The sequence below is a fragment of the Sapajus apella genome, unplaced genomic scaffold (assembly GCF_009761245.1).
Source record: "Sapajus apella isolate SASKATOON/1434 unplaced genomic scaffold, GSC_monkey_1.0 scaffold21, whole genome shotgun sequence".
Classification (NCBI taxonomy): Eukaryota; Metazoa; Chordata; class Mammalia; order Primates; family Cebidae; genus Sapajus; species Sapajus apella.
This window is the reverse complement of record NW_022436961.1, coordinates 2,468,016-2,538,754: the sequence shown is the minus strand read 5'-3', so window position 1 is coordinate 2,538,754 and position 70,739 is coordinate 2,468,016. Positions and strand designations below refer to the sequence as shown.

Below are 70,739 nucleotides of genomic sequence, written 5' to 3'. Positions count from 1 at the left end.
GCCTGGCCAACATGGCGAAACCTCGTCTCTACTAAAAATACAAAAATTAGTTGGGAATGGTGGTGCATGCCTGTAATCCCAGCTACTTAGGAGGCTGAGGCACAAGAATTACTTGATCCTGGGAGGCAGAGGTTCCAGTGAGCCAAGATTGTGCCTCTGTACTCCAGCCTAGGTGACAAGAGTGAGATATGTTTTTTTTCTTCTTTTGAGAAAGGGTCTCGCTCTGTCACCCAGACTGGAGTGCAGTGGTGAGATCTTATTTCACTGCAACCTCCACTTTCCAGGCTCCAGCGATCTTCCCACCTCAGCCTCCTGAGTGGCTTGGACTACAGGCTTGCGCCACCATGCCTGGCTAATTGTTGCATTTTTAGTAGAGACAGGGTTTTATTGTGTTGCCTAGGCTGGTCTCAAACTCCTGAGCTCAAGTGACCCACACACTTTGGCCTCCCAGAGTGCTGAGATTATAGGCGTGAGTCACCACACCAGACTGATTTTTTTTTTTTCTGGAGTCATTTCTATTATAAAGAAAGACTTAATAGGGTTCACAGCAACCAGGAAAGTGGGGAAAAGGCCAAACAAAAAGTATTTTTAAAGAAAGAATACAAAAGAGAGAATTAGTAAATAAGTACTTATTAATCTTAGAAATAAGGGAATCCTTATGTGAGAGAAGGCCTAGAGTGTGAACAGATAAGAATGGCAGTATTGGATGAATGCTTTCCTAATGGCCCTTGAAAGTCCTGGGATGAAATAGTGAAATTTGAAATCTGTTACACAAAGTACTATTAGAAGGCAGTAAAGTAATATTGGAAGAATAAAGTAAAAGCAGATGATTGAGTGAAATGATGGGTGACAGTACAGATTCTTATGTGAAATGTGTGGAACCAAAAGTATTTCAGATTTTGGAATATTTGTTTATACTAGTGAGTTATCTTGGGGATGGGACCCAAGTCTAAACACAAAATTCATTATGTTTTATATCCACCTTCTACATATAACCTGAAGGTAATTTTATACAATATTTTAAATGCCTTCACAAGACAAAGTGTGTGTACACTGAACCATCTTATCACCCTTTGAGAACATGCTTGCATGGGAGAATCTGGCTGTGCATAGAAAAGATACTTGGCAGCTGACCTGGGCTGGAAGGGTCTTTTTTCCCTTGGGGACATTGAATAAACTGTGTGTTGTGCACCTGCATTTTGACTGTGACACCTCACATGAGGTCGGGTGTGGAATTTTCCACTTGTCATATCAGTGCTCAAAAGTTTCAGATTTTGGAGCCTCTATGACTTCAGAATTTTAGATCAGGGATGCTCAACCTGCAGTAGTATTAGTGTAAATTTAAGATAATGGTGTCACCAAATAGGAAGAAGTAATAAGAATAACTTTATTTGAAAAATTGTGTGTTAGCTTGAGATTTTACCTTAACCAATTTTACCTTATTTAGTAACAGGATAGTTACTTTAAAAGAGGTAGATTGACTAAACAGAATATAGAACTTAGGCCATTTCATCATTCTGCTAAAATGCCATTCCCTTTGGCCTAGTAAATTCCACTGTTTGGTTACTCAATTTCAGATTACCTGCTCTCCCCAGATAAAGGAAACTTAGCCTTTGTATGTGCCCCCACTAGACTTTATATTTGCCTGTGTCATAGTATCTGATAGTAGGTGCTCAGTAAATGTGAATCTAAATCAATGGAAAGAGGAATAGTCTAAAGTTACTTGAAATTCAGTAGAAAGAATAAAAAAGTAAAGAAGTACCTTATTGAGCCTTAAAGCTATCCAGTATTTATAAAAGGGATAAAATTAAATAAACTAAGCAGTTTCGATAACTTAGGCCCAGATTTAATCACCAAAAAATGGTCAACTGTTGGCTAAGAATGGTGACAAAACAAGATAAATTAGTGAGACCATGCATTAGTACGTTGATTTTTTTTTTTTCCAAAACTTACTTTTAAATTTTTTCTTCTCTACAGATTGATAGGCAGCAGTTTGAAGAAACAGTTCGAACTCTAAATAACCTTTATGCAGAAGCAGAGAAGCTTGGCGGCCAATCATATCTTGAAGGTTGTTTGGCTTGTTTAACAGCATATACCATCTTCCTATGCATGGAAACTCATTATGAGAAGGTAAGGCTACATTGTTTTCACAGAAATCTCTTAAAATCATGAGAAAGGCGAGTTTATTACATATTGATGCTTACATAGTGATAGTTGCCATAACATACGTAGGGGCATTTATCATTCAAATTGTGTTGTTGCACCTGTGTACAGAGCACATAGTCCTGAGTCTTTCAAAACAGGTCACAATTGGTGTGTTCAATTGCAGGTGACATGTCACTGTTCAGACTGGCTTACACTTAAGAAGAATGTAGAAAATCTATATGTTCTCCTACTCAGCTTTCTGGGAATGTTTTTACTTTATTTCCCTAAGTTTCACTCTGTCCTCCCACCTGAGTTCTTAACTTTTCTTTCCAGCTGCCTGCTAGCTCCCAAATTGCTGATTTCTCAACCTAAGGTGACCAGAAGTCAAACTTCCCACCTCCCCATTTTGTCAATGGCACCCCTGTCTTTTCAGTACCATCTTTGGGCGTGGGGGATAAAGAAGAGGGAAAGACTGCAGTGTCTTCCATTTTCCCGGTCATTAAGTTTTTGTGATTTCCTCTGCCACTATCCTAGGGTACGCCTTTATTCTCTCTCTTCTAGACTTTTGAAATAGTCTGACTTGTCTCATCTCTTCCCTCCTTTTGCTTTTCTGAACTATCTGCTGCAGTGTTCATAAAACAGATTTACTTCCCCTACTACTTCTGCCAAGTCAGAGAACTTCCCTGGCTTCCCATTTTTTTGCCACTGAGTAAAGCTTAAGGTCCTGCTCAAGCTGACCTGTTTACCTTTCTAGCTCTACCTCACATTCCTTCCTTCACTTTCTTCCTCAGCCAAACTCCATCCCTCCCTGGTCAGCAAACATAGCCACTGTGGTTCTCCTCCACCTGGAATGCCATCTTCCCAGGTTCAAATCCCACCAGTCCCTTAGGTCTCACTTCCATCTAACTTTTTCTCTCTTTCAGTCAGAATTCTTTCTCTTCTCTGTGTCCCTACAACATTTTATTTTTATCTGTTTTCTGGTACTTGCCTCACTCTTTTTTGGAGTGTAGCAGTTTATGTTCTTGTCTTACTTGCCCTTAAAGTATGTATTTTTCTTGAGGACAATGCCTTAACCATTTTGTATCCCTCTTCATGCCTAACACCATGCCTTTGGTATATCAGGCACTCATTTAATATATGTTAAATAAATGACTAAATTAGTCAGTGAATTTTGACAGTGCTTAGAAAATGAAATGCTATGGGAATATATTTTACCCTATCTGATAGAAATGTCTTACACTCCATGTAGTGGAGAGTGCATGTAGATGCAGCCAAAGCTTTTGGGGCTTGTAGCTGAAAATGCTGCTGCATTCTTCATTACCATGCTGTTACTATAATTCCATCTCATATAAACAGGTATATTTAATATAGTTATTTATATCCTTCCCATGTTGAAACGGGAAAAGTTCTCTTGCCCCCACCCCCCATGTGGGGCGTGCAATGGGGGTGTGGTTTGCTTCTGGAGTGCCCCGCTGCTCAAACATCTAGGGGAGCATACAGATGGGCAGACTGTGGGGCTCCAACCCCATGGCAGTGTCTAGGGGTGAATGTGTTACAACTCCTGAAGTCCCAGTGGGCGTGTGTTACAGGGTCCGTAGGCAGCTTGTGTTAGCTCATTAGACCCCTGCCTTATCGCAAGGACAGAGGGCTTTCTGTATCCCAGAGTTCTTGCCTTGGTGTACTGGAAGAATCCGATCGCATGTGGGCTTGGAGAATGAGTGGAAGGTTTTGTTGAGTGGAAGTAGCTCTCAGCAGTTGGGGGAGCCAGAAGGGAGATGATTTTCCCCTGGAGTCAGGTCGCTAAACAGCGCAGCTCTTATCCAACCACCCTGGCCAAACTCCACGTCATTCCGCCAGTTGATTGCCTACCAGCGATCCAGTGGGCTCCTAGGCCAGTGTTTTCCTCTCGACATCCTGTGTGTTCCTCCACCGATGTACACCTCTCCACATTCCGCCACCTATGTGTCTGCCTGCTAGGGTCTTGGTTTTCATAGGCACAGGATGGGGGCGTGGCAGACCAGGGTGGAAATGCAACATTTGGGCAGGAAAACAACAATTCCTGTCCTCACCTACTGGGCACTGGCCCGAGGCGGAGCGCTAGCCAGGGACCACGCCCTCCTCTACCCAGCACTTTCCTGCCCCCTTCTGTATCATTTAGAGAGACCACGCTCTTCCCTTCCTTATCAATACCACACAGACAAGCTAACTTTCATTCCTGTTTAACTTTCAGAATCAGAAGTTACCAAGGCTCAGTGTCAGCTTTCTGTTTTAGTGTATCTCCTCTGTGATAATATGTTTAGTGAGTGAGGCTCAGGGGATTTGTTTGCTCAATAACTGTTGAAAGCCTACTATGTGCTAAGCAAAGTGCTGGCAGGGCGAACGTGGTTGCTGACCTTGTGGGGTTCATAATTAAGTGGTGACAACTGATAACAAGGAAACATAAATAAAGCCAACAAAATTATACATTATGATAAGTGCCTTGAAGGAAACAAACTGGCCTAGGATAGAAAATAATAGGCGGGACCTAATCTAGAATGTATAGTCAGAAGAGGCCTCTGAGGTGGAAACATTTAAGCTGTTGCATGAAGGTTGAAAAGCCTGGGGCATTGAGGCAGAAAGATGAACATACACAAAGGCCCAGAGAGCTTGATGGGCCCTGGGAACTGAGAGGGGGTGATAATTAAAGGCATGAGCCTCAGCACCCAGCAAGATTTTCATTTTAAAGAGATCTCTTTGCTTTGTGGAAAAAAGGCATAAGAGTAGAAGTAGGGAAACAAAATAGGAATCTCCACAGAAGTCCAGGCAAGAGTGATATAGCCTGGACTAGGAAGGGAATAGGGGAGGTGTAAAGAGGTGACCAGCTCCAAGGGATATGCTGATAGTCGGCCCTGAATGTAGGAGGGGAAGGTAAAGCTGATTCATATGGATAGAAACTCGATCATCGGGAATGGCTATTTACAGCAGTCCATAATATTGCCAGTTTAAGGTAGAAGTACATCTCTTGAGTATTTTATTCCTGCTTAGTGAAGTATTAAAGGGCTTGTCATTACTTTTGTTGATAAAATTTTAATTAATTTGTATTTGTCAATGTATATTTGCTGAAATGGATAGAAGTACTGATGTCATTTGTAAAAAAAATTGGTTATTGGTTGCTAGTCAGGGTATGCCAATTATGAGATCTTGGACAAATTAATCTCTCTGAATTCTCTCAAATGGATATTAGAATTAATAATTTGCCTCACATGTGGTTAGTGCTTAATAAACAGTGTTTTCTTGAGGTGCAACCTCCGCCTCCTGGGTTCAAGTGATTCTTGTACCAGTAGAGACGAGGTTTTGCCATGTTGGCCAGGCTAGTCTCAAACTCCTGGGCCTCAAGTAATCTACCTGCCTTGGCCTCCAAAAGTTCTAGGATTACATATGTGAGCCACTGCACCCAGCAGCCAGTCTTTTTTACTTTAACTTTAAAAAAAAAAAAACTAGAGATACGGTCTCATTATGTTGACTAGGCTGGTCTCACACTCCTGGCCTCAAGCCATCTTCCTATCTTGGCCTCCTAAAGTGCTAGGATTACAGGCGTGAGCCACTGTGCCCAGCCGAGATAGATTTTAAATGAAGTTATCTACGTAAATTTTAATCAGATATTTGTACACTCATTTACAATTTTTTATTTTCAAGTATAAGTAACCTTTTAACCAGCTGCTCGTTTATTTGGATGTTTAAAACACTTAGCAGATCTCAGTTAAAATCTTTCCAGTCAATAGTCTTGGAAGATGGTCCTTAATACCAGAAATACAATGGTTATTGGTTGATCACAATATATGTTTTAACTTGGATTTGTAGACACTGTGTAAGGTACTATTTTATAGGTGTAAGCAAGGCCCCTTTCTTTTTATAGAGCCAATATTATAAAGCCAGTAAAGACCAAATAAAATTAATCCAGAAAGCAAATTTAAGGCATCAAAAATAGGTGGTATTTTGTAGAAACTGAACATGGATAACTGTATTGTGCAACTTTAATAACTGGAATGATCATAGTTAAGATATGATATACTTTAAATAGAAGTATGTATTTGTATTTCTCATAAAATTATTAAAATGTAAGCACAGCTGCCCTCTCCGTTCCCCAGTTTGTCTCTGAGGAATTTTTGTGCTATTATTTTCTACTTACGAAAGGATGGGGTTGAGTCATTTAGTCCCTATTGTTTTAAACATCAAAATTCCTAGTCTGCAAACAGTAAGCCAAATGTAATAGTGCTTATACTTTGTCATGTGTGTTAAATTTTTTGAAATTGTAAATAGGCCTTTTAAAACTCACTAGAACAATCATGCATTTTTCCCTAGAATGTGCTATTTATTGATTTAAAATGAAGATAAAGACTTCAGTGTTATTTCTCTATTGTTGCTACCCATGATAATTAGGGAACAAATGGGCTCGTAGAAGGTTCTCCTCTCAGTATCTCTCTGCCTTGTTCATGAACTAGAAAACATCCCTTCTGCCTATGTGCTGTAATCTCTAGAAGGAAGACAGGAGAGAACTCGAATATGTTCTGAAAACACTAAGACCCTGGTGCTCCTTAGCCTCATCAGGCTGTTTTTCTTGAAGGTCTAGTAGGCTTTCTCCAGTTTAATATTCTCAGGGAGGGCAGTAATTTTTTCCAAGGTTTGTGTTTCACTTTGTAAATATTATACAAATTGAAGTTTTATTGAGGACTTGAGAGTAACAGATAACTTTGTTTAATATTAATATTGTGGTTTGCTTTGACATTGATTTACCAAAAATAGAAAAGTGTGAATAAAATGTCAACATGAGGTTTCTTGGAGGTGGGAATGGTGCTTTGTCCTTTCTGAGATCATGGTATGAGTTTACACATATTAATGCTTTTCCGCTACTAAAGAGACTACGAGTTCTATTGTTTGTTTGTTTGAATTTTTATTTTATTTTTATTTTGAGACTAAGTTTTAAAGCATCTTGTTAAGGACAGTGTTGCCTTCACCGAAATATTATAAGAAGATTTAGCCCTTATATGAAAAGAAAACTAATTGTTTTCTTTCTGAACTGATACCCAAGCGCACATCAATGTTACTAAAGTTTATTTTTTATTTATTTATTTATTTTTTTTTTTTTTGAGACGGAGTTTCACTCATGTTACCCAGGCTGGAGTGCAATGGCACGATCTCGGCTCGCCGCAACCTCCGCCTCCTGGGTTCAGGCAATTCTCTTGCCTCAGCCTCCCAAGTAGCTGGGATTACAGGCATGCACCACCATGCCCAGCTAATTTTTTGTAGTTTTAGTAGAGACGGGGTTTCACCATGTTGACCAGGATGGTCTCGATCTCTTGACCTCGTGATCCACCCGCCTTGGCCTCCCAAAGTGCTGGGATTATAGGCTTGAGCCACCGCGCCCGGCCCTAAAGTTTATTTTTAAAAAAATCCTTGCCCAACGAAGTTATGCTTGAACCAAATAAAGGAATGCTGTTTCTTTGCTAGTAACCTGTACCCAGAGAAAGAAGGAGGAAGGCTATTCTGAAGGAATCCTTTCTTTGAAACCAGCCATGCAGGCATTTTTCTGAGTGTCTTCCCTAGTATTAATCGACTGGAGTGAAGGGAGACTGAGTCTCCAGTTTCCAATTCTGGCAGGTGAGCTGAGGAGGAAATTGGAGAAAAGATTGAGAGGCCTGAGTTGGACACCTTTATGGGCTGCTTCCTTCTATTCATTATTTCAGGATGATTGACAAACTCTGATGTGAAGATAGTGCCTAAGGGGTTTTTTTTGTTCGTAAAGACCAAGCACAGCTCAAATGTTTTGAGTGCTGAAAGTCGGAGAATGATACATGCATTGCTTCAGGTAATTAAGATGAAAAAATATCTTTTCTTTAGAAATAGTACTCTTTTAATTTATTATATAAGAACCATGCAGACTGCTCTTTCAATAATCTTAAGCTTTCTTAAAGAAGCATAAAACATGAGATTTTTTTTTAATCCCCAAAGAATACTTGAATAAACTGTTTAAATTACTTTCCTTCAATAAGATTTTATACAAAACATGTAGAGTTTTTACATTCTAAATCGGTTTATACCAAAGCATCTAAATTGTAACATCCTAATTTGTTAGTTTGGTCTGTATGTTATATAAGCCACACTTAAATCATTGCTTAATTTCCAACTTTATTTTCATACAGTTCTTTTTTCCCTTTTAAGTTGTGATCACATTTGTGACTTTATCATTTCCTAACAGTGTGAATTTAAGGAAATATATAGTAATTTAAAGAACTGGATTAAATCCTCTTTGAACATTAGAGCCAGGAAAAGGTTATGATGACTTTGAGCCTGAAGTAAAACATGTAACTCTTTGATTTTGGATATAGCTATTAAGATTTATTTTCTTCTAGCTTATCTGTCTCAGAATTGCCCTTATTAAAGCTGGAGATTTGGCAATTTCCAGAAGTTCCTTTGTATCCTATCTGGTTTTTGTCTACATTTGCTTTGACTTTTACAAGCTTAATACTAAACTTATAAATTGTGGTTCCTGTCTAGGAAATGAGCAAACTGCAGAATAGTACTACATGCACTCATGGAAATGACATAAGACACTTGTAGTTATCAGAAACTCCCTGGCAGCTAATGCCCACAGGCTCTACAAAGGAAATAAACTTTTTAGTTTTGAAATAACGGGACTACCTTTTGTTATAGGCCAACCTTTCATCATTACTTTAAATCGATGAACATGTACAAAGGAGAGAAGCAGTCCTTTAAGTTTTGTAAATAGTCCTTTAAGTTTTGTAAGGCCAAGTACTGTCCTTGATTTTAGACAATGTCATTAACAACACTTTATGAATAGGGAAAGAGAAGCATGAGCAGCCATTGTGTATATAACCATCTGTGTTTCTCTACGTGCAGGATTGAGGTGACTGGGAACTGGGAAATAGGAAGGAGGGGGTTAGTTCTCACTGTGCTGTGTATGCGTTTGCATTTATTTACATTACATCGAAGATATTTTTGACTTGAAGAGTCCCTAACACTTTGCTATATGTCATATGTAACTCATGTGAGCCAAGTAATCACAGCTGTATTCCGCCATATGAATATCCATGTGACTTGCCTTGAAAACGAATTCCTACTGCCTGAATATTTTGAGATCTCACTAACACTTAAAGGGAAATCTGATGAAGTTTGTAAAAAGCTGTGGTGTTTCTTTTTTCAGGTTCTGAAGAAAGTCTCCAAATACATTCAAGAGCAGAATGAGAAGATATATGCTCCACAAGGCCTCCTCCTGACAGACCCCATTGAGCGAGGACTGCGAGTTGTATCTTTTTAGTCCAGATCATAAGGTCTAAATATTATAAAAAGAAAATGTTGGTATTGTTTGGCATCAGTTAGAGAGAATTAACTCCCATCCTGTATTTGCCTTAGGAAGTTTCCGTGTGAATTGCATACCTACTGTAAACCCCCTGTCTCCAACATTTTTTTCTATTAAGGCATGTCTCTCCTTCCATTGCATGGTGCAGGTCTCTGTGGTTTGTATACTATCTGGGCACCATCTTTCCTGGTGGTTCTGAGGGCATCTTGTGGTAATAATGGGAGTGGTTTGAGTAATGCATTTCAGCTGCAGAAATCCTGAACCTGAAGCCCCTTTGAAATGGATAAACTCATAGTGTGTGGTGAGACTTGTCATCCTAATGAATTGCAGTTCCGTGGGTTCATCTGACTAGTTGAAATCAGTTATAGCTGCCAGATGTATAATTTCATTACCTTTGACATACTGTGCATATTTTTACAGGCAGTAAGCTTTGAAAATCACTATGTGATTTTGGTAAATAAAATTGCAAAAAAGTAATTTAGCTTGATAACTGGAGCAATGAGTAAATGATTATTTCAAAAAACCTAGGTCGCATAATCCCAGGCCTTCCAGCTGATAATAATTTCAGCAGTTTTATTATACTCTGCAACAATAGTTCTTTAACTTTCAGGGGTCATGAACCCTTCCTTTCCCAAGAAAAAAGTTCTCATATAATTTCAGGGCATTTAAAAATCCCTGAATTCATTACCTCCGTGGATTCTCAGTTAAGAGCCCCCTAGTTCTACAAATAAAACAGCTTTTTCAGAATTTTGTTTTGTTTTGTTTTCAAAACATAAATCATCGGTGTTTGTGAAGGAACTGCATGTGGACTACTATAAATAATTACATTTCTTAAAATTTTCAGCAAATTGAAAGCAAACTTAAGTAGGAAAAAAATTTAATAATTTAAAAATAAGCAAAGCAAACTGAAAGCAAAGTCTGTAGATCACACCATCCACCTTGCCATGTCCCCTTTATCTGTTGTGTCCTGTAGTGTGTTTTCTTAACAGCCATGCTGTTTAGATTGAAATTACCATTTATGAAGACAGAGGCATGAGCAGTGGAAGATAAACCATAGAATTAAAGGTAAATGTGAAATGATATGGCCTGTATATAGCTTTTGCAATTTTAGAGGATGCATGAATATTCTTCCCCTTATGGTAAATAAATCATTAAATCATGCAGTTAAATAGTGATGTATTTGCTGTGTTAACTTAAGCTAGTCACCGAATCAGCTTGATATTTAAAATGCTTATTCAACCCAAGTTCTATTTGGTGATAGAGAATTTAATTCTGATTTTTTTCCTGCTGTATTGTGTTCAGAATGGTTTTGTTGTTACTTTGGTGGGGGACTGAGGGATGGCGGTTACTTGGCTTGTTTTAATATTTCAAAACTATCCTAGGCATATAAATACTTGGGTTTTGCATATAAAAATCAGTTGAGAGATGTCTGCCTATATGACAGATGGCTTTAATAAGCAAAGGAACATTTCAGAGGGGAGTGGGGAGATTCTGAATATTCCATTTATTTTATTTAAGTAGCTTCAGACCCTTGCAGAAGAAATGTTACCTACTGAGTAGAAACATAAATTTCATTCCTTTGTTTAAAGTGTTAATGTCCTTAGATATTCAGATACTACCCTTTAATGAGTAAGAAACAAATTAATACTGATAATCTCTAGGCAGAGTCATGTTGAAGCCGTAAGCACTTTAGCATAGCCTTCTAAGTGACAGGAAGTAGCAGATCACTATTTCTACCAATTTCAGTTACGTGGTCTTCCTACCGAAAATGTTCTGCTGCTGTGCTTTTCCAGTTGACTGTGCTTACAGGTCTCTGTCACTAATTAATAGACAGCACAGACACAGAATGTATCAAAGCAGACATATGTCTTCCTAGGGCTACATTAATAAAAGCTATGATTTTGAGGGCACCTACTGTGTGCCTGGTATTATACAAATGATACTTCTGAATCTCACAAGAAACCTGCATAGTATTTCCCCATTTTACAGATGAGCAAACTTGACTACAAATAGATGAAATGGTGTTCTCACAGTCACACAGTTAACAAGTATTGGGATTTGAACACAAGTCTGATTGACCATTAAACCCCTGTCTTCTACACCATACTTCCTCTCAGTACTTGCAGCAGCAGGAATATGAAGAAAGGGAAGAGTTCATCAGATTATTCTAGAGGTTTATCCCCTTCTCTTGTTCAATACTTAAAAAAAAAATACACTTTGTCTGCTCCTGCATAGTTTATTCAATCCTGCAAGCCATGCAGCATTCCAGAGCTGCCGCCTTTAGCACTAGTGAATGTGTCACCTGAATTCCTGAAAGCCAAATATCTAAATCATGGTATCCTCTGCCATATGTTTTATTTCCTTAAAAAGGCTTTGTTGGCTGGGCACAGTGACTCACGCCTATAATCCCAACACTTTGTGTGGCCGAGGCGGGTGGATCATGGTCGGGAGTTCGAGAACAGCCTGACCAGCATGGTGAAACCCCATCTCTACTAAAAGTACAACTATTAGCTGGGCATGGTGGTGGGCGCCTGTAATCCCAGCTACTCAGGAGGCTGAGGCAGGAGAATTGCTTGAACCCGGGACACAGAGGTTGATTGTGCCACTGCACTTTAGCCTGAGTGACAGAGCTAGACTCCGTCTCAAAAAAAGGGCGGGGAGGGCCTTTGTTTTGGAATACTTAGTGTTGCTTGTCCATATACTTTCTCATGTACAATTTTCAAACTGATACTTCCCAAACAAACAACCAGGAACCTTCTGTGTGGCTTTTGTTCCACGCCATGGGATAAGTTTTTATATCAATTGCAGCTGTGATGACTTGGCACAGCCCATTTATTATGACTCATTTTGCAACTATTATTGTGTAATCATGTGTTGGGGTTTGAGCAATTACACACCAGAGGCTAATCTATCAATATTCAAATAACTGTGGAATTTTACAGTGGGAAAGATTTATATTAAGAACTTCTGGATACCATCTTTCAGGAATGCAGATATATTTATTCAGCACAATTTCCTTTTTGGAGTACGTGTTCCCAAGGTCCAGGATGCAGTGTGGGCTGAGATCTTGGAGAAGGGAGGGAAACTCCAAGCATAATTTATTCAGTTCTTTTTTTCTTCAGTCTGCACGTTGTCTACAATTTGAAGCAATGTATGGGAATTAGTGACTTAACAAAAGACTATGCAAGCATGAAGAGGGCCATTATTTTTAAAAAGAGCTTTAAACCAAAACACCTTTCTTTAAGCTTAATTTTTATAATATCTTGCATATATCTTTATTACATCTTTATTGTTAGATACTCTGGTTTTTTCTCTGTGAATTAAGATTTCGATGTTTATATAAAAATAGAATACATAAGGCCAGGCTCAGTGGCTTATGCCTGTAATCCCAGCACTTTGGGAGTCTGAGGCAGGCAGATCAGAAGATCAGGAGTTTGAGACCAGCCTGACCAACATGGTGAAACCCCGTCTCTACTAAAAATATTTAAAAAATTAGCCAAGCATGGTGGCACACACCTGTAATGCCAGCTACTCAGGAGGCTGAGGCAGGAGAATCGCTTGAACCCAAGAGGCGGAGGTTGCAGTGAGCCGATATTATACCACTGCACTTCAGCCTGGGTGACGGAGTGAGACTCCATCTCAAAAAAAAAGGGAATACATGATTATTCCATCACAATTAATTAGTGACAATAAAAACAGCTAATGTTTGTTGGCACATATGTGCCAGCACTATTCTAAATGCTTAATTTTAATCATCACAACAACCGTGTGAGGTAAATACTGTTATCTAGATACTGTTATCCCTGTTTTTCAGATGAGTTAGCAGAGGCAGAGAAGTTGCTGGCCCAAGGATGAACAGCTAGTAGATAGCAGTCAAGGCAGCCTGGCTCCATGGTGATGTGCTTGGTCAGAGATGTGAATGTATAGGACTTACAGATTTGTAGCCTTTTTAGCTGTAGACTCATTTAGACAAATGGTGCCAAGATATTTTAGTAGATAAAATCCTGGGCTAGTAGAACATAGAGCACATATAAGCTCATATCAGTTGATAGAAGAAAAATGGTTTTACAAGTTATCATCAACATCTCTCTCAAACCTTTACCCCTTCCTCTAATTACAGATTCCACTTCCAGCCGGGCCCCTCATGTATCCACTGGCCGACCGCAGAGTGTCCCTACCTCCTCTCCAGAGCATCATTCCTTTCTATCTGCTGCCAGAGCCACGGTGCCATTTACTCCAAGGACTCACTTTCTACAATTCCACACCTGGAGTGACCTCTCGTCACTCAGCATCCACTTTGTGTTTCCAAATTGTGTAGGACTCTGTAATCTTTTGATTAGTTCCTGGGAAAACACAATGAAGCATTTTACTTTTTTATTCAGAGCCATTTAATAAAACACGCAGTTGGTCAGCCCAGTGCAAAGCTTATTTCTTATCTGCCACCAGTATGTACCATTGGTTCTCTTCATTCCTTGGGCCAGCTTCTCAGGTGGCTTTAGACCTCAACAAGTCGTATCTTAGCCAGTGTTCCCTCTTGTTCCCCTAAATTAATAAAATGCTTTTCTCCAGGATTTTGGTGAGGGGTTGGCTGTGACTGTGGTTTTGCTAATTCATCTCCCAGATTTCAAAGAATTACCAGTTTTGCCATGACTCAAATCTTAAGATCTGTTTCTACTATTTAGTTTCTCCAACCGAAGCTCATTGAAAAAATAATGTATAATGTTATTTGTTTTATTATAGCAATTATTCCTAATTAAAGCAGTATTTAATGCAATTTCCAGTTATGTCGTTGGAGAATTTTATGTCATCGTTGCATTACCCTGAATGTTGAGAAGATGTGATGTGTGTTGCTTGTTCATCAAAAATCAGTAAGCACAATAAAGTGGATGCCAAACCATCAAACACTTAGATGTTCCTGCTGTGTCCCTGGATATGTAATAAGCAAGTATAAAAAATAATTATAGTTTTGTTATAAATATAACTTATGAGAAAAAAAAATTTGATAGGAATAATACTGTATATTACTAATTTTTAACTATCCCTACTGGCAAACCTTATAACTCACAGAATTTTCTCATATACAGTATTCAGTGCACAGAAATCTTATGATTGGGTCAAGTACAGTAAGTTACTTCTAAGAAAAACTCTCAAGTCTGAGTCAATATTTGTAGCTCTCCTTTTGACTGTGTGTTCCTAGGATCAGGGCCGCTTATGCCTTTCATTCATCCTTGGAGTTTGAGAGCACTGTATTTTGGAGAGAGTTTAAAAATACAATAGGAGAGGGAAACCATTAAAAGTTTCACTGTCAGAGATATTGTAGGTGCTAATACTGGATTTCGTCTTTCCGATTTAATTTTATGCGTCTCTTAGTCATTCAATAAATCCTGTAAGTATGTGTAACATTTTAATTGTGTAAAACTTGTTTGTTACCTTACAGCCTGTAATAGTGTGTCTGCATTTTCAACCCGTTGCAATAACTTTGCTGAAATATTAACACATTAATAAAACTTTTCTTAAACAAAGTGTCTCTGTGTCATATTTGGTGGGATTTGGTGGTAAATGATGGTAAAGTGGTAAATGATAGGACACTAAATTTGGCAGATAATACTAGAATTGTAGTAGTGTAGTATTCAATGTGTCAGTGTTTTTAAATATCTTACATTTCTATGTCATACCTCTCAATTTCTTATGTTTTATCTTACAAGAGCTAGTATATTATAGGTAAAAACCAAGGAGTAGTCATTGGCAAAGCCTGAGTCCTGTCCTGCCGCTCTCCTCCCTGGATAGCATCAGCTTCACCACTCGCTCCACCTTCTCCACAAACTACCAGCAACAGGGCCAGCGTCAGTGCGGGTGCTAGGGACTCAGGCTCCCAAATCTCTGTGTCCTGCTCCACCGATTTCTGGGGTCTGGGGGCCTGGCCACAGGGATGGTCAGGGGTCTGGCAGGAATGGAGGGCATCCAGAATGAGAGGGAGACCATGCAAAGTCTGAACGCTTGCCTGGCCTCCTAACTAGACAGAGTGAGGAGTCTGGATACCAAGAACCAGAGGCTGAAGAGCAAAATTTGGGAGCACCTGGAGAAGGGACCCTAGGTCAGAGACTAGGGGCCATTACTTCAAAACCATTGAGGACCTGAGGGCTCAGATCTTCACAAATACTGTGGACGATATTCACATCATTCTGCAGATCTACAATGCATACTTTACTCCTGATGACTTCAGAGTCAAGTATGAGACAAAGCTGGCCGTGTGTCAGTCTATGGAGGGTGACATCCATAGGCTCCACAAGGTCATTGATGATACCAGTGTCACTCGGCTGCAGCAGGAGACAGAGATCAAGGCTGTCAAGGAGGAGCTGCTCTTCAAGGAGAAGAACCACAAAGAGGAAGTAAAAGGCCTACAAGCTCAGGTTGACCATGGAGGTAGATGCTCCCAAATCTCAGGACCTCGCCAAGATCATGGCCGATATCAGGGCCCAATACAATGAGCTGGCTAAGAAGAACCAACAAGAATGGACAAGTGCTGATCTCAGCAGATTGAGGAGAGCACCACAGTGGTCACCACGCAGTCCACCAAGGTCAAAGCTGCTGAGATCACATGGAGCTGAGACATATAGTCCAGTCCTTGGAGATCGACCTGGAGTCAATGAGAAATCTGAGGGCCCCCTTGGAGAACAGCCTGAGGGAGGTGGAGGCCTGCTATGCCCTGCAGATGGAGCAGCTCAACGGGATCCTGCTGCACCTCGAGTCAGAGCTGGCACAGACCTGGACTGAGGGACAGCACCAGGCCCAGGAGTACAAGACCCTACTGAACATCAAGGTCAAGCTGGAGGCTGAGATTGCCACCTACCGCCGCCTGCTGGAAGACAGTAAGGACTTCCATCTTGGTGATGCCCTGGACAGCAGCAATTCCATGCAAACCATCCAAAACCATCAACCGCCAGATAGTGGATGGCAAAGTGGTGTCTGAGACCAGCGACGCCGAAGTTACAAGACGGTAAGCCAGCAGAAACGGTACCCTTTGGGGAGCGAGAGCCAATAAAAAGTTTAGAGGTGGAGAAAAAAAAAGGGAATAGTCCATGGTAATTAAAAAATGTATATATTCTTTTGAGATGGAGTATCGCTTTTTGCCCAGGCTGGAGTGCAATGGCACCGTCTTGGTTCACGGCAACCTCTGCCTCCCAGGTTCAAGTGATTCTCTTGCCTTAGCCTCCCAAGTAGCCGGGATTACAGGCGCCCACCACCACACCTAGCTAATTTTTGCATTTTTGGTAAAAGTTGGGGTTTCACTGTGTTGGCCAAGCTGGTCCCGAATTCCTGACCTCAGGTGATCCACCCACCTTGGTCTCCCAAAGTGTGGGAATTGCAAGCATGAGCCACAGTGCCTGGCCTAAAAAATGTATTTAAAGAAATAAGTCATTGGCATGTTTCATTAGGAAAAAGGTGTCACAGTTATTGTTACTATCTTGGATCACCTGGTGACTCAGGTTTTTTTTTTTTTTAATTTTTATTTTTTTGGGCACATAGGTGTCTATATTCATGGTGTACATGAGATATTTTGATACAGCCATCCAATGCATAATAATTACATTATGTCAAATAGGCTACTCATCCCCTCAAACATTTATCCTTGTTACAAACACTCCAAATGCAGACTTTGTTTTTGTTTCTGTTTTGTTTTTTGAGATGGAGTTTAGCTCTTGTCACCCAGGCTGGAGTGCAGTGGTGCAATCTTTGCTCACTGCAACCTCTGCTTCCCAGGTTCAAGCAATTTTCCTGCCTCAGCCTCCTGAGTAGCTGGGATTACAGGTTTGCACCATCACGTCTGGCTAACTTTTGTATTTTTAGTAGAGATAGGGTTTTGCCATATTGGCCAGGCTGATCTCGAACTCCTGACCTCTAGTGATTCATCTGCTGTTGCCTCCCAAAGTGCTGCCATTATAGGCATGAGCCACCACACCCGGCCCAGACTCCATTTTTTTTTAATGGGGTAGATTTGTAGAAAATTAACAACTTAGAAGTTACAGTCTATATTCCAACTTTCTTTTATAAGCTTATTTTCCCATACAAAATGTTCAGTGTCTCTCCTTATCCAGTGAAACTCATCGTAGATAATATATACAACCAGGAGTCAAAAAAGAGGTCATAACACCTCAATTAAATTCCTTCCATATTCCACTTAGCCCTGGCTCCTAGCATAAGGTAAAGTTACAGTTTCCGAGGATTAACATGCTTTGTTTGTTGTTATTTGTTTTCATGTCAAAGGAGATCAGAGTGTTGGTGCCATATCTGATTTATGTACTTACCTCCCCTCCCAACAAAGGAGATTGCACATTCCATGAGGGCAGAGGTGGTTGCCTACCTACCTTTTCATCCACTGCATACTCCATGCATCCTCATACACAGTGCTACAGATACTTAGCTCTCACATATTTGTAAAGTGAATGAATGAATGAGAGGTGAGTTGACCCATCAGGTCATTAACATCAGAATAGAATTACTGTGTTACGCCTGGATTGGTGTGGTGTTAGTCTGGCTTTTGATAGGCAGTGATTTGTGTGCTCCCTTGGTAAAGTCTTCTGAAACTGAGAGGAGATTATCTGTGGCTTATCCTCCAATAGAGTGGACTTCTCCCTGGAGATAAGTACCTTGATAATTTCAATGCCCTTTAATTCTAGATTAGGAATTCCCAGGGAAAGGAAAAGAACTGCATCCAAACCTCTGAGTTGGGTAATGTAAATAATAAATAAGCCTCCTGTTCATGCTTTGTCTTTTATTATTCTCTGTGTAACGTTAAATCTAGCTATTCTTTTAACTTATTTAGTCGTCTGATAAAAGTTTATTTTCACTGTAATCTACTCCGGAGGCTGAGGCAAGAGAATCACTTGAACCCGGGAGGCAGAGGTTGCCGTGAGTCAATATCTCGCCACTGCACTCCAGCCTGGGCAACAAGAATGAAACTCCATCTCAAAAAAAAACAAAAAGTTTATTTTCAGGCAATTTCCACTTCAAAATTCTCTAAGAACCAAATAAAGCACAAGCAATACTTTGTACTCATTTGAGTTCTTGCTACTGAATTTCTCTATGTAAAATCGAAGTTACAATAACAATATGAAAAAGGTGCTTGTTACTCATTAGGTAAAATGAATCAAACAGGCTTGTTGTCTGACATCACCAGAGACTACTCTGTCGTGCAAATACCAACTGAAACAGGCCAGTCTTCGTCCTCATGTGTGCTTTCCAGAGGATAAACATTGATAGCTATAACCATTACACAGTGACCAGCTTTTAATGTATGAGGGTGTTAGTGTGAAGGATTTTATTCTCTTTCACCCCCAAGAGCTGGAATAAATGGCTTTATGATAGTACTCTCCGGTACTGTACTCAAAACTTGGAAATGTATAGAGAACAGAAAACATCTGATGAACATCCTATTTGCTGTAAATTGTTGGAAATGCCAAAATGGGGATTGTGGCCCACCTACATGCTAGGATTGTTAGGGGTACAGCAATACATGTATTTTGCTCCAAAATGAGTAGACACAGAATTACAGAACCAGAATAAAGACCTTAGCTCTCCTGAATTACATCCTAAGTTCTTCCCATATATGCATCTCAAATGCTGCAGATAAGAAGTTCTGTGAAATCCTGCCTATAACCAGGAAGCCCTGTGGGAACTTAACAACTACTCTTTACATTTTTGTTTATTTGTTTTGAAATGGAGTCTCACTCTGTTGCCAGGTTGGAGTGCAGTGGCACAATCTTGGCTCACTGCAACCTCCACCTCCTGGGTTCAAGTGATTCTCCTGCCTCAGCCTCCTAAGTAGCTGGGACTACAGGCGTGCACCACCATGCCCAGCTAATTTTTGTATTTTTAGTAGAGATGGGGTTTCACCATGTTAGCTAGGATGGTCTCGATTTCTTGACCTCGTGATCTGCCTGCCTCAGCCTCCTGAAGTGCTGATTACAGGCATGAGCCACCACACCCGGCCTACTCTTTATATTTTTAAGCCTCCACTTTGAAAAGAAAAATAATTTTTATAAGTTAGGCACTACCAAAGATCTTTGGTTAAGGGCTATTGTCAAGTGAAAACAAGTTTATGCTAGCAGGATGTTTTGGGTTTTTAAAAAATAATATCTGAGCAATAAAAGGATTTATTGGTCTAGTAACTTATCTAACTTTGTGCCGTCACATTTTACTTTGCTAGTGAAATCTTTAATCTTCAGAATTATAAACTATCTTTGAAGAAATTCTTTGTTTCACCCACAAAGAGTTCTTTTAAAAAAGAGAGAGAGACAGACCTAAAAATCCACCCATTCACTGCCATATCTGTTCTTGATCTTTGTTTCTGTTCATGTATATATTCTCTCACCTCATGTTTTAACAAACCAGTTTGCTGCCAGGAAATGATAATAATTTGTATTGAAAATGTTTTGGTAATGACTCTTCAGAGAGCAGCTGAGTGTCAAACAACATAACTAGAAGCTGAGATTCTGGGATGCTGCAAGGACTAAGAAACATGGATGTGATCTTTCCTCCCAGCAAAAGGATTCGTGTGCACGACCTGCACATCTTTGTTTACCTCATAAAATCTATAAATGTTTTTACTTAGTCCAGTTTCTACTTTCTTAGATGTTTGAAGGATTATGTGCTTGAAAATCAACATCTGTGGCCAGGCGCGGTGGCTCACGCCTATAATCCCAGCACTTTGGGAAGCCAAGGTGGGCTAAGCATTTGAGGTCAGGAGTTCAAGACCAGCCTGGCCAATATGGTGAAACCCCATTTCTATTAAAAATACGAAAATTAGCTGAGTATGGTGGTGCATGCCTGTGATCCCAGCTACTTGGGAGGCCAAGGGAGGAGAATTGCTTGAACCCAGGAGGCAGAGGCTGCAGTGAGCCAAGATCGCGTCACTTAACTCTAGCCTGAGTGACAGAGCAAGACTCCTCAAAACAAAAACAAAAAATTAGGGGTTCACACCTGTAATCCCAGCACTTTGAGAGGCCAAGGTGGGTGGATTACTTGACCCCAGAAGTTGAGAACAGCCTGGGCAACAGTGAAACCCTGTCTCTACAAAAAATATAAAAATTAACTGGGCCCATGCCTGTGGTCCCAGCTACTTGTGGGGCTGAGGTGGGAGGATCGCTTGAGCCTGAGAGGTCGAGGCTGCAGTGAGCTGAGATCATGCCACTGCACTCCAGCCTGGGTGACAGTGTAAGACCCTGTCTTGAAAACAGCAACAACACACACACACACACACAATTAGGAAAGACCAAACACCATGTTTTTGGGCATTTTTAATACTGCAGAAAAGATCTTCACTTAATATTTATTGACATGGAGGAACTATTTCAGGATAGGAAAAATCACCTTTTAAGGTGATTACTTAAAAGTAACTTAAAAGTACTTTTAAGTATTTTAACTTAAAAGTACTTTTAAGTATTTTTACTTAAAAGTAACCAGAAACTCCACAGCAGCCATCTGACAACAGAAACTTCACCAGCCCCTGCCAGCAAGAGTAAAATAATCAGATCCCTGATAGGGACTCCCTGAGAAATTCTGAAGAAACTCGCTTGTGACTGTTGTTTTCTATTCCCCAGTGCTGTATAAATTTTGAAGTGACCACAAGTTTTCCTTTAAGGAAACGTGTGTTGCCAGAGTAATACACAGCTGCATGTTACCTTCATGCAGCAGTTAAGACAGCAAGTAAAGATGCCTCTGAGACCAAAGCCAGCATTTAGGCTCAGAGGATAAAATTTGATCTGACCATTCATTTAACAGATAAACTTGACTGGACTCAGTGGCTCACGCCTGTAATCCCAGCATTTTGGGAGGCCAAGGCAGGCGGATCACAAGATCAGGAGTTCGAGACCAGCCTGGCCAAAATGGTGAATTCTCATCTCTACTAAAAATATCAAAAAAAAAAAAAAATTAGCCAGGCATGGTGGCAGGCACCTGTAATCCCAGCTACTCGAGAGGCTGAGGCAGGAGAATCACTTGAACCCAGGAATTCGGACATTGCAGTGAGCCGAGATCGCACCACTGCACTCCAGCCTGGACAACAAGAGCAAGACTCCATCTAAAAAAAAAAAAAAAAACAGATAAGCTTAGTAAAAATTGAGAAAAATATTTGCCTGGCAATCCAGGTCCCAACAAGGTTTTCCATGGAACTTGACATGCTGGTTCTAGAAAAGGTGAAGAGACATGCTCTGTATCTAGCAAGACATAAAGCTGTAGCAGCTGAATGCAGTAGTCTCATTGGTGCAAGAGTAGGCTCACAGATGATGGAACAGAAGAGCAAACTGCATGCAGACCTCAGCACGCATTCATGGTGTTCTGAAGCATCTCCTTTTGTCTCTCATGTCTTTTTTCCTTCCCTGTGCTTCTTATGTTCTAGAAGACTAATCTGAGCAGGCTGCATCAACCTGGCTCCCTTGTCCTGTGGCTTCTGGTAGGGTTCAGGGAAGGGAACTATCAGCAGTGGACCAGAGCGTGGGACACTGCGTCATGGGAGTGGCTATTTAGACAGCTGCTTAGGGATCTGGAAAGACACAACTGTAGGCTGGCAAGGAAGAGGAGAGGAACCCTATGTGGATGGACCTCTAGAAGTGGGCATAGAAGGTGAAGAAATTCATATGCCATGTATGCCCACTGCATAGCATGCCCGTAGCGAGGTTCTTACTGCAGGAAAGGAAGTGGAAAGTCCTCTGATATCAGTCAGCCTCTTTCCCAGCCTTTCTGGGGCTGGCTCAGTGGGTCCATGTGAAAAGATGGACACAGCAAGGATGAAGCCTGCACGGGGCTCTGCAACGTGGGCTTCCTACCATCATGGCTGACCTGGCCGCTGCTACTGCTGGGAGCCCAGCTGGCCAATGGAGAGCCATGCTAAGCCCACAGTGTGGCATCATTTTCCAGGAGGGAGTTTTGGTTATATATTTTAATTACTGAATGTGTTATGTATAAAATTGTTCTTTTGGTGCTGCAAAGAAAATTTGTACTGGGACAAAGTATCTCTCAGCAAAGCAATTCTTTTTACTTCCTGCAGAAAGGGTACTCCCATTAGCAATCTTGCCACAAGAGTACAATGAACAAAGGAAAACAGACAAATTTATCCCTTATACATTTGCGGTCATCCTTACTGCTATATCTGATCTCCGTTGGCTGAAACCAGACCTCACAATCTAAACTAAAATTTGATTGGCTAATAACTTAAAACTTTTCTAAACAGGTAAAAGCAATGGAGTGCTGGGGACGTGAGTTTGAGCGCGTCCAGCACAGATATCTTGGCTAAAGCACAAGGGTTAAAGCACTACGTGACTATAAGCATGGCATGTCTAACAGCCACACAGGATAGGGCTTAACAAAGTTATTAGCACACTTGCTCTTTAACAAGAAAGGAAACTCTAAAAAGGAACTTTTCTACTTCCCACAGAATGATACTTAAGGAGATAATGGAACTCTTTTTTTTTTTTTTTTTTTAAGCAGAGTGACAAGAGCAATCAGTTTTTGTCCAGGGGCAGGGGAAGAACTATCCTCAACAAATAAATATAGAGACAAAAATAAACTTGTTTTATGAGCACGTGTCCTGAGTTATGCTAATTGATGCCATGAGTACACACACACAGAGCTCATATTACCATATTATGTTGGGATACATACTTGGTCAAATTTAAAAACATTTCTGGAAACAGGCCAGGCACAGTAGCTCACACCTGGAATCCCAGCATGTTGGGAGGCTGAGGTAGGAGGATCAGTGAGGCCACGAGTTTGAGACCAACCTGGGCAACATAGTGAAACAAAAAACAAATTAGCAGCCGGGCACGGTGGCTCACACCTGTAATCCCAGCTCTTTGGGAGGCCGAGGCAGGCAAATCACGAGGTCAGGGGTTCAGGACCAGCCTGGTCAACATGATGAAACCTTGTCTCTACTAAAAATACAAAAATTGGTTGGGTGTGATGATGTGAACCTGTAAGCCCAGCTACTCGGGAGGCTGTGGCAGGAGAGGTTTGATCCCAGGAGGTAGAGATTGCAGAGAGCCAAATTCATGCCATTGCACTCCAGCCTGGGTGACAGGGTGAGACTCCACTTCAAAAAAAGCCCAAAAAAACAAATTACACAGTCATGGTGGTGCACACCGGAGTCCCAGCTACTCAGGACAGTGAAGCCGGAGGATTACTTAAGCCCAGGAGGTCAAGGCTGCAGTGAGCTGTGGTTGCACTCTGGCCTGGTGACAGAATGAGACCCTGTCTCTATTAAAAACAAAACAAAACAAAACAAAAATACTATTTATAAGACCAATAAGCACCACATCGAGGATACTGGTTACATCTAGAGAGTGAGGAACAGGAATGAGGTCAGAAACAGGAGTGAAACACATTTAGATTGAGTTCGTGGTGTTAAAAGGCTTCTTAACATTCGTGCTTTTTCAAATGCCTAAAAAGAACCAACAACTTGCACTTGTCAGTATGTATTACCATATCCTAAATATTATGCACACCAGTTAATATCTTCGGTGTTCTGATTGGCTTTGATCATGTGGATGCAATAACCACCACCCCCTAGGACTCCACTCAGGTCTCCAGCCTCAGTTTCTTCTAAGCCTCCAGGCCTGCTCAGCTCATTGATTCCATTGATTGTCAATAGGGACTAGCCTCTGAGCCCCCCAGTTCTAATTATAACCCCCCCAAAAAGGTGGAAAATGTGAAAAAGTGGCTTTTTCTTGCTTACAAGTATATGAGTAGGCATCTAAAATAAATGAATTAAACTTCCAGCCTAGAAGCAGCCTATAGCCAAGGGTAAAGTTCAGAGTCAAGCTGAATTTCTCACTGAAAGTAAACATGTTTAAGATAAAGCAAAGAGGAAGGGACTAGGAAAGCATGATCTCGCTTCACAGAGAGAAGTCAAAGGCAACAGCAGCCCTTACAGCTCCACGGGCCACATTCATTCAAATCTTACGGATTACAATGCGTTAGCAGCTCAGAGCATGACAGCTGTTCACAGCAAGATCAGCAATAACAGACCAAATAACCCAAAGCTTCTGGTTCTTATCTCAAAAAATGAGTTAGCAGTGCGATACTCAGATAGTGGTATGTGGCATGGAACATAATCGTCCTGTTCTCCGGCCTTCTGAGAAATAGAGGGTGAAAGTCGAACTCAATTAAGGTATTTATTTTTACCAGTGAGAAACCTGTGTTTCAGTGAAGAAACCTGTCATAACCCACAAGTTTTTAAGATGTCACAAATTTAAAATTTCACAGTTTTCTCCTGTTAGGCCTCTGTTTCTTTTTTGTTGTTGTTGTTTGTTTGTTTGTTTGTTTTTGAGACAGTCTTGCTTTGCTGCCCATACTGGAGCGCAATGGCACCATCTTGGCTCACTGCACCCTCCGACTCCCAGATTCAAGGGATTCTCCTGCCTCAGCCTCCTGAGTAGCTGAGATTACAGATGCCAGCCACCATACCTGTCTAATTTTTGTATTTTCAGTAGAGATGGGGTTTCACCATGTAGGCCAGGCTGGTCTCAAACTCCTGACTTCAGGCAATCAGCCCATCTCAGCCTCCCAAAGTTCTGGGATTACAGGCGTGAGCCACCACACTCAGCCTAGGCCTCTTACTCCTTATGATTTCAAATATTGACATCTTAAGAGGTGTATAATTCATAGACACTACATGTAGAAGGAAAATGATGACAACAATTATAATTATAATTCCATCTTTGTAACACTAATTAAAAAGCTTAGAACTTAAGAATAATTTTATTTTATTTTTTTGAGACTCCTCTGTTGCCCAGGCTGGAGTGCAGTGGTGCAATCTCAGCTCACTGCAGCCTCTGCCTCCCAGGTTGAAGCAATTCTCGTGCCTCATCCTCCTAAGTAGCTGGGATTACAGGCATGTACCACCACGTTCAGAGGTCAAAAAAAAATAATAAAGGAATCATCCATGGTAATTAAAAAAATGTATATATTCTAAAGTTCTCAAAAAGCTGGGCACAATGGCTCATTCCTGTAATCCCAGCACTTTTGGGGGCTGATGGGGGCAGATCACTTGAGGTCAGGAGTTCAAGACCAGCTGGCCAACATCACGAAGCCCTGTCTCTACTAAAAATACAAAAATTAGCCAGGCATGATGGCAGGCACCTGTAATCCCAGCTATTTGGGAGGCTGAGGCATAAGAAACGCTTGAACCAAAGAGGTGGAGGCTGCAGTGAGCCAAGATCATGCCACTGCACTCCAGCCTGGGTGACAGCAAGAACTTAGCTCAAAAATAAATAAACAAATAAAACTTTAAGAAATTTTTTAAAAATTCTCAAAATGGTGCCCATGTCTATGATTCATGAACACACACAAAAAGAAAGACATTAAAATTAAAGACAATAGTGAAAGTTTGATATGGCGCATGTTCTTGAGCAAGGCTGCCCTTTAGCCTTTACTTTGACTATAATCAGACCTTTTCCTATCACTACAGGAAAAAAGAGCAACTACACATTGCCCTAAGCTGCAAGCATTTAGAAATACTGAGTTTGGGCCAGGTGCAGTGGTTCGTGTCTGTAATCCCAAACACTTAGGAGGCTCACGCAGGAGGATCACTTGAGGCCAGGAGACTTCAAGACCTGCCTGAACAACAAAGTGAGACCCCGTCTCCACAAAAAATTTTTAAAAATTAGCCCGACATGGTGGCGCACTCCTGTGGCCCCAGCTACTTGGAAGGCTGAGGTGGAAAGATTGCTTGAGCCCAGGAAATTAAGGCTGCAGTAAGCCATGATTGTGCCACTGCACTCCAGCGAGAGAGAGAGAGAGAGAGAGAGAGATTGAGTTTGGCCTGGCTTTTATTTAGACCTTAGGATGAGCCCCTGAAGTTCTCTCAAGTAAACTCTATGGACTATAATAAATCTGCAGACTTGCCCAGCACTTAGGCACATATGCATCTCATCAAAGATGCCCATGATGTAAAGGCACTTGAATTTCTTTATGGAAAGGTCACCTTTCTCTTGGCTTGACATATTCAGAAAACCATTAGGAAAATAATCTTATTCAATCTGCTAAATGCTATGTTGGCCAGTGTTTCAAATGATGGATTTAATTTTTTAAAATTTTTTGATTATTGTATATTCTGCAATAAGCAAAGGGACAGATAGTTCTTACAACTCCTTACAGAGTTTCAGAGGAGCTAGGATTTGAGGAGAGCAAAGGAATTAGGAATATCACCAATTGCCCAGATTTTACATTTGTAAGGGAAACCCAACCAAGCCTTGCCCCGGCTTCCTGAGTTCTCCAGCATCCTGGCCATACAGCAGGTATTGGGTGTTATCAGTGGCCAGAAAAATCCTTATAAGTTCACCAGCCAATAGCTTTCCTTATGAGGCTAAGAGAAAACACTCTAAGAGCACTTTTCTGCCTTCCTTAAAGCACTTTGGGAGACCAAGGAGGGTAGATCATGAGGTCAGGAGATCGAGACCAGCCTAACCAACATAGTAAAAACCCCGTCTCTACTAAAAATATAAAAATCAGTGGGGTGTGGTGGCACATGCCTATAATCCCAGCTGCTCAGGAGGCTGAGGCGCAAGAATTGCTTGAACCCAGGAGGTGGAAGTTGCAGTGAGCTGAGATCATGCCACTGCACTCCAGCCTGGCAACAAGAGCAAAACTCTGTCTCATAAAAAAAAAAAAAAAAAAAAAAAACTGAAATACAGATAAGTGACTTGTTTAAAGTCACACCACTATTAAGCAATGAAGCAGAAGCTGGACTCCAGCTCCCCAGTCAATGAAGAAATGGGGGAGAATGGAGAAGGTGGTTGGTCCCAGAGAAGGGAAGTCTTTAAATCAATAAACTACATAATCGGCACTTGTGTAGAGAAGTTATCTGCACTTGGACTCAAATCTGTAACACTTAAGGAGTATTAATAGACATCACTGAAAAGCTATTTGGTGCTGAGAATTATGGAGGAACGGGATTGTGCTCAAAGACCGCTGTTCCAGTCATGTAATGCTACATAACAAACCACTCCAAAACATAGGGGCTTAAAAGTACAACAATATTTATTTTGTTCACAAGTCTGCCATTTGGCAGGGCTCAGCAGGGAAGCTCATCTCTGCTCCCTTCCATCTTAGCTGGGACAGTTTGAAGCCTCAGAGCTAGAATCACCTGAAGGCTCCCTCAACCCAGCATCTGGAGGATGGGACAGCTGGGGTGCTGCCGTTCCTCCGGTATAGCTCCCCATCTCTGCCTGGCATCTTCACATGAACTCTCTCGCAGGCTAGCCAGACTTCTTCCATGTCAGCCCACAGCTCCCAAGGGATAGGGCTCCAGAAAGGAGAGCGAAGTAGGGGCCGAATTGCCTTTTATGACTTAGTCCCAGAAGCCAGGCCATATCACTTCTGCCAAATTCTCTTGGTCAGAGCAGTAAAAAATGTCTTTCCTGATTTAAAAGGCAAGAACAGGGCCAGGTGTAGTGGCTCATGCCTGTAATCCCAGCACTTTGGGAGGCCAAGGTGGGTGGATCACTTGAGCCTGAGTTCAAGACCAGCCTGAGCGACATGATAAAACCTCATCTCTACCAAAAATACAAAAAATTAGCCGACATGGTGGTGCACACCTGTAGTCCCAGCTACTCGTGAGGGCTGAGGTGGGAGGATCACCTGAGCCCAGGGAGGTCAAGGCTGCAGTAAGCCAAGACCACACCACTGCACTGCAGCCTGGGCAACAGAGTGAGACCCTGCCTCTAAATAAATTAATTAATTAAAAGGTGAGAACACAGACCCTACCTCTTGACGGAGGAGTGTCAATGTCACATGGCAAGAAGAGTATGTGGGATGAGATCCATATCAGAGCAGCTATGTTTGGGAAACATACTCTGCCACAACCAAAAACCACTGGATTACCAAACCATTGAAACACAGCGTTGAAACAGACCTCAAAATGACCACCTATTTGCCACTCACAAATTTCATTTTGTAAGACACAGCTCAAATGTCCCTTCCTTTTGGGAGTCCCACACTGATATGCCCCCAGCTTATACAGCCCTTTGTAAAGATGCCCACTCTCTCACTCAGCTTATTCTATTCTCATTTTTGTAATAGGATTGTAATCAGACAGATACGATCTTCCTATATTAGCCAATCATTTTACTAGTCAATCAATCAATATGACGTCATAGAGCAGCTTCACAAAGAGCCTTCAGATTGATGGAGAAGAGACACTTTTAGGGAAGTCAGAAGCAATGCTTTGCACAGAAAACACAGGGCAGCAAAGAGAAAAGAATCAGCAATTCAGAGAAGAAAAACTGACTCATACAAAGATGGAAAAAATATACACATATACAAACATGGGGGTTTTTTTGCTTTTCCCCTCCAGAAGCTGAGTTGGAAGCATTGCCCCAAAGCAGTGATTCTCAAACCTCACCTGCGTCAGGGTCACTGGGAGGTGACCAGAAACACCCCCTGAGTTTCTGATTCAGTGGGTCTGGGTGGGGCCTAAGAATCTGCATTTTCGCGGAGTCCCAGGAGATGCTGCTGCTGGTCGTCCGATCCCAGGCTTCAAGAACCACTAGCCACTTTGTGAGGCCAAGGTGGGAGGACCGATTGAGTCCTGGAGTTCGAGACCAGCCTGGCCAACATAGGGAAAACACTCCACGCTCTTCCTGGCCACGGCTCTATTTAAAAAAATAAAAATAAGGCCGGGCGCGGTGGCTCAAGCCTGTAATCCCAGCACTTTGGGAGGCCGAGGCGGGTGGATCACGAGGTCAAGAGATCGAGACCATCCTGGTCAACATGGTGAAACCCCGTCTCTACTAAAAATACAAAAAATTAGCTGGGCATGGTGGTGCATGCCTGTAATCCCAGCTACTCAGGAGGCTGAGGCAGAATTGCCTGAACCCAGCAGACGGAGGTTGCGGTGAGCCGAGATCGCGCCATTGCACTCCAGTCTGGGTAACAGGAGCGAAACTCCGTCTCAAAAAAAAATAAAAAATAAAAATAAAAATAAAAACAGCTGGGCGTGGTGGCGCTGGCCTGTGGTCCCAGGTACTGGAGAGGCGGAGGTGGGAGGATCGCTTAGAGCCCGGGAGGCGGACGTTGCAGTGAGCTGTGCTCATACCACTGCACTCCAGCCTGGGTACCAGAGAGAGACCCTGTCTCAAGAAAGGAAAGAGATTCTGAAGGCAATTACCATAGTGAGCTCAGCTGAAACCCTGCAAAGACGAAGGAACCCAAAGAGCCACGGGAGCTGTGGATGGAGACGACCCAGGAGGTTGCAGCGGCCTGCTTCCAACAGCGCACTTCTGGGTGGGACCCGCCAGCGCCCCAGGAATTCAGTACCCGGGCGCTGGCACCCTGCTGGCCCCGGGACGGACACCGCTGCTCCTCTCAGCCGCGGTGGCGGGGCGCCCCCTCCCGACGGTCCTGGGTAGTGCAGCCAGAACCACACACCTGAGCGGCCGGCCCAGTCGGGCGGGACCGGCCTCCCACCGCCTGTTTTCCGGGGGTTTCTGGGACCACGGGCAGTCGCGAAGACAGTCCCCGCCCCTCGAGTGGGCGGGCCAATGACACAGCTCCGTTCTTCCCCCCGTGCCGTGATTGGTCAGCGTCGCCCATGCGCGGTGACGTGATGCATGGGCGGAGAGTTTCCGAGAGCAGCGCGGGAGCTGAAAAGTTCGGTTGGTCCCGGGCAGGCCTTGAGCAGTTCGCGCTGCTGTCTTCCCGCTTCCAGGTGCCCCGACTGCGTCCCCACGAACTCCCCGTCCTTACCGCCTGCTGCTCTGGAGTGCCTCGCTGTCTCGCAGGTCGTCGAGTGAGACCTCTTTGTGGCGAGGGCGGGTCTGTGTGGGTGGCACGGAGAGGGAGGAGGGGAGGAGGATGCTCGCAGTTTCCCTGCGACCCCGGGGACTTTCCTCGTCCCCGCCACCCACCTCCTTAGGTCTTTGGGGTTACCGACTGGTCTGTGTCGCCGGGCCCTGTGGCTCTGGGAAATTAGCATTGATTAATCCTCCTAACAATTTTTATTTTTATAGAGACAGGAACTCCCTATGTTGCCCAAGCTGGTCTCGAACTCCTGGGCTCAAGGTAACTTCCTGCCTCGGCCTCCCAAAGTGTTGGGATTACAGGCGTGAGCCGGCCAGCTCCCAACGATGTTAAGTGCTTGATAGGGGTCAAACACTGCTGAGCGCTGGGGCTCCCCCCCCAAGGTCATTGCGTCCCCAGTGCTTAGTGCCAGGCACTAAAACGAACCCCGACTCTTAAGAAACAAGACCTTTACCAGGAAGTCAAAGAAATGAATAGTGATTGTATGATGTGATAGGTGCTCAGCTCCTGGCGGACAGTTATAAAGGGGAGGCCCGTTTGAGAAACCGATACCTGACCTAAGCCTTGGAGGAAGAGGCAGACACTGGAAAACTAGAGTCCCTGCGTTCTCTTGCCACTTGCTAATGGGCCTCCACAACCCCAGGAAACCGCAATAAACCTTTACCTTCTCCAGGTAGATGTCTGTTCTTGCAAATAAATGGGAAACGCATTGCAGAGTATTGGTTCTTTCCTTCTCATCAGGTTCCTGGTCTCAGAGAAGATGACAGAAGAACCAGATTTCCTGGGACAGGACTCTGATGGGGGTAGTGAAGAGGTGGTCCTAACTCCTGCAGAGCTCATTGAAAGACTGGAGCAGGTAAGCATCCCAGATCGAATCCCTTTGCTCCAGTCAGCTTTTTATTTAGTCCACCTGTAAGTATCAGGGATCACAAAATGAGGAAATGGAATTCAGGGCTTATTTCAGGAGAACAGGGACTGGATTTTACCGTCTACACAGAAACGGGAGGCAGGAAGGACATTCGCTGTTAGAAACTTAATCATATCAAACACAGCATCCCCAAGTGGGGTCAGTAAGGGACAGCTTTGGGCACATTCAGTGATCAGTTCACCGAGCGAGGGTCCGGCAAGGGTCTGCTTGATATTTTCAGGGACTGTAGAGGTGTGATGGGACTTCTAACATCTGTACCTTAGTCCCTTCAACATCTGCTGTTTGCCTGGAGACTGCCTGTTTAGCAATAAAATGCTGGAATGCCTTTAAGGGAAAACTGGTCATATTCTTCCTTTTTCTCCCATGTGTTTTCTTGAATCACCTGTTTGCCATATGTCCACTGCTTATCTAAAATCCTCTCTGAATTATTTCTCCCTTTAGTTACAATAGCTGTGACTTATTACATATTTCCCATGTGCCAGTAACTGTGTTCTTTACATGTATATCTCAGGAAGCTCTGGTAACAGGAGTTCAGGCTATCTGGATTTAAATCTGTCTGTGTCACTCCTCTGTTACGTGATCTTAAGCAAGTTAGGGAGTTTGTCTCAAGCGGTTGCTTGACTTTAAAATGGAGGCAATAAGCTTTGTGCAGTGGCAGTATTGTAGCCAGTGAGGTTTATCCAAGGCACAATTATCATTAACTGAAAACTTTTCCCAATACCCCGCCATGACAACTTGCAATATAGTCGGCATTGGCAATTTTTGACAGTCTCTATGGAGACTGAATAAAAATTAATTAATTAATTGATTAATATGGAGACAATAGGGCTGCAAGCAGTGGCTCACGCCTGTAATCCCAGCACTTTGGGAGGCCGAGGCAAGCAGACCACCTGAGGTCTAAGAGTTCAACACCAGCCTAACCAACAAGGCAAAATCCCGTCTCTACCAAAAATACAAAAATTAGCCAGGTGTGGTGGTGGGCGTCTGTAATCCCAGCTAGTCGGGAAGCTGAGGCAGGAGAATTGCTTGAATCCAGGAGCCGGAGGTCGCAGTGAGCCAAGATCCTGCCATTGCACTCCTGCCGGGGTGACAAGAGTGAAACTCTATCTCAAAAAAAATAATACAGCGGAGACAGTACAAGTGTTTACTTCCTGGAGTTTTTGGTTGATGAAATGAGGTAGTGTGTGTAAAGTGCTCACTAAATAGGAGCTGTTCGTGCTAGTTATCCTTACCCTCTTGCCCTAACTGCCCCTTTCCAGAACTCTCTCGTGTTTGCCTCTTTACTATTCATTCTTTCCTGCCGTGCGTGGTATCATGAGTGACAAAACCAAACTAAAATCATGTTTAAATTATACCTTATATGATAATCCTTACTATTTTTTTTATTGCATTTTAGGTTTTGGGGTACATGTGAAGAACATGCAAGATTGTTGCATAGGTACACATGTGGCAGTGTGGTTTGCTGCCTTCCTCCCCATCACCTATATCTGGCATTTCTCCCCATGCTATCTCTCCCCAATGCCCCACCCCCTGCCGTCCCTCCCCTATTTCCCCCTACAGATCCCAATGTGTGTTGCTCCCCTCCCTGTGTCCATGTGTTCTCATTGTTCAACACCCACCTATGAGTGAGAACATGCAGTGTTTGATTTTCTGTTCTCGTGTCAGTTTGCTGAGAATGGTGGTTTCCAGGTTCATCCACGTCCCTACAAAGGACACAAACTCATCGTTTTTTATGGCTGCATAGTATTCAGTGGTGTATATGTGCCACTTTTTCCCTGTCCACTCTATCATCGATGGGCATTGGGTTGGTCCAGGTCTTTGCTATTGTAAACAGTACTGCAGTGAACATTCGTGTGCACGTATCCTTATAGTAGAACGATTTATAATCCTTTGGATATATACCCAGTAATGGGATTGCTGGGTCAAATGGAATTTCCATGTCTAGGTCCTTGAGGAATCGCCACACTGTCTTCCTGCAATGGTTGAACTAATTTACAATCCCACCAACAGTGTAAAAGTGTTCCTATTTCTCCACAGCCTCTCCAGTATCTGTCTCCAGATTTTTTAATGATCGCCATTCTAACTGGCGTGAGGTAGTATCTCAATGTAGTTTTGATTTGCATTTCTCTGATGACCAGTGATGATGAGAGCATTTTTTCATATGTTTGTTGGCCTCATGTATGTCTTCTTTTGTAAAGTGTCTGTTCATGTCGTTTGCCCACTTTTAAATGGGCTTGTTTTTTTTTTCTTGTAAATCTGTTTTAGTTCTTTGTAGATTCTGGATATGAGCCCTTTGTCAGATGGGTAGATCACAAAAATTTTTTCTCATTCTCTTGGTTGCTGATTCACTCTAATGACTGTTTCTTTTGCTGTGCAGAAACTGTGGAGTTTGATTAGGTCCCACTTGTCTATTTTGGCTTTTGTTGCCAATGCTTTTGGTGTTTTGGTCATGAAGTCCTTGTCTATGCCTATGTCCTGAATGGTTTTGTCTAGGTTTTCTTCTAGGGTTTTTATGGTGTTAGGTCTTATGTTTAAGTCTTTAATCCATCTGGAGTTAATTTTAGTGTAAGGTGTCAGGAAGGGGTCCAGTTTCTGCTTTCTGCACATGGCTAGCCAGTTTTCCCAACACCATTTATTAAACAGGGAATCCTTTCCCCATTGCTTGTTTTTGTCAGGTTTGTCAAAGATTGGATGATTGTAGATGTGTGGTGTTGCCTCCGAGGCCTCTGTTCTGTTCCATGGGTCTATATCTGTTTTGATACCAGTACCATGCTGTTTTGATTACTGCAGCCTTGTAGTGTAGTTTGAAGTCCGGTAGTGTGATGCCTCCTGCTTTGTTCTTTTTTGTTGTTTTTTTTTTGTTTTTTTGCTTAGAATTGACTTGGCTATGCAGGCTCTCTTTTGGTTCCATATGAAGTTTAAGGTGGTTTTTTCCAGTTATGTGAAGAAGGTCATTGGTAGCTTGATGAGGATAGCGTTGAATCTGTAAATTACTTTGGGCAGTATGGCCATTTTCACGATATTGATTCTTCCTAACCATGAACATGGAATGTTTCTCCATCTGTTTGTGTCCTCTCTTATTTCGTTGAGCAGTGGTTTGTAGTTCTCCTTGAAGAGGTCCTTTACATCCTTTCTTAGTTGTATTCCCAGGTGTTTTATTCTCTTTGTAGCAATTGTGAATGGCAGTTCATTCTTGATGTGGCTCTCTTTAAGTCTGTTATTGGTGTATAGGAATGCTTGTGATTTTTGCATGTTGATTTTGTATCCTGAGACTTTGCTGAAGTTGCTTATCAGTTTCAGGAGATTTGGGGCTGAGACGATGGGGTCTTCTAGATATACAATCATGTCGTCTGCAAATAGAGACAATTTGACTTTCTCCTTTCCTATTTGAATGCCCTTTATTTCTTTTTCTTGCCTGATTGCTCTGGCTAGATCTTCTAGTACTATATTGAATAGGAGTGGTGAGAGAGGGCATCCTTGTCTAGTGCCAGATTTCAAGGGGAATGCTTCCAGTTTTTGCCCATTCAGGATGATATTGGCTGTTGGTTTGTCGTAAATAGCTTTTATTATTTTGAGATACATTCCATCAATACCTAGCTTATTGAGGGTTTTTAGCATAAAGGGCTATTGAATTTTGTCAAAGGCCTTCTCTGCATCAATTGAGATAATCAAGTGGTTTTTGTCTTTGGTTCTGTTTATGTGGTGAATTACGTTTATAGACTTGCGTATGTTGAACCAGCCTTGCATCCCCAAGATGAAGCCTGCTTTATCATAGTGGATAAGCTTTTTGATGTGCTGTTGCAATTGGTTTGCCAGTATTGTATTGAAGATTTTTACGTCCATGTTCATCATGGATATTGGCCTGAAGTTTTCTTTTCTTGTTGAGTCTCTGCCGTGTTTTGGTATCAGGATGATGTTGGTCTCATAAAATGATTTGGGAAGGATTCCCTCTTTTTTGGATTGTTTGGAATAGTTTCAGAAGGAATGGTACCAGCTCCTCTTTGTACATCTGGTAGAATTTGGCTGTGAGCCTGTCCAGACCTGGGCTTTTTTTGGGTGGTAGGCTCTTAATTGCTGCCTCAACTTTAGACCTTGTTATTGGTCTATTCAGGGTTTTGGCTTCTTCCTGGTTTAGGCTTGGGAGGATGCAAGTGTCCAGGAATTTATCCATTTCTTCCAGGTTTACTAGTTTATGTGCATAGAGGTGTTTGTAATAATCTCTGATGATGGTTTGTATTTCTGTGGAATCTGTGGTGATATCCCCTTTATCATTTTTTATTGCATCTATTTGATTATTCTCTCTTTTCTTTTTTATTAATCTGGCTAGTGGTCTGTTTTTTGTTGATCTTTTCAAAAAAACAGCTCCTGGATTTATTGATTTTTTGAAGGGTTTTTTGTGTCTCTATCCCGTTCAGTTCTCCTCTGACCTTAGTTATTTCTTGTCTTCTGCTAGGTTTTGAGTTTTTTTGGTCTTGCTTCTCTAGCTCTTTCAATTTTGATGACAGGGTGTCGATTTTAGATCTTTCCTTGCTTTTCATGTGGGCATTTATTGTTATATATTTTCCTCTAGACACTGCTTTAAATGTGTCCCAGAGATTCTGGTATGTTGTGTCTTCATTCTCGTTGGTTTTGAAGAACATCTTTATTTCTGCCTTCATTTCATTGTTTAACCAGTCAACATTCAGGAGCCAGTTGTTCAGTTTCCGTGAAGCTGTGTGCTTCTGAGTTAGTTTCTCAATTCTGAGTTCTAACTTGATTGCACTGTGGTCTGAGAGACTGTTTATTATGATTTCCGTTACTTTGCATTTGCTGAGGAGTGATTTACTCCCAATTATGTGGTCAATTTTAGAGTAGGTGTGATGTGGTGCTGAGAAGAAGTATATTCTGTGGATTTGGGGTGGAGAGTTCTATAAATGTCTATTAGGTTTGCTTGGTCCAGGTCTGAGTTCAAGTCCTGGATATCCTTGTTAATTTTCTGTCTCGTTGATCTGTCTAATATTGACAATGGGGTGTTAAAATCTCCCACTATTATTGTGTGGGAGTCTAAGTCTCTTTGTAAGTCATTAAGAACTTGCCTTATGTATCTGGGTGCTCCTGTATTGGGTGCGTATATATTTAGGATCATTAGCTCTTCTTGTTGCATTGATCTTTTTACCATTATGTAATGCCCTTCTTTGTCTCTTTTGATCTTTGTTGGTTTAAAGTCTATTTTATCTGAGATGAGAATTGCAACTCCTGCTTTTTTTGCTCTTCATTTGCTTGGTAAATCTTCCTCCATCCCTTTATTTTGAGCCTTTGTGTATCCTTGCATGTGAGATGGGTTTCCTGGATACAGCACACCAATGGGTTTTGGCTTTTTATCCAATTTGCCAGTCTGTGTCTTTTGATTGGGGCATTTAGCCCATTTACATTTAGGGTTAATATTATTCTGTGTGAATTTGATCCTTCCATTTTGATTCTAGCTGGCTGTTTTGCCCGTTAGTTGATGCAGTTTCTTCATTGCATTGATGCTCTTTACCATTTGGTATGTTTTTGGAGTGGCTGGTACTGGTTGTTCCTTTCTATGTTTAGTGCTGTTTTCAAGAGCTCTTGTAAAGCAGGCCTGATGGTGGTGAAATCTCTGAGTACTCACTTGTTCGTAAAGGATTTTATTTTTCCTTCACTTACGAAGCTTAGTTTGGCTGGATATGAAATTCTAGGTTGAAAGTTCTTTTCTTTAAGGATGTTGAATATTGGCCCCCACTCTCTTCTGACTTGTAGGGTTTCTGCTGAGAGATCTGCTGTGAGTCTGATGAGCTTCCGTTTGTGGGTACCCCGACCTTTCTCTCTGGCTGCCCTTAGCATTTTCTCCTTCATTTCAACCCTGGTGAATCTGACGATTATGTGCCTTGGGGTTGCTCTTCTTGAAGAATCTCTTTGTGGTATTCTCTGTATTTCCTGGACTTGAATATTGGCCTGCCTTGCTAGGTTGGGGAAGTTTTCCTGGATAATATCCTGAAGAGTATTTTCCAGCTTGGATTCATTCTCTCCGTCACATTTTAGGTCTTTTCACATAGTCCCATATTTCTTGGAGACTTTGTTCATTCCTTTTTACCCTTTTTTCTCTAATCTTGCCTTCTCGTTTTATTTCATTGAATTGATCTTCAACCTCTGATATCCTCTCTTCTTCTCGGTCAGTTCGGCTGTTGAAACTTGTGTATGCTTCGTAAAGTTCTCGTGTTGTGTGTTTTAGCTCCATCAATTCACTTATATTCCTCTCTAAGTTGTTTATTCTTGTTAGCATTTCATCAAATTTTTTTCAACGTTCTTAATTTCTTTGCATTGGGTTAAAACATGTTCTTTTAGCTCACAGAAGTTTCTTATTACCCACCTTCTGAAGCCTGATTCTGTCAATTCATCACACTCATTCTCCATCCAGCCTTGTTCCCTTGCTGGTGAGGAGTTGTGATCCCTTGGAGGAGGAGAGACATTCTGGTTTTGGGTGTTCTTGTCCTTTTTGCACTGGTTTCTTCCCATCTTTGTGGATTTATCCACCTGTCGTCTTTGTAGTTGTTGACTTTCAGATTGGGTCTCTGAGTGGACGTCCAGTTTGTTGATGATGAAGTTATTTCTTTCTGTTTCTTAGTTTTCCTTCTACCAGTCAGGCCCCTCTGCTATAGGACTGCTGAGGTCCACTCCAGGCCCTGCCTGCCTGGGGATCACCTGCAGCAGCTACAGAACAGTAAGGATTGCTGCCAGTTTCTTCTGCTATCTTTGTCTCTGAAGGATACCCGCCTGATATCAGTCTGAGCTCTCCTTTATGAGGTGACTCTTTGGATATACAGGGGTCAGGGAGCTGCTTGAGCAGACAGTCTGTCCTTTATAGGAGCTCAAGTGCTGAGCTGTGAGCTCTGTTGTTCATTCAGAGTTGCTGGGCAGGTACTTTTAAGTGTGCTGCAGCAGAACTCATAAACCCCCTTGTTTTCCCCCGGTGCCCTGTCCCGGGGAGTTAGCGCTTTATTTATGCGTTTCTGTTGTGCTGCTGCCTTTTTTCAGGGCTGCCCTGCCCAGCGAGGAGGCAGCCTAGTCACTGTCTGCCTGCAGAGGCTTTGCTGAGCTGCTGTGGGCTCCACCTAGCTGCCATGTGAACTTCCCTGCAGTCCTGTTTATACAGATGTAGTTAGAACTGCCTCGGTAATGGCGGCCCATCTCTGTAATGGCGGACTCTTGGGCTGCCTTGGCAATGGCTGGCTGCTTCAGCAATGGCAAACTATCTCCACAGTGGTAGACTGCCTCAGTAATGGTGGACACCCCTCCCCCACAGAGCTGGACTGTCCCGGGTTCAGCTGTGCTTGCTGTGAAACTAAATTCAGGCGTTTCAGATTGCTGTTTTTTTGTGGGGGTGGAACCAGCCAAGCCTGATCACCTGGCTCCCTGTCTCAGAGCCTTTTTTTTTTTATCTCCCAGGTGTTCCAGTCACCTGTTGAAAAGGCGCCCAGATCAGTGTGATTTCCTGTGCGGCAAGCCACTGTGCCGGCTGAAACAGCCGCGCTGCGATTCGTGGCACTTTTTTGCCTGGGAACCTCCTGGCCTGGCTCCCTGTTTCAGTCACCTTTTCTATCAGTTGAATGGGCGACTCTGTCTTCCCTTAGCTCCAATCGCCAGCTAAAACGGTGCCCAGACCTGTGTATTTTGTATGGAGAGCCGCAGCACCGGGGTGCGGGCCAAAACAGCCTCACTGGCGACCCATGGGGCTCCTCCACCTGGGAATCTCCTGGTCTGTGGGCAATAAAAATCCATCTGGAAATGCGGTGTCCACTCACCCTCTACACTTTCGCTGGGAGCTGCAATCCTGAGCTACTCCTAATCGGCCATCTTGGATCGATCTCCCCAGTCCTTACTATTTAGTAGTGATTCTTAATTTGTTTTTGTATCACAGATCTTTTTAAGAAACTGTTGAAAACTGGTGTTTCTTCCCAGAGGGTTCATTAAACAAAAATCAAAAGGCACAAAGCATAAACAAAAAAATGGATACATTCTATTCCATTAAAATTAAGAACTTCTGTTTGTACTTTTTCTTTTTTTTTTTTTTTTTTTTTTTTTGAGACAGCATCTTGCTCTGTCGCCTAGGTTGGAGTGCAGTGGCGTGATTTTGGCTCACTGCAACCTCCGCCTCCCAGGTTCAAGTGATTCTCCTCAGTAGCTGGGACTACAGGTGTGCGCCACTACAGCCAGCTAATTTTTGTATTTTTAATAGAGCTGGGGTTTCGCTGTGTTGGCCAGGCTGGTCTCAAACTAAACTGCTGACCTTGTGATCTGCCTCCCTTGGCCTCCCAAAGTGCTGGGATTACAGGCACCAGCCACCGTGCCCGGCCTGTTTGTACTTCTGGATACAAGTAAGACAGGCCACCAGGCTGGGAGAAGATATTTGCAAAATATTAGTATGTAGCTGACATAAGATGATTATCCACAGTACATAAACAGCTCTTTCAGACTGCCCAATACAGACTGATACCTCGAAGAAGAAAACAAGATGGCCAATAAGCTTACGAAAAAGATGTTCAACCTTTTGAGTAATCAGGAAAATGAAAATTAAACTCACGAGATATCATTTCATATCTATCAGATTGGGAGAACGAGAAAACATGAGCAATATAAAGTATGGCAAGAATGTAGAGCAGCCGAGCGCAGTGGCTCATGCCTGTACTTCTGGCTGCTTGGGAGGTCCGTTTGAGCTCAGGAGTTGAGACAAACCTAAGGAACATAGCGAGATCTTATATTAAAAAAATAAAATAAAACTTAAGAATGTAGAGCAGGCTGGGCATGGCGACTTATACCTGTAATCTCAGCACTTTGGCAGATCACCTGAGGTCAGGAGTTCGAGACCAGCCTGGCCAACATGGCAAAACCCCGTTTGTATTAAAAATACAAAAGTTAGCTGGGCATGGTGGCATGCCTGTAATCCCAGCTACTTAGGAGGTTGAGGCAGGAGAATGGCTTGAACCCAGGAGGTAGAGGTTACAGTGAGCTGAGATCATGCCACTGCACTCCAGCCTGGGCAACAGAGCAAGGCTCCGTCTCAAAAAAAAAAAAAAAAAAAAGTAGAGCAATTCACACACTTATATACTGCCGTGGGATATAAATAGGTATAATCACTTTGGAAAATAATTAGTTACTGTCTAGTAAAGATAAAGGTGCACATAGCTGCGGCCCTGTAGTTCCGCCCCCAGGTACATACCTAGTGAAAACTTGCACGTGTACTCTAGGAGACATGCACAATATGTTCACAGCATTGCTGGCAATAGTTAAAAATGAAAGTCACCAGATATCCGTCAACAAATAGCATGGATTTGAGAAAATATGCCATATACAGGGGGAATAAAACCACAGTGAAAATGAGTGAAATAACTCCTGAAACAGCATGAGTAACAGGAACATAATGTAGAACAATAACAACCATAAAATATGAGCTGCCAAGGAAACACTTTATGTAAAGTTCAAACTTGCAAAATTATTGTTCAAGGCAGAGCCTGCCACCTTGGGTGATGTGGCACACTGCTATGCCACAGATGCCTCAGTGTGGATCCCTGCACCTTCCAGGACAGCCGGAGCCCCAGGCTGGTTGCCTTCTCAAGTGAGCAGCATCGGGGTCCTGGAAAGGCAGCTAGATGATGGGGCAGGGGGAGTCTGACAGCACAGCTCCAGCTTGGCAGTGGGTAAGCTGGAGTAACATCTCATGCTTGATGCTCTACTGCATTGCCCTGAGTACAGCCAAGGAAGTGAGCCACCATCCACATGGCTGCCACAGCCAGATCCAGCCTCTTATGCTGTGTAGCACGGCCAAAGGTACAGCCTGACAGAGCCACTGATGAGCACAGCTCCAGGAGAATATATACAATACCCTTTAATGCCTATAAAAAGTGATTTAAAAGTTATTACCTGTAGTGCAGAGTTGCTCATTTTGTGATTGTTTTAGTTTGCTAGAGCTGCAGAGCAAAGTCCCAAAAACTGGGTGGTTTAAATATAACTTTATTTTCTTAATTCTAGAAGCTAAGGTCAAAGTGCTGGCATGATTAGCTTCCTCTGAGGCCTCTGCCTTGGGCTTGTAGGTGACCATATTCTCCCTGTGTCCTCACATGGTCTTCCCTCTCGTGTGTCTGTGTTGAAATTACCTCTTATTAGGACACCAGTCTTACTGGATTAGGGGCCATCCTAATGACCTCATTTTAACTTAATCACCTCTTCTCCAAATACAGTCACAGTCTGAGATCCTGGAAATTAGGTTGATTTTTGAGGGGGGACGCAATCTAGCTGACAACAATAATGAACAGGCCGGGCGCGGTGGCTCACGCCTGTAATCCCAGCACTTTGGGAGGCCGAGGCTGGTGGATCACAAGGTCAAGAGATCGAGACCATCCTGGTCAACATGGTAAAACCCTGTCTCTACTAAAAATACAAAAAATTAGCTGGGCATGGTGGCATGTGCCTGTAGTCCTAGCTGCTCAGGAGGCTGAGGCAGGAGAATTGCCTGAACCTAGGAGGCGGAGGTTGCGGTGAGCAGAGACCGCGCCGTTGCACTCTAGCCTGGGTAACGAGCGAAACTCCGTCTCAAAAAAAAAAAAAAGCCGGGCGCGGTGGCTCAAGCCTGTAATCCCAGCACTTCGGGAGGCCGAGGCGGGTGGATCACGAGGTCAAGAGATCGAGAACATCCTGGTCAACACGGTGAAACCCCGTCTCTACTAAAACTACAAAAAATTAGCTGGGCATGGTGGTGCGTGCCTGTAATCCCAGCTACTCAGGAGGTTGAGGCAGGAGAATTGCCTGAACCCGGGAGGCGGAGGTTGCGGTGAGCCGAGATCGCGCCATTGCACTCCAGCCTGGGTAACAAGAGTGAAACTCCGTCTCAAAAAAAAAAAAAAAAAACAATAATGAACAGATTGGCACTTAGAATTTTGATCAGAAGCCAGGCACAGTAGATCGAGCCTGTAATCCCAGCACTTTTGGAGGCTGAGGCAGGAGGATGTCTTGAGGCCAGGAGTTCGAGACCAGCGTGGGCAACATGGCAAAACTCCATTTTTATAAAACAAATTTAAAAATTAGCCAGGCTTTATGGTATGCACCTGTAGTCCCAGCTACTGTGGAGGCTGAGGCAGGAGGATCACTTAAACCTTGGAGGTCAAGGCTGCAGTGAGCCATTATGCCACTGTGTGATCAGGAACCAGATGTAGCCATATCAAGCATAAAACCTGATTTAAAAAAAAAAAAAATTGGATTTAGATGCAAGTTTCTCAATACAAATTTTGGAAAGATTTATGTGAACGTTTTATATTAATATAAACTTCCACCTAATGTTTTATGCTTTATTGCCATAATTTCATAATGTGAATGAAGCTGTTCCCAGCACTACCCCAGTGTACCAGAAAAACATTATCATTTTCTTTTAACATCCTGCCATGAACAAGTCGGGAGGTATTCTATAGAGAACAAATGTAGTGAGACCATAAAGGAAATTAAACAGGAAATTCAAGCTAATGATTACCTCTCAGGAAGGAAGGACACACAGGGACTTTTAAAATAATGATAATATTCTCTAATGAAGGCGTACACAAGTGTTTATATCGTTGTTCTTATAGTTTGGCAGGGCGCAGTGGCTCACACCTATAACCCCAACACTTTGGGTGGCTGACGCAGGTGGATCACTTGAGATCAGGAGTTCGAGACTAGCCTGGCCAACATGGTGAAACCCCATCTTTAATAAAAATATGAAAATTAGCCTATAATTCCAGCTACTCAGAAGGCTGAGGCGGGAGAATTGTTTGAACCTGAGAGGCGGAGTTTGCAGTGAGCTGGTATCGTGCCTCTGCCTTCACACCTGGGCAAAAGAGCTGGATTGTGTCTCAATAAAAGTCAATTAAAAAGAAATACTGCTTATAAGCCCTCCAGAAAATAGGATGTTTTCTCATGCATTATGCAGGGATTTTTTTGTTTGTCTCTTTGTTTTAGTCTGAAGGACTGTTACACATGCTTGGGCTCTTCACAAATGCTTATGACAGTAGCGATACCTGGCATTTAGTAATATGTCTTGATGGTGATCACAAGGAGAAGCAGACACTCAAGGACGTCAGAAAAAAATAAGTTGAGCCTGGTCCGCATGTAATTCTGAGCTATGCTAAAACTACATTTCCTGTAATTGAAAGATAAGTATAGCTTTCCTCAGTCACTTAGAGATATTTCAGTTCTCTAAGCCTTGGGAATCTCTAAAATGAACCAAACAGCTGGGCCTGAGTCATAAATTAGAGTTTTAACCTCTGGCTCCAAAACTCCATAATAGATGAGCGTCTGTTTCTATTGTGATCCTGTATACTTTGGGGCCATTAGTAAATTACTTAATCTGCATTTTTTCAATAAGCTGAGGATAACTATATCCACTTTCCCCGAGACATGATGATGATGAATGAAAAATATTTGTGAGGTGCTCTGAGCTTTAGGAATGAAGAGCTGTGTGGATTGCAGGGTGTTGCTTTCTCTCTGAATAAACGTGGTGTGGCGCTCCCCGTGGGGAAGGAGCTGGTGGAGTAGCAGTGTGCCTGGGCTGCCTGGCAAAGGCACTGTTTGAACAGCAGGTGGTATCACTCAGAACCAGGCGTCATACTAACTGAAGTAAGCAAGGGTTTATATGAGTGTCAGTTGAATAGGTTGTGAACACAGCCTCCCTAGTAAAACAAGACACGAGAAAGCAATTACTAAACGTAGTTTGTCTTCAAAACACCTCCAGTGTTTCCAGCTGGTGGGCAGACAGTTTTCTCTGCCTGCGCCATCCCTGGTTTTCGTGGGTTATGTGCTGACTCACAGGGTTGTTTAGCTCAGTGGTGGGTGATGCTCACTTTTTCTGGCATTTGTCTTTTAGGCCTGGATGAATGAAAAGTTTGCCCCAGAACTGCTGGAGAGCAAGCCTGAGATTGTGGAATGTGTCATGGAACAGCTGGAGCACATGGTAAGAGCCGCTTGTCTTGGGCCGACAAAGGAGGAGGAAGGTAAAAGCATTTGGTCAACACACAGAGATTGCGGTCTGATAGCAAATCTGTTTTGTTTGGCTCAACCCACAGTCCAGTTCTTTAAAAAACATTGAATTATTTGTCTACATTTATCAAGCTTGAGAGTTCTTGTAAATATCTGGCTTCCCATGAAAAGTCTAAAATCCTGCATTTCTGCATGAGAACAGTTGACCGGAGCAGCACGAGAGCCGCCCGTCCATGCACTCCCTGCTCCTATAGCCCCTCACTACACACCCTCCCGTCCATACACTCCCTGCTCCTATAGCCCCTCACTACCCATCCTTCCGTCCATGCACTCCCTGCTCCTATAGGCCCTCACTACACACCCTCCCGTCCATGCACTCCCTCTCCCACAGCCCCTGACTACCCACCCTCCCATCCATGCACTCCCTGCTCCTATAGCCCCTGACTACACACCCTCCCATCCATGCACTCCCTGCTCCTGTAGGCCCTCACTACGCACCCTCCCGTCCATGCACTCCCTACTCCTGTAGGCCCTCACTACACACCCTCCCATCCATGCACTCCCTGTGCCTCACAGCCCCTCACTACCCACCCTCCCGTCCATGCACTCCCTGCTCCCACAGCCCCTCACTACCCACCCTCCCGTCCATGCACTCCCTGCTCCCACAGCCCCTCACTATCCACCCTCCCGTCCATGCACTCCCTGCTCCCACAGCCCCTCACTACCCACCCTGCTCTTGTAGCCTCGCCACCTGGCCCCTGCATACATTTCAGTTTGTGGTCCCTAGCCTAGATGATCTGAGCGTAAATCATTGTCACCTTCAGAGAAGCTCTAAAACGTGGGTATTACACAGTTTCTCAGCTGTTGTTTTAACACTGCTTTTTCCGTGTGCTGAATTATCTCCTTTACAATCAGATTGGAGTTCTTCTGGAAACCTCTGGCTGAACAGATTCTATTCAAATGGTCATTTTCTAAAAGTAAATGACTATTGTTGACACGTCATACAATGATAAAGAAAATGGAAACTCACATGATGATTTTTTTGTTTTCCTTGGACCAAAACATAGTCTGGAGTTCTCAACGTTGCCAGTGATGATGGTCAAACATGTTTTTTATCAACTTTAGTTTCTCGTTTAATAGGAAGAAAATCTCAGGAGAGCCAAAAGGGAGGACCTGAAGGTCAGCATCCACCAAATGGAGATGGAGAGGATCCGCTACGTCCTCAGCAGCTACCTGCGGTGTCGCCTTATGAAGGTTTGGCGTGGAGACGCCTGGAGGGATGGAGGCAGCGCAGTCTGGAACGCAGACTGAATGTCCTGGGGAGGAGTTGGGCTGGGCCCGGGAGGGTCCAGGACCCGAAGCCACTGCTAAAAGCCCAGTGTCAGTGTAGTTAAAGTATAAGGAGGGCAAGAGATTGCTCCGGGGAAGCACAGAGGAACATGTCTTGCCTACAGCAGGGACACCGCACACATTGTTAGTTTGTTCACCTGCCGTGTGAATGGGGCCCCTCGAGTTACAGCATGGCGTTGCTGAAGTGAGAGTTCTCGGCATTGGTGAATACGGAATGCTGACTAGAGGGGAACTCATCTCCAAAACTATTTTGTCTGTCAAATGGCCAATGTCAACGTCTAAAGAACCAAGATGACTTACATTCACCTACAGCTTTGTGGCCATCTGACTTACAAAACTGAAATGTGAAACATCCCTATTTTATAACCCTGGGAAAGTCTTAACTTCCTTGACATTTTTCATTTGGCTCTATGTGTCTCCTTAGTTATTACAAAGAAAATGCATTCTCTCTTCTGCATGAGAATGTTCAGCTATCTTAAGACTGCCCACAGTCTCTCTGAAGTCTTCTCCTAGGCACACATTTCAGCCATTCCAACCATTTCCTCTCCTGATCTCTTCTCTAAAAAAAAGTTCTGGTTTGTCTCTATCCTTCTTAAATTACACTATCTAAAACTAAACACAGCATCCCAGTTGTAGTTTGACCAAGTTTGTGAAGAACAGAACGATGATTTCTCTTATTCTGGATATTAAGCTGGTAAATGTCAGCCACATCACACGAGCATATTTATCACGTGAGCATATTGACAAGTACGATGCCCAAGCTCATTCTTCACTCACATGGACACTAACCCCTTTTCAGATGATAATTTCTCCAGCCAGTCACCGTCCTCTATTTGTATGGCTTACATTTTGGCTCCTTAAGTGTAGGGCTTGATACTTACCCTCTTAAACTTTATCTTATCAAACTGGGCCATTTCCCTTGTCTCTGGAGCCTGATGTCATCCCCTAATGTATTAGCTGTCTCTTAATACTTTATGTCATCAGCCCCTTTGTTTTGTTTTTGTTTGGTCATTCTTTTTGTTTTTGTTGGAGATGGAGTCTCGCTCTGTCACCCAGGCTGGAGTGCAGTGGCAGGATCTCAGCTCACTGCAACCTCTGCCTCCCAAGTTCAAGTGATTCTATTGTCTCAGCCTTCAGAGGAACTGGGATTACATGCTTCCGCCACCACGCCCAACCAATTTTTGTATTTTTAGAAGAGACAGCGTTTCATCGTGTTGGCCAGGCTGATCTCAAACTCCTGACCTCAGGTGATCCACACCCACCTTGGCCTTCCAAAGTGCTAGTATTACAGGGTTAAGCCACTGTACCTGGCCCACATAAGGTTTTTGATGACATGCTTACCAAAGCTGGTGATGACCAGCCAGTGTAGTAGCTCATGCCTGTAATTCCCGCACTTTGGGAGGCTAAGGCAGGTGGATCACCTGAGGTCAGAAGTTCAAGATCAGCCTGGCCAACATGACAAAACCCAATCTCTTCTAAAAATACAAAAATCAGCTGGATGTGGTGGTGGGTGCCCGTAATCCCAGTTACTTGGGAGACTGAGGCAGGAAAATTGCTTGAACCTCAGAGTTGAAGGTTGCAGTGAGGCGAGATCGTGCCACTGCACTCCAGCCTGGGTGACACAGTGAGACTCTTTCTCAAAAAAAAAAAAAAAAACTTTATGTGATAATTTCATTAATTGGACTGTGGCAAGGATCTTTCACGAAAGACTTCCCTACAGTTTGACATCTACCCAGTGAGTCAGCTTTCTTTGTTCAGCCACTTAGGAGTCTCCCAATCTGAGCTGTCCCCCAGCCCCAGGTCCACAGCTTACCTGCAAGGGTGTCGCAGAGACGTTGTCACGTGTTTTATGGTATGCCTGTCCACCCACCCCACCCCACCTCCAGGCCACATGTCCTTCCTCAGGAGGGTTGTATAAACCCTCTTCATGTTAACCACGTTCTTCTCTTTGACTTTTGCTGACGCTTCCATGAAGATTTTGCTTTGTCCTCACAGATAGAGAAGTTTTTCCCTCATGTCCTTGAGAAGGAGAAAACCCGCCGAGACGGGGAGCCTTCCAGCCTTTCCCCGGAAGAGTTGGCCTTTGCCAGAGAGTGAGTGGAGTCATTGGCGTGTGGCATCTGGCTGGTTCAGCATGATGCCCATCCTGGAGGCCTGTGCACTGCTGCCATTGCCACAGTGCTTTGAATTTGTTTCTTTCAGGTTCATGGCAAACACAGAGACTTACCTGAAAAATGTTGCCTTGAAGCACATGCCCCCTAACTTACAGAAGGTGGACCTCTTCCGGGCAGGTAAACAAGACATCTCCCTGCAGGTGGCCCAGCCATCATCAGGTGCCCCAGGGTGGGATCCTGTCTTCACTGTTTTTACCCAAATATGGAAAGATAATTATGTAGATAAACAAAAAAGAGGAAGGATTCTGGCTAAAAACCAGAAAACTCATGCAAAGCAGATGCAATAGTAGGCGTTTGAGCATTGCTTCCATGTTCCCTGGGGTGGACTGAGCCCCATGGCTGCACTGGTGGTGGTAGATGCAGGCATGGAGCCGCGTTCGCCTTTAGCAGCCATCTGCTGAGCCCCTGTCAGGTGCCAGCCGTCCCAAGCACCAGTACTGCGGAGGCCACGCCAGCATTGCCCCTGCTCCAAGGGGCTGGCCATCTCTTCCTCACAGGTCCCAGAACACGCAGAGCCCGTCCGGCTGGAGGGGAGGGCTGAAACAGGAGGCTAGGGAGACCTCCAGTGATTCCCTGTGGCCTCAGAAGTGGAGCAGGGTGGAGGGTGTGGGGAGAGGAGGAAGGGGAGCCAGGGAAGGGGAGCTTGGCCAGAGCCCCTCCTCCTGCCTCTTGGTGCCAGCTCCTGAGGGCTGCTGAGTGAGGATAGGGAAGTATGGGCAGAGCCCTTCACCTCGGATCAACCCACTGATGGGCATACAAGATAAAGCCCATATTCCTCAGTGTTTCACAATGCCGCACATCCAAGCAAGACTTCCTTAGGCAAAATTGCCACGCCAGAACAAACGCCCACCAGGGGACTGGAGCCTGCCATGTCTACAAGCTGAGCTTAGTGTGCCGAGGCCACCAGCTCCAGTACACCTGAGCCCTGGAAGTTCACCTCTGCCCAGCCTGTGCTGGGGCTGGGGGCCACATGCCCACCCCTGTGGCGATGGACCAAGGTCTTAGTCCCTTCGGCCACTCCGAGTTCTGGAGGCCAGGCAGTTCAGAAGCCAGGCCCCCACAGATTCAGTGCCTGCCAAGGGCCTGTTCCTCATAGATGGCACCTTCCATGTATCCTCACAGAGAAGGGAAGGGGCAAGGGGCAAGCAGACTCTCAGGCTACTTTTATAAGGTCACTAATCGCAGTCTCTGTGTGTCCTAGTCTCCTCCCTCCTGCTGCCTTTTTCTTCTGAGACCAGGTCTTGCTGCGTCACCCAGGCTGGAGTGCATTGGCGCTGTCATAGTGCACTGCAGCCTTGAGCTCCTGGCTCCAGAGATCCTCCCGCCTCAGCCTCCCGAGTAGCTGGAACTATAGGCGTTTGCCACCATGCCTAGCTATTATTTTTAGATTCTTTTTGTTAGAGACAGAGTCTTGCTATGTTGCCTAGGCTGGTCTCAAACTCCGAGCCTCAACTGCTCCTCCAGTCTCAGCCTCTCAAAATGCTGGGATCACAGGCGTGAGCCACTGTGCCTGGCCTACTCTCATAAGGCATCAGTCAGATTGGATTAGGGCCCACCCTGCTGGCCTCATTTTCACTTAATTGCCTCTTTAAAAGCCATGTCTCCAAATACAGCCCCACTCTGAAGTACTGGGAGTTAGGGCTTCAACTTACGAATTTTGGGGGACACAGTTTAACCCATGACACCAGGAGCAAGTCAGACCCATAACAGACTTTTGTGGAACCCTGAATTGGTCAATTTACTGAGCCTGCATGAGGAAAACAAAAGGCCCCATCCATGTCCAGTTCTCTCCCTGGTCAGCCACTCTGTCTGCAGAAGTGGAATGGGCTTAGAAGAATTGGAATGGGCTGGGCTCCTGTCTGAACCCTGAGTGTGCCATACCATTCATCCCAGCAAGTTTTCCTTTATTGACTTCGTCAGCCAAGCATTTCCTGATCACATGTTTTCCTGGCAGTTCCCAAACCAGATCTAGATTCTTACGTGTTTTTGAGAGTGAGAGAACGACAAGAAAACATACTGGTAGAACCAGACACAGATGAGCAGGGGTGAGTGACGTGCGTCTTTCGCGGTGGGCATTCCTCCTGACGGAGGGCAGCCGAGCTCTGCAGGCAAGATGTGTTTCCTTCTTTTTCAGGGACTACGTAATTGACCTGGAGAAGGGCTCACAGCACTTGATCCGATACAAAACCATTGCACCTCTGGTTGCATCTGGAGCCGTCCAGCTGATTTAAAACTAGACATAAACAAGGATGAAGACCTGGAACCCTAGAGAAAATACTAGAAAGCCCTCATTTCACCTTGTGCCAGAGGACAATAATAAAGAAGTTCACTAGGCATCAGACATTCCTCAGCAGTGCTGCGGGTGGCGGGCGTGTGGAGGAGCTCCAGGCAGGATTGCTCCTGCTGCCGCACGTCCTGTCTGCTGTTTCAGCCGGTGTCAGCAGGTGGGGCCATTGCTCTGTTTATTCTGCACACTTGGCAGAGCCGCAGAGGCTCTCGGTGCCTTTCCCCTTTGTAGTAGTTTCTGAGCTAAGGAAAGTCAGGCGGACGTAGTTCCTAAGGGCATCACTGCCTGTGATCGGGGCTACATTTAGCCCTGACCTGACAATGGTAGGAGAGTTCATTTAGCCTTTCTGCTGGGAAGATTGTAAATAAAGAAAACAGCTGCGGCCTTCTCCCTCATACATCATTAGACTGTGTGAACTAACATTTTAGAGCCTCTGATATTGGACTTAAAACCAATTTCCGACATGCTTAACTGAAAATCACAACTAAGCCAATAAACCATTATTAAATTTCCATTCTGTGGCAGAAGGCACCTCTGGACGGCTCCGGCTTGTAGTCTAATGAAGTCTGTGCTCCCTGCTGTTAACCCACAGCCCTCCCCAACCCTCCAGCGGCTTTGCCAAGCCAGCCTCCAGGCCATCTGGCTGTCCTTGGCCAAGGCGCTGTTAACAGAGCAACGTTAACCATCCTGTATTGTGACCTCTGTGGCTGCTTTTCTGGTTTAAGTCCTTCACTTTTTCAAGGGGAATGGTTGAAATGAACCTAATGTGCATGCAGAGTCTCACAGTGATAGTGGAAGAAAGGATGTATAGGCAGTGAATGAACGATCATTCCGTGAAACACGATAAAAAACAACCTGCACTCCATTCTTCCTGGATGAAGTTGGCAGATTTTCATTTGCAGGATATGGGCTACAGGGTAACACTGCTGTCATTTCCAGGAGAAATCAGTAGGGGAAAGCAAGGGAGGGTTTTTTGTTTGTTTTTTGAGATGGAGTTTTGCTCATTTCCCAGGCTAGAGTGCAGTGAGCAATCTCAGCTCACTTCAACCTCTGCCTCCTGGGTTCAAGATATTCTGCCTCAGCCTCCCGAGTAGCTGGGATTACAGGCCCCCACCACCATGCCTGGCTAATTTTTTGTATTTTTAGTATAGACACGTTTTCCATGTTGGCCAGGCTAGTCTGGAGCTCCTGACTGCAGGTGATACACCTGCCTTGGCCTTCCAAAGTGCTGGGATTACAGGCGCCAGCCATCTTGCGCGGCCTAATTTCTTGACAGAAGTATTTGATACACATGCATTGTCTTTACCGCCTTCAGCTGTTTGTTAAACAAATGTGCACTGAGCACGCAGTGTGCCAGGCATAGTTCAAGGCACCAGTGCTACAACCAGGAGTAAGACATTCAGTCCCTGCTTGGATAGAGTGAGAAGTGCCTTGCAGAGAATTAGAACTGGGTGACTTACCAGGGACACTGGACTGGGTGGTCTGGAAGGGTCTCACTGGAGAGAGAACATGTAGGCTGAGATCTGATGAACAGGAAGGAGCTGCAATGCAGAAGTCAAAAGGAAGGGCATTCCAGGCAGAGAAGGCAGTCCGTGCAAAGGTCCTGAGGCAGAAGCAAGCCTGCCGGATGTGGGTGTGGGCCTGGCTGGAAAACCCAACTCAAAATAGAAAGTGGTACAGGGTAAGGTCTGAGGCAGGCTGGGCCCAGATCTCACAGGACCTTGTTAATACAGAGATCCCACAGTCCTGAGAAGTGGACAGGTCTGTGGGAATCAGGAATTTAGTGGTAAGCTTGAGATGAGAACCCAAGTCTCCATTTCCTAGTCACGTTCTCCCTGTGGTGCTAAGCCCAGAGACCCGAGCTGTTACCTAGACCAGTGCTTCCTCAGCCTGACTGTGCATCCCATCACCTGGAGCTCGCCTTGAGATGTAGGTTCTGAAACAGTGGGGTCCAGGATCCTGCCTTTCTAAGGAGCTCCCACGTCATGCAGTTGCTGCTGGCCTGGGGACCACATTGAGTGACGGCTCTGTGTCCTCGTGCCTCCAGCTGCTGCTCTGTAGATGCCCAGCTGCACGGAGTAGTTTACATCCTCTAAAGCCACAATAAATTGCTCCATTTTCTAAGTTACCTCTTTAAGGGAAGACTGGTTTTGATATGTCATTTTTAAATAAAGAAGTTGAATTTCAAAACAAAGTGGAATAGGAAATGGTGTGGCTTGGTCGACATTGATTTTAACTTTGGTTCATGGTGAGTTTCGCTTTATTGTTAGCAACTCGCCACTGGAAGGATGACAGAACATTTCATCAAGTGATGGCATCATCCTTTACCATATGCTTGCCGCTAGCAAGTCCACTCTCCCTGAGATGTGCTTACAGGCCCCTGTGTGGGTTTCCCCACCACAGTCATCGTCCGTCAGCTGTGACCTTGCTGTGTGTAGACACTCCATGCACACGCCCCAGCAGGCCGTCTGGCTTTGCATCACCCTCAGAGACATCAAACTTCCCCCTGTGGTGTACAAGTGTTAGCCAGGAAGCTTGCAGAGTGCTTCATTTTTGTTTTTGAGACGTCGCCCAGGCTGGAGTGCCATGGTGCAATCTCCGCTCACCACAACCTCCCCCTCCTGGGTTCAAGTGATTCTCCTGCTTCAGCCTCCCTAGTAGTTGGGATTACAGGCGCATGCCACAACACCCAGCTAATTTTTGTATTTTTAGTAGAGACAGGGTTTCACCATGTCAGCCAGGCTGGTTTTGATCTCCTGACCTCAAGTGATCCGCCTGCCTCAGCCCAAGTGCTGGGATTACAAGGCATGAGCCACCACGCCTGGCCACAGAGTGCATTTTTAAGCAAACACATCATATGTCAATTCTTCATATAGTGTTCTTTAGGTAATTTATCTTGGGAAGCCAAATATCCCATTTAGAATTATTTAAAAACTGATTTTTCAAATGCATCTAATCAACTAGGTATGAAAGCCCTTTCATTGTATTGTCCAAAAAAACCTTTGTTTTTTAAAAAATGCAAAATCAATATTCTGTACTTATTTAACAGATTTGGTTTCAAATACCATAGCTATTTCCGAAAAATTGGGTATTTATTCAGTGGCTAAAAAACAACTATTGGGGGTATTCAACGAGATGTACTGGCCCATGCTTGGGGCTCACACCTGCAATCCCAGCAACTTTGGGAGGCCAAGGCGGGAGGATAGCTTGAGCACAGGAGTTCCAGACCAGCCTGGGCAACATAGTGAGACTCTGTCTCTACAAAGAATAAAACAATTAGCCTGGCGGTCTTGTACATCTCTGTAGTCCCAGCTATTTGAGAGGCTGAGGTAGGATTGCTTGAGCCCAAGAGGTTAGGTTGCAATGAGCTATGATTTCACCACTGCAATCCAGTTTGAGTGACAGAGCAAGACCTTGTCTCAAATATATATTGGAGATTCTGCAGGCAATTAGAATATTTAATTTACCAAGTTTATGCGTTAAGCTGTTTTTAAAGTAGATTAACTTGTAAATTCCACAACAAACCTATGCAAGGAAAACTTTGAGGTCTTGGAATGAGCAAAAGATTACTGGCTATCCTTCCACGTAATGCGTGATCCCTGTGGGTTGTGTGCCCGTGTCTTTAAATAGATTATTTTACAACTCTATAGGGGTACAAGTTGATTCATAGAAAACTTATAATGATGTATTTCTTGTCTTGCTATGCAAATGATTCCTGCCCTTGGCAATACAAATGAATTTTGTCCTGTTGAGAATAAAGTCAACCCCTCATTTGATTTGATTTTGGGGGTGGGGGTGGGACATAGTCTTGCTCTGTTGCCCAGGCTGGAGTGCAGTGGCACGATCTTGGCTCACTGCAACCTCTGCCTACCAGGTTCAAATGATCCTCCTGCCTCAGCCTCCTGAATAGCTGGGACTACAGGCATGTGCCACCACACCTGCTAATTTTGGTATTTTTAGTGGCGACGGAGTTTTGCCACGTTAGCCAGGCTGGCCTCGAGTGATCCACCTTCCTGTGCTTCCCAAAGTGCTGGGATTACAGGTGTGAGCCATGGCATCCACGGAGATCCTCCTTTTAGAGTTGAGATAGCAGACTCCCTTGCTGAAGACCACATCGCTTCTAAGTAGAGGAGATGTGATCAAACCCCAATGAGGCCAGGACACCTGAGTCCATCCTTTTCATCTTACCGTAATCTTTCTTTCCGCAAAAGAAAAGAACATCCAAAAATGTTTTAAGCAGCGATAGCTTCACTGGAACAAGTTCTCATATTCCAAAAAGATTCATTTGAGGGAATAACCACCACTGCCATTCATGTTGCTTTAGAAGAGGTGGCATTTTTCTCAACATAGTTTTCTGATTTAAGCAGGTCCTAGTCTATCTAACACACAATGCTGACAGATTCTGCCCAGCTTATTAAGATAAGGAAAACCACTGGGAATAAAGTCAGCACACAGTTACCTAAGCCTTGCTTCTTGTCCAGTTCTGTTAGGTTCTATGGAAATAAGAATAAAAGTAAATGACTATTTTTGCATCTAAGGAATTTTCAATTAATCCTAAGAAGATGTCTTAAGTGTAAACCTAAAAGTATGAGATTCTTTGGCTCAGAAGAAAATTTTCCTAACGGCCAGGACTAAGGTTAAGAGGAAGTTATTTTCTTGGGTTCAGAGATTTGCATATGAATGTTTTCAGCCTCTTAAGTGGCTTAAAACAACTTGGGACCCACAGTTGCTGCCAGCTCAAAGGCAAATGTTTTTAAACTTCAAATTGCTGCTTCTGTTATTGCTGAACCTATAATTTTCCTTAAACAGAATTCTGACCATTTCATTGCCTCTCTTAAAAAGCTTCAGTGGGCCGGGCACAGTGGCTCACGCCTGTAATCCCAGCACTTTGGGAGGCCCAGGCAGGTGGATCATCTGAGGTCAGGAGTTCAAAACCAGCCTGGCCAACGTGGAGAAACCCTATCTCTACTAAAAATACAAAAATTAGCCAGGCGTGGTGGCCAGCGACGGTAGTCCCAGCTATTCAGGAGGCTGAGGCAGGAGAATCACTTAAACCCAGGAGTCGGAGGTTTCAGTGAGCTGAGATCTTGCCATTGTACTCCAGCCCGGGCAAAAAGAGTAAAACTCAGGCTGAAAAAAAAAAAAAAAAAAAAAAAAACTTCGGTGGTTACCCATTGCCTACAGAAAAGGAAACGGTAAAGGAGATTAATATTAATCTGTGTCCTGGACAATAGGCAGATTGCTTTTCACAAATTATCTTGTTTAATCCTCATAACGGCCCTAAAGCACCAGCTCACTGCCGTACCCCAGCTTCCTCGTCAAATTGTCCTTTCTCTTTCCCTAAATAGTTTCTAATCCCTTTTTTAATACCTACAGTTTTACTATTTTATCTTTACTAAAATCCCACCAACATTCTTTGGGGAATTAAGTAAGGTGTACAAGTTTTTATATTAGAAATCCTGGAGTGATTTGGGCACACACAGCTCTCTGGTCTGCCTGCAAGCTCGCTTCCAGAATGGGTCATGAAAATAACTGAAAAATGGTCTCTCCCACACCCAGCCTCACATGTTAAATAAAGCATGTGCCATCCACTCCCAGTTCTGTTTGCAGGGTTGCTTGCCCTCAACCTCCGGACGAGTGGTTTGGCCCTCAACCTGGGTGAGACTGTGGCAGGCCTCCCCTGTTTGTGCCATCTTCTGGCATCTGAAGCTTTCTGATGTCCCGTCAGCAACATAACATGTCTACACTTTGACTCCTCTTTAGTGAGCTCAAGAGTAGGCCGCTGCCCACACTCTTGTCAACAGGTTAACAAATGACACGAGAGAGCCTAGCTTTGCGCAGTGGCAGTATCGTAGCCAATGAGGTTTATCTGAGGCGCGATTATTGCTAATTGAAAACTTTTCCCAATACCCCGCCATGACGACTTGAAATATAGTTGGTGTTGGCAATTTTTGGCAGTCATACGGGGACTGAATCATTTAAGAAAAAAGAGAGAGAGAGAGCCTAAGGGCTGTTTCATTAGTCCATTTCTCTTGGTTCTCCAACTTTTTTTTTTTTTTAGACAGTCTCACTCTGTTGCCCAGGCTAGAATGCAGTGGCATGATCTTGGCTCACCGCAACCTCCACCTCCCAGAGTTCAAGTGATTCTCCTGCCTCAGCCTCCCAAGTGGCTGGGACTACAGGCGCACACCATGATGCTCAGCTAATTTTTGTATTTTTTGTACAGATGGATGGAGTCTCACCATGATGCCCAGGCTGGTCTCAGACTCCTGAGCTCAGGCAATATGCCTGCCTCAGCCTCCCAAAGTGCTAGGATTATACGTGTGAGCCACCGCGCCTGGCCATCCAACTTTTACTTCTATATCAAACTGGATCCCCTAAGTCAGTATTTCTGGATTGATGTATTAGTTCTTTGCTTTTAGCAAAGAGAAAGCTATGTAAATAACATTTCCATGTTTTCTGAAAATTACAACTGAAGGCATTATCAAATGGATATCCATTGTTTCTATATAAAGATCCCTGTAATAAATTATTCTCAGAATTTAGTGCAGTAAAAGTTGATATCTTCAAATTTTATGGTTCATTTTATCAGACAAATGAGTCCTGTGTGTTGCCCTTCTTGGTCTCCTTACCAGGAACTCGGAGCCCCCTGCCTGCCTCCCAGTTTCCTCGTGTCTGTCCTTGAATAGTTTCTGATCAGCTTATGATACCTACAGTTTCACTTTTATTTTGTCTTAATTTTAAAAGCTACCCCAAATTTGGGGAATAATTACATAAAAGATATATAAGTACATTTTAGTAACGAGTATATATTAGTAGTCTCAGGTTCCCACTTCTTAAAACATATATGGAAATGAGTGATTTATAAGCCATTTGACAGCATACGAATTCCTAAGTGGGAAAATTGATAAGCAAAAGTAGTAATGAAGACAAAAGGGATAGTGTTCTCTCACTCCAGCACTTGTTTAAAAAGAGTGGCCAGGCCGGGCGCGGTGGCTCATGCCTGTAATCCCAGCACTTTGGGAGGCCAAGGCGGGTGGATCATGAGGTCAAGAGATCGAGACCATCCTGGTCAACATGGTGAAACCCCGTCTCTACTAAAAATACAAAACATTAGCTGGGCATGGTGGAGCGTGCCTGTAATCCCAGCTACTCAGGAGGTTGAGGCAGGAGAATTGCCTGAACCCAGGAGGCGGAGGTTGCGGTGAGCCGAGATCGGGCCATTGCACTCCAGCCTGGGTAACAAGAGTGAAACTCTGTCTCAAATAAATAAATAAATAAATAAATAAATAAATAAATAAAAAAGAGTGGCCAGATCAGGTTAGTGACCCAGTAAAAATAGCAGGGTGTCAGGTAGAGCTCCATTCACTTTAGTAAACAGACAGGTGGGCTGGCCAGGCACGGTGGCTCACATCTGTAATCCCAGCATTCTGGGAGGCCAAGGCAGGTAGATCACTTGAGATCAGGAGTTCAAGACCAGCCTGGCCAACTTGGTGAAACCCTGTCTCTACTAAAAGTAAGAAAGTTAGCCAGGCATGGTGGTGGGTGCCTCTAATTTCACCTACTCATGAGGCTGAGGCAGGATAATTGCTTGAACGCCAGAGGTGGAGGTTGCAGGTGAGCCAAGATGGTGCCACTGAATTCCAGCCTGGATGACAGAGTAAGACTGCATCTCAAAAGAAAAAAAAAAAAAGACAAGGGGTCAGACACTGTGGTATGTGCAACAGATTCAGAGAAGAAAGCCCCTGTCTTAAAGCAGCTTGCAGTCTAGCGAGGGAGACCAACAAAAACCAAATCACAGGATATTGTGCTTGTATAAAGGTAGGGATGGGCTGGGCACGGTGGTGCACACCTGTAATCGCAGCACTTCAGGGGACCAAGATGGAAAGATCGCTGTAGCCCAGAAGTTCTAGACCAGCCTAGGCAACACAGCAAAACCCCATCTCTACCAAAAATACAAAAGCCAGGTATGGTGGCACGTGCCTGTCAGCTACTCAGGAGGCTGAGGTGGGAGGATGGTTTGAGCCTAAGAAGTGGACATTGCAGTGAGCCAAGATGGCACCATTGCACTTCAGCCTGAGTGACAGAGCCAGACCACGCCTCAAAAAAAAAAAAAAAAAAAAAAAGGAATGAACACGGGGCATTATGAAAAAACATAGGAAGAACTCGAAAGGCTGAAGGAATCCTGAAATCTTCCCAGAAGAGCTGATACCCAAGCCAAGACCTGAAACACTGGAGGGCCAAGCCAGGCTGTGGAGGGAAGAGAGGATGGCTACTGGAGGCAGAAATGTCACGTGCAAAGGCACAGAGCCACAGGGCGCATCCAGTACTCTGGAAACTCCCAGGAGTTGGGAATGGCAGGAGCATCAGACAAGAGTTGGAGGTGGGAGGAGAGGGAGTTTCCTGTCGTGGAGGAGTCTTGCAGGAGTATCATGGGAGACAGATTTTCAGACAAAAGTCTTCAGGGGTCTGATTTGTCATGCTAAAATGTATGGATTTTGCACAAAAACATTTGGGAGTCTCTGAAAGACTATAAGATGTGATAGGATCAGTTTTTTTGTTTTGTGTTTTTATTTTTTGAGTTGGAGTTTTGCTTTTGTTGCCCAGGCTGGAGTGCAGCGGCGCGATCTCGGCTCACTGCAACCTCCGCCTCCCAGGTTCAAGCAATTCTCTTGCCTCAGCTGCCTGAGCAGCTGGGATTACAGGTGTGTGCCATCATGTCCAGCTAATTTTTGTGTTTTTAGTAGAGATGGGTTTTCACCATGTTGGTCTGGTTGGTCTTAAAGTCCTGACCTCAGGTGATCTGCCTGCCTCGGCCTCCCAAAGTGATGGGATTACAGGCACGAGCCAGTGTACCTGGCTGATAGAGTCAATTTTACATTTTTATTTTATTAACTTATTTACTTTTATTTTTATGGTTTTTTGAGATAATTTTGCTCTGTAGCCCAGGCTGGAGTGCAGTGGCATGATCTTGGCTCACTGCAACCTCCACCTCCCGGGTTCAAGTGTCTCCTGCCTCACCCTCTGGAGTAGCTGGGACTACAGGCATGTACCACCATGCCCAGCTAATTTTTGTATTTTTAGTAGAGACAGGGTTTTGCTATGTTGACTAGGCTGGTCTCGAACTCCTGACATCAACTGATCCGCCTGCCTCGGCCTCCCAAAGTGCTGGGATTACAGGCCTCAGCCACCACGCCCAGCCCAGTTTTACATTTTTAGAAATCCAATTCACACAGAAATTCTTCTGGTGACTGTGGAGAGTGGAGGGCAGACTGGAAGGTCAGGAGTCAGGGCTGTGTGGGCAAATCCAAGCAAGGAGGAATGTGGGCCTTGTAGTACATGCAGACAGAGGTTACCTGGCAGTGGGCAGGGACTTCTGCTGCTGTAGTGGTGGACTGGGCCATATGGATCCATTCTCAGTGAATACTGGGTGAAACAGAAAAAGCGCTTTTCTAAAGACATCAAAAAGCTAACAAACTAGTGAGGAATTATTGCACCAAGATCTAAAAGACCACAGTGAAGAGAGGTGAATACAGCATTTGCCCAGGCCAAGTGGTAGCTGAGTGATAGCAGTGTTTCAACAGCCTCAAGCAGTGATTTTAAATCTGGATTTCATGGACCGTGCAATTCAGGAGATCCATGAACTTGGCTAAGAAAAAAAAAATATATATTTTGCACTAACCTCTAAATGAAGCTTAGACTTCCCTTCTATTATGAATCTAGGCAACAAGCCACAGTAATATATATAAATATTGTATTTAATTATTTATATAAGAGGGTGAGGTGGTGGGGGGACTCTCGCTCTGTCACCCAGGCTGGAGTGCAGTGGTGCGATCTTGGCTCACTGCAACCATTGGCCAGGCTGGTCTCGAACTCCTGACCTTCAGTGATTCACCTGTCTCAGCCTCTCAAAATGCTGCAATTACAGGCATGAGCCACTTAGCCAAGCCACAGTAATATTATCAGTTGGGGTGACAGAGTCACAAGTACTGATAAGCCACAGTAATATTATCAGTACTTGTGACTTTTTCACCAACAGAAATCAGATATTTTCCTACCACATTTACGATTGTTGCAGATATCTCAAAACGCCATTTACATTCCTCGCTATTTTGAAATTTCAGTCATCATTAGACCTGCTGCCAGAACATTATATAACACATTAATAAAGAAGCACATACACTACTGTTATTGAAAATATGTTTTTTCATGTTTTGATCACTTTATTTCAACATAATAGTTTTCCTTTGACATTACATATTTTATTTATGCTTTAAAAAATATTGTTCTCACTTTGGGAGGTCAAGGTGGGAGAATCACTTGAGCCCAGGAGTTCAAGAGTAGCCTGGACAACATACACCCCATCTCTACAAAAATACAAAACTTAACTGGGCGTGGTGGCATGCACCTGTAGTCCCAGTCACTCAGGAGGCTAAGGTAAAAGGATCACTTGAGGCCAGGAGGTCGAGGCTGCAGTGAGCGGTGATCATGCCTGGGTGACAGAATGAGACCCTGTCTCCAAACACACACACGCACGTGTGCATGCGTGTACACAGACACACACATATATATGTACATATAAAATGTATATGTATAGGTGCATAGTTCTGAGAAGGAATCAGCTTCATCAGACTACCAAAGGGGTCTGTGGAACCAAAAAACAGGAAGCACCTCCAACCCAGTGGAATTAGAGGAGCAATGCTAGAGTTTAGTGCCTATGAAGCCTGGGAGTTCTGTTAAACCACCCTGCAGAATTACTATGTATTTGCAATACATAGTATTACATTGTATAAATGTATAAAAAATGCATAGTAAGCCGGGCGCGGTGGCTCAAGCCTGTAATCCCAGCACTTTGGGAGGCCGAGGCGGGTGGATCACGAGGTCAAGAGATCGAGACCATCCTGGTCAACATGGTGAAACCCCGTCTCTACTAAAAATACAAAAAATTAGCTGGGCATGGTGGCGCGTGCCTGTAATCCCAGCTACTCAGGAGGCTGAGGCAGGAGAATTGCCTGAACCCAGGAGGCGGAGGTTGCGGTGAGCCGAGATCGCGCCATTGCACTCCAGCCTGGGTAACAAGAGCGAAACTCCGTCCCAAAAAATAAAAATAAAAATAAAAATAAAAAATGCATAGTATTACATTGTATAATACAAACTAGGAGTAAAAGTGAATTAGAAGTCAACCAGCCCTCACACACATAGATGTTAGCCCAGGTTTGGATCATGTAGATGGCCCTGAAAATCTCAAAATTACAAATTGGATTAAAGCTATGCAGATTGCTGGTGCCTCCAAGAAGTAAATTAAAATCATCTCTGAGGACAGATGACATCTCACTTTGTTGCCCAGGCTGGAGTGCAGTGGTGTGATCTTGTCTCATTGCAACCTCCGCCTCCCAGGCTCAAGTGATTCTCCTGCATCAGCCACCTGAGTAGCTAGGACTACAGGCACGCGCCACCATGCCTGGCCAATTTTTGTATTTTTAGTAGAGATGAGGTTTCTGCTAAACCAGACTGCTCTTGAACACCTAACCTCAGGTGATCCACCCACCTCAGCCTCCCAAAGTGCTGAGATTACAGGCGTGAGCCACCATGCCTGGCCTCAAATGACCTCTATTAGTAATTTTTCAAATACAATGTCTAGCATAAAGATAACTGGGTACATATGGAGAAAAGACAATATGAATGAGAACCAATAAAAGCAACAGATAATACAAACAGCTACTCCAGATAGTGGAATTACTAGACACAGCCTGGAAAACAACTATGCTGATGGAGATAAAAGACGAACTCAAGAATTTCAGCAAGAAACTAGTAGCAATAAAAAGTAGCATTGCAGATTTGAAAAAAATGTTAGCAATGGGCATGTCTGAGAGGAGAGGACAGCCAGGCACAGTGGCTCACGCCTATAATCCCAGCACTTTGGGAGGCTGAAGCGGGCAGATCACGAGGTCAAGAGATTGAGACCATCCTGGCCAACATGATGAAACCCTGTCTCTACTAAAAATACAAAAGTTAGCTGGGCGTGGTGGCACATGCCTGTAGTCCCAGCTACTCGGGAGGCTGAGGCAGGAAAATGGCTTGAACCTGGGAGGCAGAGGTTGCAGTGAGCCGAGATTGCGCCACTGCACTCCAGCCTGGCGCCTGACGATGGAGCAAGATTCTGTCTCAAAAAAAAAAAAAAAAAAAAAGAGAGGAGAGAGATACTTTTCTCGGAGGATGATCCAAGATGGCTGTTTAGGAACAGCTCAGGATTGCAGCTCTCAGTGAAAGCGCAGAGGGGACATGGATGAACCTGGAAACCATCATTCTCAGCAAACTGACAGAAGAGCAGAAGATCAAACACCACATGTTCTCACTCATAGGTGGGTGTTGAACAATGAGAACACATGGACACAGGGAGGGGAGCACGACACACTGGGGTCAGTTGGGGGGAAATAGGGGAGGGACGGTGGGGGATGGGGAGCTGAGGAGAGATAGCAAGGGGAGAGATGCCAGATGTAGGTGATGGGGAGGAAGGCAGCAAATCACACTGCCACGTGTGTACCTATGCAACAATCTTGCATGTTCTTCACATGTACCCCAAAACCTAAAATGCAATAAAATAAATAAATGGGGAAAAAAAAGAGAGGAGAGGACAACCATTTAGTTTGGAGATGAGTGAAAAAATTAAAGGCAGAAGAGTCTACAGTGATATCTGAGTGCAAATAATAATCACATTAATCAGTGCAGTGATGTGTAGAAAAAGATATGAGTTGGAAGAGGAGTAAAGTGATGTTCTAGATTTCTCTTTCAGCTACATGCAATCTTTTTATTTTTCTTTTTTATGAGACAGAGTCTCACTCTGTCGCCCAGGCTAAAGTACAGTGGTGCCATCTTGGCTCATTGCAACCTTCACCTCCCAGGTTTGAGCAATTCTCCTGCCTCAGCCTCTAGAATAGCTGGGACTACAGGCATGCACCACCACACCCAGCTAATTTTGTGTGTGTGTGTGTTTTTAGTAGAGATAGGTTTTCATTTTGTTGGCCAGGCTGGTCTTGAACTCCTGACCTCAGGTGATCCACCCACCTCAGCCTCCCAAAGTACCGGGATTATAGGTGTGAGCCACCATGCCCAGCTGAGCTACATGCAATCTCGTTGTCTACATATACTGTACTTTACTTAAACAATTATCTGAAAATGATTATTTAGAGTGCTTCCAAACTTTTGCTACTACAACCACTGCTACATGGAATACTCTGTATATGTGTTATTTCATTCATGCCTAGGGATAAAGTAGGATTATTGTAATATACCTTATATATTGTGCATACTAATCCTTTGTTGCCGGTCACATGCATCGCACATATTTTCTGCAATGTGTCTTTCAGCTTTTTTTGGAGACAGGGTCTCAGTTGCCCAGGGTGGAGTGCAGGGGCACGTGATCCTCCCACCTCAGGCTCCTGAGTAGCTACAGATGCGCACCACCTGCACACGCACACCACCACACCCAGCTACTTTTTTGTATTTTTTGCAGACAGAGTTTTGCCATGTTGTCCAGGCTGGTCATGAACTTCTGGGCTCAAGTGATCTGCCTGCCTTGGTCTCCCAAACTGCTGGGATTACAGCCATGAGCCACCAGGTCTGGCCTAGCTTTTCTTACTATGCCTTTTATCCCATAGAAATAGTCAACTGAATATAGTCAATTTTCATGGTCTTTGATTCTTATATATGACTTAAGGAGTCTTATCCCAAGGACATAAATATAGTTTCCAATATTTTCTTCCAAAACTTTAGTTTTGCTTTTTCCATTTAGGTATTTAATCCACCTAAAATTAATTCAGGGATGTGGTGTGATCTAGGAATTGAACTTTTCTCCATATGATAGTTAATCAATCATCCCATTTTATTCCCATCTTATATGTACATATATATGTGCTAACCTACCCTGTGTTAGCTAGACATACTCCATCTTAACCTCCACCTTACCCCTCCTGCCATTTCTCCTTTGAGTGCATATCTGAGTGATGTTCCTGTGCTGGGTCATGTTGTACTTAGAGCTATAGAAATGTATTACCATTGTAGCCATACATTGCTTGACAAGCCCACTCGCTATTGTGAATACCCCCTTGATTGATTCTTTGACAAGTACCAAATGCCCGCCCCCACCCCCCACTTGGTAACCAGCAATCATGGGAACTGCTTGTGTATACCCTCCTTAGTTAATCAACAATCATGGGAGCCCCCTACCTCCTAGTTACCAGCCTCCTCCCCTAACTTCCTTGTTCTGCGTCTGTAAAATTCCGCTTCAGCTAGGCACCCCCTCCCCTTTCTTAAGCAAGGTATAAAAAGCAATCAAGCCCCTTCCCCGGGGCCGAGAGATTTTGAGCATGAGCTGACTCTCAGTCGCTGGCTAATAAAGGACTCACAGTCAGACTTCAGAGAGTGGCGCTTTCCTTACAACTTGCTTGGATATAACACACACACACACACACACACACACACACACACACACACGTACGTACATATGAGGCAAGGGGTCTCACTCTGTTGCCCAGGCAGAAACGCAACCTTGTCCTCCTGGCTCAAGCAATCTACTCACCTCCACCTCCTGAACAGCTAGGACTACAGGCTGCACCACCATATCCAGCCAATTTTAAAATTTTTTGTAGAGACAGAGTCTCACTATGTTGCCCAGTCTGGTCTCAAACTCCTGGGCTCAAGCCATCCTCCTGCCTTATGCTCCAGAGTGAGCCACCATGCCAGGCCCATTCAGGTATCTTTTATTGAATAGTCTATTCTTTCTTTCTGACTTTTAATGCTATCAAATGTGTGTGTGTGTGTGTGTGTGTGTGTGTGTGTGTGTGTGTGTGTGTGTCTTTGGCTGTTCATTTCCATTAGTCTTTTAATTTGTTCTAAATCTAAAACCACATATTTGTTACAGCTTTTAGTTTTAACTATTTAAATTATCAAAATATATATGTCATTGTCAGTAGTGTAGAAAGAAAAAATGAGAGAAGAAAGCAAAAATCACCTAATGTTTCATCATCTTAAAATAACCACCAATAAAATGTTAGTGTTTGTGCTTCCTTCTTGATGATGGAGTTAAATGACTGAGCAAAACAATAACATGTCTAGAACACAGGCCTAGTGCAGAAAAGGCTTCATTGGCCTAAGCAGGGAAAGCACAGAAAAAAATGTAAATTTGTTCTTCATTTTTTATTTTTTATTTTTTGGAGGTAGAGTCTCGCTGTTGCCAGGCTGGAGTGCAGTGGCACCCATCTTGGCTCACTGCAACCTCCACCCCCTGGGTTCAAGCAATTCTCCTGCCTCAGCCTCCTGAGTAGCTGGGGACTACAGGCACACGCCACTACACTTAGCTAATTTTTTTGTATTTTTTGTAGAGACGGGAGTTTCACCATCGTGATAGTTAATACTGTCAACTTGAATGGATTGAACGATACAAAGTATTGATCCTGGGTGTGTCTATGAGGGTGTTGCCAAAGGAGATTCACATTTGAGTCAGTGGCCTGGGGAAGGCCGACCCACCCTTAATCTGGTTGGCACAATCGAATCAGCTGCCATCAAATATAAGCAGGCAGAAAAATGTGAAAAGGAGAGACTGGCCTAGCCTCCCAGCCTACATCTTTCTCCCAAGCTGGATGGATGCTTCCTGCTCTCCAACATTGGACTCCAAGTTCTTCAGTTTTGAGATTCAGACTGGCTCTCCTTGCTCCTCAAGCTTGCAGTCCATTGTGGGACCTTGTGATCATGTGAGTTAATACTTACTAAACTCATATATATATATATATATCTTATTAGTTCTGTCCCTCTAGGGAACCCTGACTAATACAACCATCTTGGCCCGGCTGGTCTCGAGTTCCTGACCTCAGGTGATCACCCATCTCAGCAGCCTCCCAAAGTGCTAGGACTACAGGTGTGAGCCACTGTGCCCAGCCTGTTCTTTAAATTAGACGAATTTTTAGAACAATGCTAAACAGTTGTTCATTTTTTAAAAGACCCAAAGAGGAGTAAAACTACTTATTGAACATGAAGCAAGCCCCTTTCTTCGCTCCTTCCTTTTTTCTTTCCTTCCTTCCTTCCCTCCTTCCTTTTTTCTTTCCTTCCTTCCTTCCCTCCTTCCTTCCTTTTTGAGACAGGGTCTCTGTTGCCTAGGTCAGAGTGCATCGGCACGATCATGGCTCACTGCAGCGTCAACCTCCCAGGCTCAGTCGATCCTCCCACCTCAGCCTTTCAAGTAGCTAGGACTATAGGCATGCACCACCATGCCCAGCTAATGTTTTTGTATTTTTTGTAGAGTTGGGGTTTCACCATGTTGCCCAGCGTGGTCTTGAACTCCTGGACCCAAGCAATCCTCCTATCCCAGCTTCCCAAAGTGCTGGGTTACAGGCATGAGCCACTGCACCCGGCCGAGGCAAGCCTCTTGACTTTGGAGAAGATAAAACAGTGGACAGCCCAGTCAAGAGATTCCTGGACATCCCACCGCTGGGACACTGTAAAATAGATGTCGCTCCGTCCTCTTTCGGGTAGGAAACTAGGCCTTCCTTACTACCTGTCATTCACAGCCACCCAAGACACCTTAGGCTACACTCCAGTGATTTTTAAAATTAAACTGCTTAATTTTAGTGGATTAACCAGAACAGCCAGGAGTGGGTCACGATGGCCTGGGAGGAGACCAGCAGTTTGCCTATGGTTATAAACAAGAGCTGATGATCCAATCTGGTTCTGGCTTTTAGAAACAAATTAGTTTTGTGGGATAAAAAATTCAGGAGAAAAAGTAAGAAAGGAAGAGGGAAGGAATTAATCAATTTGGGTTTTTAGAATCAATGTTGAAAAACCAAACTTCAGGCTCACGCCTGTAATCCCAACACTTTGGGAGGCTGAGGCAGGCAGATCACTTGAGGTCAGGGGTTCAAGACCAGCCTGGCCAACATGGTGACACCCCATCTCTACTAAAAACACAAAATAGCCAGGAGTAGTGGTGCATGCCTGTATCCCAGCTACTTGGGAGACTGAGTCAGGAGAATTGCTTGAACCTGGGAGGCAGAGGTTGCAGTGAGCCAAGATGGAGTCACTGCACTCCAGCCTCGGTGACTAATAGGAAGAAACCAATGGAAAAGAAACTGGGATTCTCATAAAAAGCAAGCTGCTTTTCTAACCTAAGTCAGCATACCCAGAACATTATACAAGGACAGAAGAGTCAGTGAAATGACAAAGCCAGTCCTAGAGCTATTTATGAAGAATATAAAGACCTATTAGTTATGTCATGAAGAAAAGGTAAACACAGGGCCGGAATGGTCTGCCAAAGAAGATTGTAAAAGCTTTAGTCTTAGACACGACAGAAAAATGACTAGATATTCTTCTGTCCTGAAAGGTTTAAGCAGCTGCTCACTCAACATTTGCAAAAGACAGGATCAGAGAATCTGGTGTTTCCTTCCAGTTTCCGATCTGCCCGCATGCAGCTGTCTTCTGAAGATTTATGCATAGTTCCACACATCTCTTCCAGAATATTAATGCTAATTCCTTACATTGTGAGGTACTTTGTGTTTTTCAAGATGTTTTCACAAGGAGCAGGGTACAATTAAATGATCCCGAGATTTGGAGCCAGAAAATGAAGCTCGAGTCCAGAATCTGCATTTTTATTAACTCAGCAGCCTTCAAGAAATTACTTCCTTATCTATAAACTGGAGCTAATCATAATACCAACTTAAAAAGTTTGCCATAGGGAAAAAGTAAGATGAAGTATTAAAAGATTTTTGGCTGGGTGCAGTGGCTCATGCCTATAATCCCAGCATTTTGGGAGGCTGCGGAGGGAGAATAGTTTGAGGCCAGGGGTTCGAGACTGGCCTGGACAACATACCAAGACCCCATCTCTACAGAAAATTTTAAAAATTAACCTAGTGTTGTGGCATGCACCTGTAGTCCTAGCTACTCAGGAGGCTGGTGGGGGAAAATGGCTTTAGCCCAGGAGTTGGAAGCTGCAGTGGGCTATGATTGTACCACTGCACTCCAGCCTGGGTAATAGAGCCAGACCCTGCCTCTAAAACTCAAAATAAAATAAGGTACTAAAGGGTTTTTGAGGCCAGGCATGGTGACTCACACCTGTAATCCTAGCACTTTGGGAGGCCAGGGCAGGTGAATCACCTGAGGTCAGGAGTTCGAGACCAGCCTGACCAACACGGTGAAACCCCATCACTACTAAAAATACAAATATTGGCCAGGCAAGGTGGTGGTCACCTGTAGTCCCAGCTACTTGAGAAGCTGAGACATGAAAATCGCTTGAACCTGGGAGGCAGAGGTTGCAGTGCCTGAGATTGTGCCATGCACTCAAGCCTAGGCGACAGAGTGACACTCTGTCTCAAGAAAAAAAAAAAAATTAAAAGGTTTTTGACTATAGTCCCGGCTACTCAGAGGCTGATGTGGGAGGATCACTTCAAGAGGTGTTTGAGGTTGCGGTGAGCTGAAATCACACCACTGTGCTCCAGCCTGGGTGTCAGTGTGAGACCCTATTTCAAAGAAGGAAAAAAAAAGAGGTTTTGAGAAGTCAAAGTATCACACGTATATAACTTGTCTTCATCTTCTTTTTTTTTTTTTTTTTTTTTTTTTTTTTCAAATATAAAGATGGGATTTCACCATATTGATCAGGCCGGTCTCAAACTCCTGACCTCCGGTGATCCACCCACCTCAGCCTCCCAAAATGCTGGGATTACAGGCATGAGCCACCACGCCCGGTGTCTTCATCTTCTCACAACAATGCCTTGATGTAGACGGTTACCATTATCCCATTTGCAGATACAAAATTTCAGCGTTTCTGTAGTCACTGGCAGGCAGTATGGCCAAGCTTGCGATCTAGCACTTCTGACTCAGAGATTCAGTTACCTTTCCCTGACTCCACACTGTTTGTCCAGCAAAAATAAGTTCTGACCTTGACCTTTTCCCACGGCACCTACAGAGGCAATGCCTGCCCGACTGCATGGTTTCCAACTATGTTAAGCAGTGAGATTGTGATGGATCATTTCCAGATCTAAATGTGGCTCAGCATGGTCTTCCAACTAAGGTCTCTGTGGGTGAAAGGTTTTTAGGATCTTTGAAACTTTTACATACGTACGCATGTTTAGCCAGATTTAGGGGTTTTCAGTGTGCAGGATAAATACACGTAATCCTGACAAAAAGAGATCTAAATAACTATCTAAGCAACTGCTCTTTTAGTCTACATTTGCTTTGATAGCAATGCCAGGATCACGCTGAGCTAAATAGCTGGCATTAACCAATGTAAATAGAGAAAAACAACTCTTATGCAATGACAGTCAGTTGAAAACCTAGAGCTTATTGAAAGTACCAAGAACAAGAGGGCCGGGCGCGATGGCTCACACCTGTAATCCCAGCACTTTGGGAGGCTGAGGCGGGCGGATCCCGAGGTCAAGAGATCGAGACCATCCTGGTCAACATGGTGAAACCCCGTCTCTACTAAAAATGCAAAAAATTAGCTGGGCATGGTGGCGCGTGCCTGTAATCCCAGGTAGTCAGGAGCCTGAGGCAGGAGAATTGCCTGAACCCAGGAGGCGGAGGTTGCGGTGAGCCGAGATCGCACCATTGCACTCCAGCCTGGGTAACGAGCGAAACTCCATCTCAAAAAAAAAAAAAAAAAAAAAAAAAAAAACAAGAGAAGGAGAAATCTGGAAAAACAATCTAGCTACTTTCTCTTCCTTCAAAATAATCACACACCTCAAATAGTAGAAAGTGGATAAAAGAGAAATAAACACCAAACAATAAATCTATAAAAGATTGATATTAACAGCCAGGTGTGGTGGCTTATGCCTGTAATCCCAGCATTTTGGGAGGCTGAGATGGGTGGATCATCTGAGGTCAGGAGTTCGAGACCAGCCTCACCAATATGGTGAAACCCCCATCTCTATTAAAAATACAAAAAAAATTAGCCAGGCGTAAGTGACACACACCTGTAATCCCAGCTACTCAGGAGGCTGAGGCAGGAGAATCGCTTGAACTTGGGGGGCGGGAGGGAGAGGGAGTGGAGGTTGGAGGGAGCCGAGATTGCACCATGTACCACTGCACTGTAGCCTGAGCAAAAGAGCAAAACTCCATCTCAAAAGAAAAAAAAAAAGATTGATATTAACAAAGCAAAACTGGTGTATCAAATAGAAAAATCAATATAAACTTAAAGGCAAATCATTAAATGGGATAAAGAGGTTTATCAATCATTGATATAAGAAAAAAAATCACCAAGAAGAATAATTGTAGTGAGCCCTCACCTACCAAACAACATAGTGTTACAATATAGAAACCCTGAACTGTCAGAAACGCAAGAATTTGAGAAAAACCCAACCATCACAGGAGACATGAAAACTCCTTTCTCAGGATTTGGGAAGTGAGAGAACTTCATTTTAGCAAATTGAGAAAACACTTTTAAAAAAAATAAAAATGGATCACTTATAGCCACGAAAGAAAATTTCAATAAATTTCCCCAAAATACAGGTCATAAAGATCACGCTCTTGTCCGGCGTGGTGGTTCACGCCCGTAATCCCAACACTTTGAGAGGCTGAGGCAGGTGGATCACCTGAGGCCAGGAGTTAGAGACCAGTCTAACCAACATGGTGAAATCCCCTCTCCACCAAAAATACAAAAATTAGCTGGGCGTGGTGACGGCTAAGCTTAGCTACTCGGGAGGCTGAGGTAGGAGAATCCCTCGA

General features: G+C 43.8%; 2 protein-coding genes, 1 long non-coding RNA gene and 2 other non-coding genes across 11 annotated transcripts in view; 4 read left to right on the top strand and 1 right to left on the bottom strand.

Moving 5' to 3' along the window:
• The window catches only part of GOLGA7 (golgin A7), a 19,883-nt gene extending 4,859 nt beyond the window's left edge, over positions 1 to 15,024 (top strand). For 3 of the 4 annotated variants that reach the window (XM_032288119.1, XM_032288117.1, XM_032288118.1), the window contains 4 exons: positions 1,978 to 2,130; positions 9,347 to 9,448; positions 10,505 to 10,567; positions 13,623 to 15,024. In XM_032288119.1, coding sequence (XP_032144010.1) covers positions 1,978 to 2,130; positions 9,347 to 9,448; positions 10,505 to 10,552 — 303 coding nt within the window. In that variant the 3' untranslated portion in view covers positions 10,553 to 10,567; positions 13,623 to 15,024. Of the gene's footprint in view, positions 1 to 1,977; positions 2,131 to 9,346; positions 9,449 to 10,499; positions 10,568 to 13,622 lie in introns of all 4 variants that reach the window. The other variant, XM_032288120.1, reaches the window with a different exon arrangement.
• LOC116558283 overlaps positions 1 to 21,571 on the bottom strand; it is a 21,962-nt gene extending 391 nt beyond the window's left edge. Inside the window, exons 1-2 of the long non-coding RNA XR_004271933.1 lie at positions 21,551 to 21,571; positions 13,015 to 13,018 (exon numbers count right to left, since the gene is read on the bottom strand). This is a non-coding gene — a long non-coding RNA (uncharacterized LOC116558283). The remainder of the gene's footprint in view (positions 1 to 13,014; positions 13,019 to 21,550) is intronic.
• An 8,522-nt stretch (positions 21,572 to 30,093) lies between these two features.
• GINS4 (GINS complex subunit 4) lies at positions 30,094 to 50,547 on the top strand. Of its 4 annotated transcripts, none has more exons than XM_032288112.1 (8): positions 30,094 to 30,289; positions 31,031 to 31,151; positions 44,110 to 44,196; positions 45,363 to 45,476; positions 47,568 to 47,665; positions 47,775 to 47,863; positions 49,701 to 49,791; positions 49,881 to 50,547. In XM_032288112.1, exons 1-8 carry the CDS (start codon positions 30,102 to 30,104, stop codon positions 49,975 to 49,977), a joined length of 885 nt encoding a protein of 294 aa, XP_032144003.1. In that variant the 5' UTR covers positions 30,094 to 30,101; the 3' UTR covers positions 49,978 to 50,547. The 4 variants fall into 4 exon arrangements, with proteins under 4 accessions (XP_032144003.1, XP_032144004.1, XP_032144005.1 ...); XM_032288113.1 differs by having other exon boundaries at positions 30,095 to 30,284; positions 31,037 to 31,151; XM_032288114.1 differs by having other exon boundaries at positions 30,164 to 30,293; positions 31,037 to 31,151.
• On the top strand, positions 31,864 to 32,004 carry LOC116558537. The gene has a single exon (XR_004272045.1). It is a non-coding gene; the product is annotated as a U4 spliceosomal RNA (small nuclear RNA).
• Positions 50,548 to 55,862: 5,315 nt separating the features above from the next.
• On the top strand, positions 55,863 to 56,002 carry LOC116558533. The gene has a single exon (XR_004272042.1). It is a non-coding gene; the product is annotated as a U4 spliceosomal RNA (small nuclear RNA).
• Positions 56,003 to 70,739: the final 14,737 nt, after the last annotated feature.

What these genes read in the sequence shown, in the direction of transcription:
- GINS4 (XM_032288112.1), top strand. Translation starts at nt 30,102, where the DNA reads ATGCATGGGCGGAGAGTTTCCGAGAGCAGCGCGGGAGCTGAAAAGTTC. An exon ending in TGGAACAGCTGGAGCACATG is followed by an intron (nt 44,197 to 45,362) that starts GTAAGAGCCGCT and finishes CTCGTTTAATAG; the next exon opens with GAAGAAAATCTCAGGAGAGC. An exon ending in GGTGGACCTCTTCCGGGCAG is followed by an intron (nt 47,864 to 49,700) that starts GTAAACAAGACA and finishes TTTTCCTGGCAG; the next exon opens with TTCCCAAACCAGATCTAGAT.